The 71,661-nt window shown below is 45.3% G+C and overlaps 3 protein-coding genes across 3 annotated transcripts; 2 read left to right on the forward strand and 1 right to left on the reverse strand.

Annotated features, from left to right (window-relative positions):
* Positions 1–7,568: 7,568 nt before the first annotated feature.
* Positions 7,569–12,820, reverse strand: LOC119443680 (uncharacterized). The gene is made up of 3 exons (XM_049663173.1): positions 12,651–12,820; positions 10,737–12,054; positions 7,569–8,946 (listed from the first exon to the last, which is right to left on the reverse strand). The coding sequence occupies exons 1-3, from the start codon at positions 12,774–12,776 to the stop codon at positions 7,682–7,684; spliced, it is 2,709 nt and encodes a 902-aa protein (XP_049519130.1). The 5' UTR covers positions 12,777–12,820; the 3' UTR covers positions 7,569–7,681.
* Positions 12,821–14,776: 1,956 nt separating this feature from the next.
* On the forward strand, positions 14,777–18,035 carry LOC125943705 (uncharacterized). The gene is made up of 3 exons (XM_049663175.1): positions 14,777–15,033; positions 16,122–16,216; positions 17,532–18,035. The coding sequence occupies exons 1-3, from the start codon at positions 14,850–14,852 to the stop codon at positions 17,832–17,834; spliced, it is 582 nt and encodes a 193-aa protein (XP_049519132.1). The 5' UTR covers positions 14,777–14,849; the 3' UTR covers positions 17,835–18,035.
* A 4,056-nt stretch (positions 18,036–22,091) lies between these two features.
* On the forward strand, positions 22,092–37,502 carry LOC125943960 (uncharacterized). Its single transcript, XM_049663581.1, has 7 exons — positions 22,092–22,265; positions 22,889–22,942; positions 23,196–23,255; positions 25,692–25,745; positions 26,693–26,787; positions 36,850–36,874; positions 37,390–37,502. Exons 1-7 carry the CDS (start codon positions 22,148–22,150, stop codon positions 37,500–37,502), a joined length of 519 nt encoding a protein of 172 aa, XP_049519538.1. The 5' UTR covers positions 22,092–22,147.
* The last annotated feature ends 34,159 nt before the right edge of the window (positions 37,503–71,661 follow it).

The raw sequence follows: 71,661 nt of genomic DNA on the forward strand, positions 1-71,661 counted from the left end.
GCCTTCAAGAAACGAACTTAGGCCCCAAAAATACACATTTTCTGAAAGGTTTTACGGTCGTACGTAAGGACCGCGAACACTCCAGCCGTCTGTCAGGAGGAGTCGCCATAATCGTGCAAGGCGGCACTCCTACCCAAAATGTCCAATTAAATACGTCTTTCAAAGCTGTAGCGGTCACCGTTCTATCTCACAAGACCATCACCATTTGTTCACTGTACCTTCCACCCCATAGCCATTTTAATATTAAGGATCTTGAAAACTTAACAGACCAGTTGCCGGAGCCTTTTATTTTAGTAGGAGATTTCAATGCTCATGGTACTCTTTGGGGCAGTGACAAAACTGACCCAAGAGGCCAGCTCATTGAAGATTTTATTTTGTCAAATGATATCTGCCTTTTAAACTCAGGTGCACCAACATATTTTTCACCGACTTCACGTACATTTAGTTGTTTAGATTTAGCTTTTTGCTCACCGTCTCTTTTTAGCGATCTTAAATGGGAAGCCCTCGACACGTCATATGGTAGTGATCACCTGCCCGCAATCATAAAACTCTTACCATCACCACCAACCTTAGGCATTAAGCCACGCCGGTGGAAACTGCAGCTCGCTGACTGGCCAGTTTTTATGAAGCATGCGAAACTGGAAACAGTCTTCGCACCCGAACTGAGTGTTCACGAACTCAATAAAAAGTTCGTTGAAGTTATAATCTCAGCCGCAGAAACAGCGATACCTCAGTCATCCGGAATTTTGCGAAAAAAACTAAATCCGTGGTGGACAGACGAGTGTACCGAAGCCAAAAAACAACAAAATAAGGCCTGGGGAATCCTACGAAGGTATCCAACCTACAACAACCTCGTAGGCTTTAAACAGGCCAAAGCCAAAGCAAGATTTGTTCGGCGCCAGGCGGAGAAATCGTCATGGCAAAAATATGTATCCTCAATTAATAGTTCGGTCACATCTAAACAAATGTGGGACCAGGTTAGAAAATTTAAAGGAAAGTACACATCATACACAATACCACTACTTACAAGTCCAGGCACACAAACAACACTAGAAGACCAGGCCAACTTATTAGGCGAACACTTTTATAACATCTCAAGCTCAGCAAATTACTCAAACACATTTTTAAAATACAAAGAGTCCGCTGAGAAACAGAGACTTCCCACTACCGGTGCTTCAATGGAACTATATAATGACACTCTTACAATGCAGGAATTAAACAGAGTTCTTTCGGCCGGTAAAAAAACAGCAACAGGTCTTGACCGGGTCCACTACACAATGCTGGCGCACTTATCTCAAGCATCGGTAGAGGCACTTCTTCAATTTTTCAACAAAATATGGCAATCTGGGGTAATGCCTACAGACTGGAAAAATGCAGTAGTAGTGCCTTTTCTAAAATCTGGTAAAACTGCATCATCCCCAAGCAGCTACAGACCCATTGCACTAACAAGTTGTCTAGCCAAATCATATGAGAGCATTATAAACGCGAGACTCACATTCATCCTCGAATCAAGACACCTAATAGACACGCACCAGTGCGGATACAAAAAGGGCTGCTCCACCACTGATCATCTCGTCCGACTAGAACATGAAATACGTGATGCGTTTCTACACAAACAACACTGTCTCGCGGTTTTATTTGACTTAGAAAAAGCGTACGATACCACATGGCGATATGGAATTTTGAGAGACCTGGCTGATTTGGGCATTCGTGGCAGAATGTTAAACTGCCTATACGATTTCATGTCAAATAGAACATTTCAGGTACGCCTCGGCACAACACTTTCACGCACATTTACACAAGAAAATGGCGTCCCACAAGGTTGCATTCTCAGCACGACTCTCTTCATAGTCAAAATGAACTCTGTTAACAAAATCATTCCATCGTCTGTCATGCATTCAGTATATGTCGATGATTTACAAGTGGCTTGCCGCGCCTCAAACCTATCCACCTGCGAAAGACAGCTACAAATAACAATAAATAATCTCACACAGTGGGCCGACAAAAATGGTTTCCGCTTTTCAACCCACAAAACCGTTACAGTGCTGTTTTCCCAGAAGCGTGGCTTACATTGCGACCCAGTTCTGACACTGGATGGCGCAACACTACCGGTCAAACGAGAGTACAAGTTCTTAGGCGTAACATTTGACACAAAACTGAACTTCCTAGCCCACATTAACACAACAAAAATTAAGGCAAATAAAGCATTAAATATTCTCAAAGTGTTATCGCACAAGCACTGGGGATCTGACCGAATATGCCTACTACGTATTTACCGGTCCCTTGTGCGTAGCATTCTCGACTACGGTAGTGTAGTTTATGGTGCAGCCAGGCAATCCTACATTAAACTACTTGATCCAATTCACAATCTTGGCCTACGATTGGCGAGCGGTGCCTACAGAACATCGCCTGTCCTAAGTCTATACGTTGACTGCAATGAGCCTTCCCTACAGCATCGCAGAGCACTACTAACCCTCTCCTATGTACTGAGAATTCGGTCAACACCACAACATATATGCTACAAAATCGTAACAGAATGCAACTCTCGGTTACACTACACAAACAAACCGAACATGATACGGCCACTTGTCTTACGGCACGAGGATTACTGTCAGATTTATAACATTCCTCATGAGGTCCTGCAGGTTGCTGAAAGGCCGCAAAGACTGGCCCCATGGTGCGATTGCACACAACTATGTGATTGGACACTAACCCACTTAAAGAAAAAGGACACCCCACACGAACACATAATGCAAGAGTTCCGCACTATTCAACAAAAATATAAAGATCACACAGAATTTTACACAGATGGTTCTAAAACACAAGAATACGTGGGTGTGGGAACCGTAACGGAAAATTGGGAAAATAGCATCCGAATACATAATTCTGCTTCAGTCTTTACCGCCGAAGTTATGGCTATATGGACGGCAGTAAACAAAGTTATCAGCGACAAACAGAAGAGTGCTGTCATTTACACCGATTCGTTGAGTGCACTCAGAGCTTTAAATTTAAAATCCGACTGTGAACCGCTGCTTGGCGATATCTTAAACATGGTGCTTAATAATAAATACGGACGAACCATACGATTCTGCTGGGTCCCTAGCCATGTTGGGATACCAGGGAACGAATCAGCAGATAGATGCGCGGCCATGGCAGCGCACAAAGACCTAACACACACAAAACTTCCATACAAAGACAGCATACGAGCAATTCGCAAAGCCCTGACATCAAAATGGCAACAAGAATGGGACTCCTGCATTAATAACAAGTTACACATAACCAAACCCCTGCTTGGCGAGTGGAAATCGTGCAGTCACCAGCAACGGTTCTACGAGGTGATCCTATGTCGACTTCGAATAGGGCACACACATCCGACACACAACTTCTTACTTAGAAAAGAAGATCCGCCAACCTGCGATAAGTGTCATGAACCTCTCACAGTAATACACATTGTTATGACATGTCCACATATAGAAACACACAGACGGAAAATTCTGCAGAATCTGTATAACTTACACATACCTTTACACCCCGCCTTACTATTGGGAGATGATCCGCTAGTGCCATTCACTGACTTCTTGAAGTTTTTAGTTGAAGCCGGTTTATTACATAGAATATAAGGTAACGCAATTCTCGCTACACTAACATTTCATTTCTTATTACCTTGTGTCTGGCGCAGCATGGCCTTTGTCGCTTTTGCGCCATTAAACCTGAATTAACTAAGTTGTCACTCTGTTGACCCAGAGACGGACGGCCAAATATAAATTTGCCAAGCATCTCAACACGCTTGCTTGCCCAACCGAAATCCGTCGTTCTGTCGGTCTTGCCAAAGGACATATCAGTGGTGTAAATATCCGGCTACTGTGCTCAAAGTCCTCTGTTCAACTCTAGTCGGTGGAAACTTTCCTATGTAGTTAATATTGATAATGCAGTAAATTAATTAAACTACAATGTCATGATAACATGTAAAGGAAGAAAGAGAATGTTTATACCAATACACATAAGCAATCATTCCCACGCTAGCTAAAGTGCCTTGCTTGCAACTCCCGTATGCACTAACACTACAGTTCTGTCAATTGTAGTTAGTCTATGGTCACTTGTGTTAGCTGGAAGCAGCACATTCTTGTTTAGATTAGCAACCTTTGTTAGTGCTCTTTATTTTTGGCAACTGTATATATTCTGTTTGATAATTAAAAGGTAGTACGATCGGGCTCGTTGACAGGAGCAGTTCGCTATCCGTGTCTTGTCTTTCGCGCCCTTTTCGATGCGGCGCCGTCTTCCAGATACAACATAAATGGCGACGAGGATTAAGGACTACGGCCACCATGTTCAACTGCCACCTGCCCCCATCATTTCTTGCTATTGCAGGGCTCTGCAAGTGTGCCCTGGAGGCAATGGAAGCAAGCGTTTTTCAACTACTTCGAAGCTCCCGAAGAAGCAATGCCAAGCAATACTGCTCAATGCACTTGGCCTGAAGGGGCAGCGGGTGTACTACAGTCTAGTGCCAGACAATGCAGACCAGACATCAAAAAAGACAGCACCGACATTTTTAAAGAGGCACTTGCAGTGCTAGACAAGCATTTCGCTACGACGGTGAACGAATTGATGGAGCGGCACCATTTTTCAAAGCATTGACAACATCTGGGGGAGTCCATCGAGGCTTACTCCATTGCCTTACGTGAGCTCGCCGCATGCTGCGACTTCGGCGACTGAACTGAAGAGGCGGTGCGTGACCAGCTTTTGGAAGGAGCAGCATCGGAGCAGATACGTGAGCACGTTTTGTTTGAAGGCTCCGTTTTGACGCTCAGTGTGGAGTAGTTGAAATAGGCAGAAGCATAGAGCTGACGCAGGGTGCAATGAAAAAGTTCAGACCTGATACAATGGTGCACCAGGTCACTGCTAAGCCGGCAAGTGAGTCTTCAAGTGCGTGTTATCACTGTGGCTTGAATGCACATCGCGCCAATGCACCGGACTGTCCTGCCAAGAATGCAAGAAGATAGGTCATTTTGCTTCAGTGTGCCAGTCAAAAAGCAAGTACAATCGTCAAGATGACGGCGGAAAAATGGAATTGTCAGAAGCAACAAATGCGGTTACCGTTCTGACCCCGAGCACCGACGAAACACCAGGAAAGCGAATTCATGTAGTCGTCGGTATTAACGATTTAAGCCTGCGTTTTATCGTGGACACCGGCTCTTCTGTCTCGCTTCTCAACGACAAATTTTTTTGGAAGCACTTGGCTGGTTGCTCGCTCACCATTGCTAACATAAGGCTATTGGACTACTCACGTAAGCAAATTCAAGTGAGAGGTTGCTTCCTTGCGGAGATCGTCAACAAACAGACACGCACATGTATTTTATGTGGCAAAATGCAGATCATTGCTTTTGGGACTTAATGCCATACCTTGCCTTCAACTTCGAATTCAAGGCAACACACTCAGCTGTCTTCAGATCAATGTGCAATCACCAACACTGCTGCCAGCCAGACTGCATGACAAGTTTTTCACATCTCTTCCCCAGGGAAGTAGGCCTGGCCAAAGGTTCTTAGCATCAAATAAAGATTTGCCCGTCGAGCAAACCTGTCATTGCAAAACAATGTAGGCTGCCGTTTGTGTTACAAAACACGGTGTCGAAGGATTTGAAGCACCTGGAACAGTGCGGCATCATTGAACACATGGACGCTGCCGAGTGGATATCCCCCTTGGTGTTGTGCAAAAAAGAAATGGTACAATAGGCCAATGTGTTGATCTATGAGAAGTCAACAAAGCAATTAGTGTAGATGGTTTTCCACTCCCGCACACAAAAGCTTTTGCACCAGTTGGCAGGAGCAACAAGATTTTTGAAGCTGGATTTGAAAGAGGCATATCACCAGCTGGAGCTGAGAATCGAAAGTAGTCAGTTCACACATTTCATCACACATGATGGTCTCTTCAGATTCAAACGGGTTTGCTTTGGACTCGCCTCAGTGCCAGCAGCCTTCCTGAAGATGATGTGTGCTATTTTGCAGGGATGCAGAGTTCTTTGTTACATTGACGACATCATTGTGTGGGGAAGCACAGTCAGTGAGCATGACAAGAATTCAGAAAAGGTTCTGCAGCGCCTCTCCAAGGCCGGGGGCTGAAGCTAAATGACAAGTGTGTGTGTGCCATCGACCAGCTTACTTTTCTAGGGCATGTAGTGAGCAAGCAGAGGCTTACTTCTATTCATTCGAAGGTAGAAGCCATTGAATGCGCAACCGAATGCGAAGCTATCGAATGTGCCAGAGGACCTGACCAGCACTTCGCTCATTCCTGGGACTCGCAGGGTATTACTATCGTTTTGTGCCACATTCAACAAGCAACGAGTCTGAAGTTTATCGTCACGCAGGCCACTCGCTCCCGCATTGGTGTTAAGTCTCCTAACGGCTGCACATCTACAGTTCCAGCTGCAAGAGGCGTAACAAATGTGAAACATTCAATACAGCGTTTAGGGCATCGATTTTACCTGTGAAATCAACCACTGCGTGACCATGCTGACCACCTTCTCTGTATCTCACACTAATTGTAACAGTAAGTGCGGTAGCTTTCATTCAGCAGTCACATTCCCCTAGCCTTAAAAGCACATTTACAGAACACGCATGACTCGCCAGTGAACTTGGTGGCTGCGAGGCAGTGCCAACTGCTTGTACATCACACAAATTGTAACAACAAAAAGCAGTAGCTTTCATTCACAAATATCTCCCTAGGCTTAACAGCATGTTTACAGAACACGCATGACTCGCCATTGAACTTGGTGGCTGTGAGGCCGTGCCAACTGCCTGTACTTCACACAAATTGAAACAACAAAAAGCAGTAGCTTTCATTCACAAATATCTCCCTAGGCTTAAAAACATCTTTACAGAACACGCATGACTCGCCAGTGAACTTGGTGGCTGCGAGGCCGTGCCAACTGCCTGTACATCACACAAATTGTAACAACAAAAAGCAGTAGCATTCATTCACAAATATCTCCCTAGGCTTAAAAGCATGTTTACAGAACACGCACGACTCGCCAGTGAACTTGGTGGCTACGCAACCATAACCACCACCTTCTATGTATATGCACTATATTTGTAACAGCGAAGTGCGGAAACTTCCAGTCACTCACTATGGTGAAAGGGACACTAAACAGAAAGATGATTTCTTATGTATTAGTAAATGACATTTCTACAATACCACTCTTATTGTGAGAAGACGCTTGGTAAGCCAGAAAAGCTGCAAAAACAAGAGATAGGTGTCAAGGCTGCCCTGAAGTTTCTGCACCAGCACACTGTGATGTCATGAATTTTGACGGCATCTGCTGGGACCTAGTTAATTCTGTATCGGTAAGAATTAACTACATTATGTTCTATAGGAGCGAGAGACTGAATATGGAAAGCTTGGGAAACTTTTATTGAGCCAACACAGCCCAAGTAAAAAAAAAGTTTTTAAATTCGCAATGCCACGCTTATGTACCAGAGTTGGGGTTTCAGCATGAAATTCAAAAAGTAGAACTTAGACCTTCGCTTCCTGTAACAAACTTATCGAAAAATTTATAACAGAGGTTCCGAAGAATTCTTTATCTGTCTAAGCTGATTTCATGTTTCATTTTAGTGTCCCTTTCAAGGAATGTTTACAGAACATGCATGGCCTGCCAGTGAATTTGGCTGCTGCATGGCCAAGTGGCTACTAATTTTTTTCCAGCCTATTAGGCAACTCGCACAAGTATGACTTATTACACACACTAAAAAAGACACATTGCAAAGACACTTCATCACAACAATACAAGAAATTATTCACAGAAGTAGGTGGAAGCTGGCACTCTAATATGTGCAACACATCAAATGCACATGGTGTGGTGATCAACTGCTGACAATGAAAGTACATAATGCCTACCTTCGCATAAATCCCTAGAACAAAGCAGTACATTCCATCAGACATTTTAACATAGCAAGAGCAAGTTTTGCTTGGCACACAATACTCTGAACTATGAATAATCATGGTGCCAACCTGGGCTCTAAAATACTTGGACACTTCTGGAACGTTACCAAATCTAGAAACAAAAAGCCCTTTTAGAACCTCTGGCATATCAAGAACTGGCTGTGCCTGTCCAAGAACACATGTCTGAGAGCATCTCCTATAGCTATGTTCTAGCTCTTTTTTGGCAGACAAAAAACTGGGTGAAAGCTCCATATGCATTGAAACTGTTCTCAAGGTTTGGTGCATGATGCACCGTTCAGCAATCTGTGCAGGCACATATTTAGCAGCTGTCACAAGCTGCAGTGCCTTGCCAATTCCATCTTCGAATGGAAATGTTGATGTAGCCCACAAGGGGCCAAACATTCGTGTTGACCTTGTGAGGTGCAATAATTGATGCACATTAAAAGTCATTGCATTCTGCCCATAAAGCGTGGCCATCTGCTGAACAAATGTTAAGAGAGACTTCTCAGCAGCACAAATTTCACTTTCCAGAACAACATACTTCAATAAAAGAAACACGGCCTTTGCAAAATGTGTGAAATGTGTCAGATAAGGTCGTGGCAATATGTCAGAGACACATGGAAGGCTGTAAAATAGAAGCCAAGAGCGCCACTCTGTAGCCTTCCAAAATGCACGCTCTGACAAAGGCCGTCCCGATCTTGAAAAGATTATTGGTGGCTTTATCGAGAGCAACCTGGAATCGATTAGTTTCAAGTGCCTCCCAATATACCATGTGGAACCAGTAGCTGACAACCACATTTCAGTAACCTGTTTGGTCACACCTTCCAAGACGCAGTGCATGTAGTCGGGAGGCAGCCCCCAAACGAGATCAAAGCCTTGCAGCTTGATCAGTGTAGACGGACCTTTGATGCCAAACACTGGTTCCTTCTTCTGCACCGCTTGCACCATTGCTTTCAATACACCACTGTGCGTCCTGTCAGGCACTTGGTTGCAAAATGGGTACTTCAGTGTGCCTGAAAAGAAAATTTTTTTATGCATCAAAATTATTTGTGTGTTAAAGCTTGCTAGAACATGTAAATGAAAAATTGGCAGATATATTAATGTGCACTTGACTAATGACACAGGCCAAAAAGAATGAAAAATTAAACGCAAAGATAGAACATATATCCCTAGGCTCTAGCTCTCCATGAAGCACATGCAATGTGGCCCATCTAATTATCTCATCACACCTGCCAAACCTGCTTTCACTGCACATATGCTCCGACTACTATCACTTGAAGAGATGTGCCATAGTGTAGAGAAAAAGTCTGATTTCAACCCCCCCTCTCCACCCCATGTGACAATTACTACACACACAATGATGATGTGTAGTGTTTGGCGCTAATGCAGGGAAACGCGGACGGCTTCGGCGGCAGCTCTGCGCGTTGCCTCGTTAGTGCTGCTACAATTTCTCGCTCTCATTTTCTCTTTCTCTCTCCCGAGCATAGCGCGCACATGCTCTCCTCACCTCGCCTTAACCTCCCATGTCAAGGCAATGTGCGGTGACATCGCCAGTAGCAGTTTTTATTCGCACTACGCGACGCAACCAAGAAACAGCTCTGCTGTTAAGAATGATCGCTTCTCTGCTGCACTGCAATTAATAACCACTTAAGGTCCCCCTGAAAAGTGTACAATCATTGCATTCTACCGGTGCTAACATACGGGGCAGAAACTTGGAGGTTGACAAAGAAGCTCGAGAACAAGTTAAGGACCGCACAAAGAGCAATGGAACGAAAAATCTTAGGAGTAACGTTAAGAGACAGGAAGAGAGCGGTGTGGATCAGAGAACAAACGGGGGTAGACGATATTCTAGTTGACATTAAGCGGAAGAAATGGAGCTGGGCAGGCCATGTAATACGTAGGATGGATAACCGGGGGACCATTAGGGTTACAGAATGGATACCAAGAGAAGGTAAGCGCAGTCGAGGACGGCAGAAAGTCAGGTGGGATGATGAGGTTAGGAAATTCGCAGGCGCAAGTTGGAATACGCTAGCGCAAGACAGGGGTAATTGGAGATCGCAGGGAGAGGCCTTCGTCCTGCAGTGGACATAAATATAGGCTGATGATGATGATGATGATGATGAAACAAGAGTATGCTCTTAACCGGCCATACAAATGTGATTTCGCTCTCCTGCACACTTTGCTAGGCTAAACTGACTGCCGAAATCCAGTTTTTTTCTGGAATTCCAATCGCAAAACCGACCAAATGCCTGAAACACCTACATTAATTTTATTCAGGTTTTGGAGTAGCACAACAAAAGTTGATAAATATGATTGCCAGCTGATGATATTGATAACAGCAACCTGCTTGAACAATTCATGCGTCACATTAAAAGAAGGCATTCGAACAGCATCAGTTATTTTTGCACCCAACAGCAAGTTCTAAGTGAACTGAAACTGAACCGAAAACCAGAAACCGGGAATGAACATTAGGTTTTGCTCGAGCCAGAACTGACCTAGAATGTTACTATTTCTTTCCACTCCGGAATTACTGAAAGAAAAAAAAATGACGGTTTTCAATTCAGCTTGGTAATCTATTCTGGAGCTTTTCATCCATGCAATTGCCTGCATTTGTGGCTCAAATGTGCTACCTCATTTCTAAAAACGCACTATATTAAATGTAACAGCATCGTTGGTGCAGTTTTCAGTGCCCAGATATTACGATTGTTATAAAAATCACAAAACAGCTTTACTCGTATCTTCAAAACAAAGGTGATAAATATGTTATAAATTCAGAAAACATGTCAGAGTCAAGCACACTTACCATCAATAACTTCACCTTGCTGCAAGCACCAGCTGCACCCAAAGTATCCATTAAACTGCTTGCTGTTTAAGATAGCTGCCCTTGCCGGAGAGTCCACACAACAAGCAACTGCGTGTACTGCTGATCTCACGGTCCTTCCAGCATGAGACCACACTAGAGTTCCAACATTGGTAACTTCTTCAACAAACTTTGTCAAGAAGAGATGCATCGGTGGGTGAGTCTTTGAGAACCATAGCCCTGAGACGAGCACATTTTGCCACCGCATCAAGACTGGAAGCTCATTTATCATCACTTGAACTGGCCAAATTGTGCTCTTGCTGGAATTAAACACAGGTGCCCCATCACTGTTGAAGGTCAATGTGATGTCACTCCAGGCCATGTTTAACTGCTTTCGTACACTTCGATACAAACTTCCGTCGGTGATGTCAACAAAAACGCCTGGCACGAGAGGCCCCGATGACAGTTTCTGCAAGTTGGTGTGGAGGGTTCTGCCAACTTGTTTCAAGAGTTCCAGCAACTGCTGCTTCAAGTTAAACATTAAAAAGAAACTCCCGGAACTCATTAACTCTTGAAGCTTCTTTTCTGCACCACATGAAGCACAGGTGACACTGGACTTGTTTTTGGCATCACAAGAAAGTCCGAGGTAGTTATGGCAGGCTTGACAATATAAGTGCACCCTCAACGCTTCTTTTTTGCTCTTCCACAGCTTTCTCAGGGAGTAGGTAGTGCATGGCACGACTTTTTCCCCAAACAAGGCATTGATCAGAGTTAAAAGTCCTTGAACTTGTGCCCATGTAAGTCCTGCAGTGACAATGTATGTAAGCACTAGCAGGAAAGCTTGTGCTTTTGTTGTCGCCTGATAAGGTAGGGTTTCCTGTGCGAGTTTTTCAAAATATTTAATGAAATCATCATCTCCTGCAGCTTCACTCGCACTTCCTTCGGCATCATGCATCTGTTCACTTCCTTCATCATCACTGTCCATTTCATCTGTTTCTTGAACAGGATCACTATCGGAGCTCAACTCTGCAGCAAAATTGAGCTCACTCCCGCTGAAGCTTGTTGCATCTTCATCACACGAAACATCGGTTTCACTTGTAGCTTGGCCAGTTTCCTCCTCTTCCAAAGAAGTTGCAATTGCTGCACTCATAGCTTGGCCAGTTTCCTCCTCTTCCGAAGAACCTGCAATTGCACTCATATTTGGACCAGCACATATTTCTGCAAGGCTGGAGCTCGGTTGCCTTAAATCATCACTGTGGTCTTGAGTACTAATGCCACAAGTGGCATCTGTGGAAGGGCTGTGCAGGTTGGCTGGCGTGTTCTGAAACAGCATGGAGCAAATAAAAAAGGATTATCATCACACAGAGATCATTTGAAACTCAAGCATTCTATCTGGAAAAGGTGCTTGCAATAAAGCTTTGAGGGATGTTGACACACACCAGCTAAATTGCGCAAAGCAGTTATGTATTGGACCACGAATAACATGCGAAGTCAGCTGCGTCCGAGTTTTAAAATGCTTATTCTTTATATTGGATTCCAGAAACGGGCAGTAATTAGCTTACATCGAAATGATCCCGGCAACGGCGGGTTGGATCCCGCAGTGGCCGGGATCCAACCTCGAGCTCAGCAGTGCAACGCCATCGCCTACCGCGGCGAGTGCCGGTGCTGCGCTGTTGCGTGCTTCGCGGGGCAGTAAACGGGCATTGAAGAACCGATGGCAGCAGTGGCGGAACACCGAAAATGCTACGTGAGCCACACTTAATCATTTCGATAATGCCGGCTGTAAAGACGGCGCTAGGTGTTTCGTTCTCGTAACACATAGCTATGCTGCTTGTTATCCACTCTAGATTTCGTGTTTGTAATCCAATAATTTATATCTCAAAAAGTTCATGAAGCTTCCAATGCATGCATACGTACCTTAGTAGTAGCGGCGGCAAGTTTGGTGATCCTTTTCGACACGTACTTCCGAGTTTGCCTTGGGACTTGACTGCTCGATCCAGGCTGCAGATACTGCCGGTAACGTTTCGGCGGTATTTGCGACATTTCATTCAGCACTATATTTCGGTCTAGCTGCCGAACGTGCCTCAGTCACGGAGCAGAACACGGAACAGTAGTCGTTTTTTGTTCGTTAAAAATGCGAATCGTGCGAATTGCGCAACACGAGGATAGATGCACGGATAGATGGATGGATGATAGTTTCCCACATGGAGGAACGAAAGAACAGACTAGCAGGAAAGCTTGTGCTTTTGTTGTCGCCTGATAAGGTAGGGTTTTCTGTCCGAGTTTTCCAAAATATTTAATCTATATAATGTTTAACCTCGTGTGTAGCAGATGAACGAAAGCCTTAAAGGAAACGTAGGTTTTATTATCGATGTAAATATATTTGCTACAAACGGAATTTATATGCTAGTTGCACTGAAAACATTTTACTGGCTTCCTACAAAAAAAAGGGGGGGGGATCCCTGCATGGGGGGGGGGGGGGATGCATGAATATGGATACAAAATTTCACTAATACTTTCTGCGTAATCTGCGCACGCTACGCATCGGCCTATGCTTTAAGGTGGCGGTCCCACTCCCGCGGCACGAGCCCCCCGTTTTAGTACTTTTGGAGCAACCGTGGTGGTTCTTCTGCTTAGGATATAAATTTGTCGTATATACCATAAAAAGCTTAATTCTTGTAGATTCCAACTATATATGATGTAAAGAAATTGATTAATGTGATTTAAATATAATTGTTCATGAACAAGCATGAGATACATGGTTTTTGCGAACTGTATCTCAGTTGTGACCATATTTAGAAGAAACTACCGCACTTTCTGCATTGCGGCTTGCTGTGTAGCTTTAGGACATATTTATCTATTAGACGCAGCAAAAGAATGTTGAATTTTTTATTTTTGGGTAATTTGCTTTTGAAGATTGCGAAATATCGCAAACTTCTGTTGTAAACAGCCCGGCAACTACACGCTCAAGGAAGCTAAATTGTGGATAAATTAGAGTTCAAGGAATTTCCATTTAAGACGCAAAATTTCATTTATGTACCTTTATTAGTTTTCTTAATAATTCGACCGAAATTAAGCAATATTTAGAATTCTGGTCCTACTTTTGCCCATTTTTGCGGGAAGGTATTAAAGCTACTAAGCTGCGGTTTAAAACTAATAAAGGTACATGAATAAAATTTTGCGTCCTAAATGGAAATTCCTTAAACTCTAATTTATCCAAAATTGAGCTTTCTTGAGCGTGTAGTTGCCGGGCTGTTTACAACAGAAGTTTGCGATATTTCGCAATCTTCAAAAGCAAATTACCCCAAAAGTAAACATTACACATTATTTTGCTGCGTCTAAGAAATATATAAATATGTGAATATATTGAATTAGTCCTATGTCAGCCGCATCCCTCGTTTCATAATAAATGTGCATGCTGGCGGGCTAGTTGCACGGAGGAAGGAAAAGGCTTTATGACAATGCAGGGCACACTTGCAAACACGAAAAAAAAAATGCTCAGAAAGACGGACTGGATGAGGCAAACTCCGGCGCCCGTGTTGCCTTTTTTGTTACTCGTGCCTTTCAGTGACATGAATCATACCAACTCGCTCGACTTTATTTCAGTGGGGAAAAAAAAAAGCTTTTCTCGTGGCTTGCATGGAGGTCGTGGTGGGTGCCGCCAAGCTCGCACAAGAACACACTATATAAAATAATTTGCATCTCTTTGTAATGTGTAATCTTTCTAATTCCAGCTAGCCCAACATTGTACCTTACTGCAACACTCTGCCTGTGCGGCATCTCCGATTTAGAGAACTAAATTGGCTAAATCCACCGTATAAATGTAAAATATAAATTGGTATATGACTTACAGTGGTGTACGATTACTGCTTTTAAAATAATGCGCTTTTTGGTGTTTTCAGTTTCGTTGCTACAGATGAACAACCACTGGGGGCGCGATTGTAATGATACGGATTTCATCACTCCCCTGCTGAAGTCGTATCCATAGCTCGACGTTGTGTGTTTTTTCCTTCTTCCGTACGTGTTGGCCTGCGCACTGTCCGAATTGCCCTGCTAAGCACGTGCTTCTATAAAACCAAAATCGTCGCGATCTGCTAGTGTGCCTCTGCAGACAGAATGCTGGTTCTTGTTCAGTACGAGGTAGACTCGACAACGGAGGTTGTTCAACCGAGTGCGATTAGAGGATTTCGTCCGACAAGCGTTGCCGATTTTGACGGCACGAAAGACTATGAAGTATGGTGGCACGGCGACGACAGTGTCTCCGGTGGCTATTATGAAGCTAAGGTGCTCCACATGACAGGTAAGCTGCTGCACAAACCTTACGGTGTCGGTGTATAGTGATATTGGGTTGCCGAGAAAGTTAAATAAAAGAAAACATCGAGTCCAATTGGGGTTTTCAGTGGCACCCAATTTCGCAATTGGGGATCACTGCAGGTCCAAGTTCTTACAATTAGACATCATGGTTTAAAATGCCAATTTTAAGTCATTGGATAAGCAGTCGCGTGATACAACAAAATTTGATAATCGTAAAAAACAATTACAATGCGAGCCTTCAAATTTAGAGAGAAGCATTTAGCTATTTTGTGAAGTTAAAAGTCTACCTTGAAACTTTACCAATTTCTTTGAACCACTGGCATAACTCGGTCAACAGAATTTGCTTAGATATATAGCACCTGACATAGTGGATATATCATAGAAGAGAATTTTCATTGGGTGTTCGTGCATGACTAAGCTTCTTGAATGGAGTTCTAGGGCTTTTTTTTTGTCCGTATTGATCCCAACGAGTCCAGGTAGAGATCAATTTGTTGACCCAATAAATACAATTGTGTTAAAAAAACTAAACAGCGGGCCAATTTCAAATCATAATAGTTAATGTTTGACTTGGAAAAATGGTGCAAATGTCTGTGCACGGGCACTGAGAGTGCAAATGTTGATGCAGTGCTCCGAGAGCAACTGTTGTGATTTACAGAAATACATTTACAATCTTGGTGCTTCCACTAAAGTGAAAAAAAAACCAATAGCTTGGTTGAGGAGAAGTTGACACCTTGCATAATTTAAAGTTGGTATGGCATTACACCAATCTGTCTTACACACATGCTCAATTCTAGTCATGTTAATTTTCTCGTGGGTAGTTTTTGCTGGTAAAAATTTAATTGCCTGCAAATCTTGCCATTGTATATAATTACAATGCTTGTCAATAGATCTTGTCAAGGTCAGACATAACAAGACTAGTGAAAACTTAAGTGCAGGTTTTATTGTAATGTTACATTTGTGTTGTAAGATGCTAAAAAGAAAAACAGTTGTAACCTATACTGTCAGTGTTGTGTATGCGTTGCGCAATATTATTTCATGCCTGCTCAAATGCCACTGCTTTCTGGTGCCGTGCAGAAACGTTGGAGGAAATGGAAATGTTCCAAAGTAAGAGGCCCAGAAAAACAATGAACCTCAATGAAACGAAAGGGAAGAAGAGGACGAAAGGGAAGGTATGATTACTCAATACTTTCTTCTTTTTGGCACTTGGGTATTAGACTACACTATGACACGTACTGCTTGATCTGCTCGATGAAAGCACATAAGTTCTGCCAATTGAGTCTGTGCATTGAACACATTTGACCATCATGACATGCCAACTTTCAGTGCACGTCTAATGCAATGTGTAATTTACTGTACAGAAAAGCATGGTTGAGAGAGTGAAGTGTAGAAGCAAAGCTACGATAACTCGTCATTTGAGCAAAGCCCTTTTGTTTGCTTATATCTTAGAGAATCCTTTGGTGAAATACTGTTGGCATGTGTCAATTTTTCTTATTTTGCATTTGCTGCTCCACTATGTTCTGGGAACAGTATGAATGCTAGCTTTGAAATGTTATTATTAACAGCGCTGTTTAAGCCAGCCGTAATTTGTCGTTTGTGGTTCGTGTTTTGTGGCTCTCAAGAAACTATCAAAGAAATAAAAGAAATTAAACTTTCTTGCTGAGGCGGGATTCGAACCCGCGGTCCCAAGGCAAGCGTCGTAACCACTAGGCTATACAGCCACGCTTGTAGGACGTGCATTTATGCGAACCTATGATTGCGTTCGAGCAACGTCGTCTTCGTCCACAGTTGGCACGTTCGCACGCTCGTGCTCTGCGAGGTGAAGAGGTTTTGCGCGCCATGCTCAGGAGAGAGATAAAGAAAATGAGACTGAGAGAAAGAGACGCATTTACGGAGCAGGTCAGCTGGAACGCTTTGTGGGCATTTCAATGCGTTGGAACGCGGTGTCAGTGTTGGAACGTGGTGTCAGTGCTGCAAGCTGCGCTATGCAATGCGCAGTGACGGCTGTAAGTCCGAGATTCACGAAAAGAAATTATCATCATGAGTAATAGATGAAAAGTTTGCACGCATTCCGGAAATTGCTGGGCTACGATCGCCCAGCTTCGCTGTTTAGAGCGTTGCGCAGCCGAGTGCAAGATTATGCATTTTTCTTCAAACATTTACCTTCAAATTGAAAAGCTCAGTGTGATGTTAGAAATTAGTAAAAAAGAAAACAAAGAGCCATTTTACGTGCTTTCAATATTGATAAAAATATGTGAGCTCTAAACTGCAATATTGCGAAGCGTTTAAGGCCTATTAAGGCTCTCTCTATCCAATGGCTATCTGGAATCACACTGTCACAAGTGGAAGTTTAGACATCATTGTAAATTTAGACTTGTTGAGTTCCAAAGGCTTACTTTCTATGTGTGACATATTTCTGTGAAAGGCAGTAAGCTTTGCATTAGTGCACCACCACAGCAATCTTTTTTTTTTAAATTACTACTGCAGGCTGCACCTTCAACAAAGCAGCTTCGCCTCGATACGCAAGGTGCGATTGAGGCAGCCCTGGCTGCCCATATTGAGCAGGAGAGCCCGTCCAGCTGTATGTGTTGCAGCGATGGCTGCGATATACGGGCTGAGCTCGAAAAAGCAGAAGCAGAAAATGCTGACCTCAAAAAGGAGCTGCATGAACAGAACGAAAGCTTCCTCAAGAAAATTGAGAAATTGAAGGCCAAATTAACTGAAGCTCGGCAGCTTAATTCGGTGCTTCAAAATGCAGTTGCGTCCAAGATTTTTGAGAGTGGTGAGTGACGTTTACATGTTCTTATGATTGTTATTTACTTATAAAATTCCAGCAGCACCCATCTAACAATGAATGTCAACGTTAATGCCAATAGCAATGAAGCAGTACAGTGACACGCTTTATTGCCACCGCTGAAATGCCTGATGTTTGAGGCATGTATACAGCTTAGCTCCTTTTTTGTGCTTTCCATCTTGCAGTGCCAACATGAAGTCCGCACGTGGTGCTTGTGTGAATTCAGACAAAATTGTTGAATATATTTGTCGCGAGTTTGATTCTGCCGAACACCAGATAAGTTTCAAGTAATTCTTTTTGGCATTGGAAAAAGGCACAAACCCAGTGATCGAAGTTGTTGTCAAAGAGGTTCATTAAAGTTTAGCACATACCCAGTTTTTTTTTCGAAAGCTTGCCCTTAGGCATAATACAAAGCATATCAAAAATACACGAACAGACTTGATTCATGTAAAAAATCCAGAAGTGAACGATGATACGGTCCATGAATCCAACGTTCAAGGTCGGGTGGGCGGCCAGGCCGAAGGCCTGTTGCCCGTAGGTGGCGGAGACGGCTTAGGTGAAGTCCTGAGCACGTCCATAATAGGTGTGTCACTGTCACATTTTGAATCGTAGTGTCACAAAATGGGCACGATGTATCATAGGGACCGTGGTACTGTTGTGCCCAGAGAGCGGTCACAGACGGGGTGAGTGCGACCCCGACACGCAGCCTCCGTAACGTAACTTCCTCTCGGCGGGTTAACCCACCAGGGAGGTCTGACCCACACGGAGGTATAAGAGCTCGTGTGGTACGTCGGAGGTTTTCTTTTTCCCGGAGCAGTTGTCCGCAAGCGTCTTCAGGAAAATGCGGAAGTGGGTACGTTATGTTCTCAGGGTGGGTTGCCAAATCTGCTTCAAGTAGACCCGGCAGGGCTGCTCGAGGCACCCACTGAACGCGTATCACTAAATTCGTAGTGGCAGCAATACGGTGAATGCTATCCGAGAGAAGAGAGGACCGAGATACCCTACGTATGTCGTGGATGGCTTGAGTCGAGTCCGTGCGAATGATGAGCTGAGAATATCGAGCAGCTTGAACAAAGGGGAGCAATGCGGCCAAGGCATCCCGTATGGCGGCAAGCTCGGCAAGATAAGCCGGCGGTGCAGGATCGGCAACATACGAGCACGTCTGGCCTGCCTCTGGTATCAATGGGCACACGAGAGCTGTGTGAATCGTGGTACCATTAACACTGGCGTCAGTGTATGCTACGAGAGCCGAATCGTCTTGATTATCATCGGTGCGACGAAGTCGGGAAACTTGAGCGTTCGCCTGGCGAGGAACCGGGCTGCACATACCCAGTTCCACATACCGATTGACCCAAGGTAAAGTGAAAGAGATTGATTGAACAGCGGCGTCTACACAGTAGCACATACCCAGTAATCCAAGTTGGCATAAACAGGTTAATGAAGAGCAGCACACACACATTCTCAAATATACAGCAACCCAAGTTGGTCTGATTAGTCTCAAAACCTGTTTCCCCAGCACATAAGCCCAATGCGCTAATCATAAGGCAATGGACAATACAGCGACCCAAGTCGGCAAGAAAACGGTGAGACACAGATAGGCAAACTATAAAGTGCATGAAATACCCCGAGAATGCTAATCACATTAATACCTTAAATAGGCAGCTAAGTTTTCCTAAAGTGAAAGTTGAGCAAAGATTAAGTCTTTCATAGCTTGCTAGTATCAATTATTTCTGCATCAATAATAGTTAGCTCACCATGGTAGCCCATGAGGAAACCATATTAGCCTGTGTGCACATGGCTAGAATAAGGTCTATTCGTTTCACCTGCATCACATAAACAGTTCACAAGGTGCTGCACCATGTCATTTGTTTCAGTGATGCAGCAATGACGTCATGTGAACCATGGTTGTTTCAAACGGTACAGGAAAGGTGCAGGACTAGTTCACATTTTTTTTAACTTCCCTACTGATGATGCTGACTTGGTGCAGACATGCAGGTGCGAAGCAGCAGCGCAGAAGACAACACAGCACATGAGCTTAAACGCTGTTGAAACCTTGTTTACGCGTGTCTACTGTGCTCAAGGAAATGTAGGGTGTGGTTCTGAAGCTGACCATACCTGTGACTTGTAACCTCTTAAACTTGCGTGGGTGATGCACATTAGGCTGGCAAAACATAACACCTACACAGCTAGAGTTGAGCTGTGCCATTTCTGAGCTGCTCGTGCCACACTGTGAACTGGTTCAGTGGTGCAGGTGAATGAAACAAACCTACAGTGGTCATGGGGAATTCCACAGGTGGATTCAAAGCAGTTGACCTAATCTTCAAGTGAGCACCCCTTTCTGGCGTAGAGCTGTGACTCCTAATAGACGATTGGAATGCAACCCACGCTGTTGGAGCATAGTGAGAGTTACCCAGGATACCCTGTGTGTGGTCACCGGCTTCCACTGTTTGTTGCCAGCAAAGGCATCCTGCTCTAGTACACGCTAGTCCTGTTGAATGCCCACTCATAAGTGGTGGCTTCAGCATTGCTCTCTGTGTCCGATTCTTTGCACAAGCGAGAGTGCTCACTATCGAACAGCAAAAACAATGCTGCATGCCATGGCAATTTTATGGCATTTGCCATTACCACGAAAGCCACAACTATCTTGTGCCATTAAGCGCAGTGAGAAGTAAATGACTGAAAAAGCATGCATGAAGGCAATACGTCATGCGCCGTGCGGAGTTGCGTTTCATTCCGTCAGTTCTTGTGGAGCAGCTTCGAGTGGTCTACAATGTTGTCGCTGTGCGAAATGTGCTCCCATTCTTACTGGAAGACGTGACTCGTGCCATCACTTTGTCATTGGAACAGTTGCTCCAAAAAGGGCAGCAAAAGTTGCATTCACTTTATCATTGGAATTCATAATTAGTAATGTTGAAAATTGGGCTAGGTGGTTCTGTGCTTTGGAGGTATGTCTTCGGTTTATGCCTCGCATGCTCATTTAGAATAGTGCCTTTATGTGTGCTGTAGCACCAGCTCGTGGGGCGAAGTGCGAAATGAAATGGCAGGCATAAAGCTAGGACAGCATCACTCAGGCAGCAGTGTTTTCAAGCACTTATCACCAGTGTTTGTTTTGCACCATCCCTATTTCCATACAATGGCATCGGTTATATTGAGCTATGTGCAATAGCCTAACTTTGAACTCTCATGCAAGCGATCAGATTTGTTTGTAAACGAGCAAGCATACCGAGAGTCTGAACTTGAAATATATTTGAATGGACTCTACTGCCACGAATTTCCCATAAAAGCATGATAAATAAATCTGTATGTTCAAGAGTTACTGGATAAAAGTTATTCTACAATGAGGTGAATAGCAAAGAAATGGCATTAAGTCAGCTCTTTTTCCTGCACTCTGCCTCTATGTTTACAAATGTACAGCTTATCTATATTCACTAACATGCCTGATGAGTTAGACTTATAGTGTTTTAATAATGATTTCAGAGACCAAGATGATTTACGCAAGGTCGCTGGATGTGGTGGTGGGGGCAGAAGTTCCTGTACCCTCACGGATATCAGGGCAGGAAGCAAAAGGCAAGCTACATATATGGTTCATTTTCCAAGTTCAGTGTTTGTCTTCATCTTACTACTATTGCAGCAAATTTTTTTTACTTCATTAGCAAAAGCCAGGCACCTGCATTTAATGTCTACAGTTAAATTTTGACCATTAGATATATTGGCAAAAAGGATGCATGTTGTTCAATTCTGGGATGAAAACATTGCAGACATTTTAAATAAACTTTATATTGTGCATTGCAGCTGTTTACGCATGGGATATAGCCTCCTGAAATACATGTCAAACCAGTCATCCTAGAGTATGTATATGCGGTTAGCTGCTGCCAGTTCACTTTACAGGGCTCGTGGTAGCTTGTTGCAGGGCAAGTGTAGTCACAAGCCAGTTATGTTCTTTCTGCATTTTATAATTAACAATTCGGGGCCCCAGAATTATGCTTGTAGAGTTCTATTATGCTAGGGTCTACAACATGTCCTGAATTGGAATTTGCTTTTTGTCCTTTTGAGAACCAAAATATAATTCATATGTCATGTTACTTGCAAGGTACTACATTTACATGTCTGTTTACTTGATGTCATGTTGAAGGTAGCAGAAACACTGTTGTTGGCACATTATCATTGCAGACTCGGGTCTGCACTCTCGCAGCAGGCCATGTGGGCCAACAAGCAGGCCATCACAGCTTGTGGGTGAGAAAATATTTTGTCCACATATGCAATTTTAAATTTGCTAGCACACTCAGATTAATTTTACTTTTATGGATGTATGAATGCTAGTATACTTCATCTACATTGGAATAACTTATTGTTTGTATGGTCTTCAGGAACCACTGCAGCTGTGGCTTCCGTTGATGCTGCGGAGGAGCGTGTGGCACAACAGCTTGGTAAGCGATTTCATATATGCCAGTGTTGCGTAGTAGCTCTTATAGACTACTAGTAATTTGCTTTTAGAGCTTCCATCTGGAGCCGCTTGCATGGAAATATTTATCGGCGTTTAAATTTATTGAGTCGTAATAAGGGGCTCCAGGTTTAGACATTGTGAACAAATTTGTACACGTGATGGTCATGTCTGGAAAAGAGTACATAGGCATGTGCCTAAAACAGCTGAAAATTCAAGCAAAAGTTTGCGCTACACCAAATTAGCGGAGTCAGCACAGCTCTTGCTTACCGTGGGTTTGGCCGCAGTGCACAAATTCGCAGAACACGACAGGTTTTCTGGGAAATGCTGCCAAGCAAATTTGGAAATATTTCATGCAGAAAAAAAGGAAGGAAAAGGGTGGAGCTCGTGAAATAAGCATACCATAGGCCCTTGGCTCCAGTATGGGACAAGGCAGGAGAAGAATGTTGCGAATGCTGTTCAAGGCAATGAGAGAGATTGCTCTGGCGAGGGTTGCTTGTTCAAAGCCCAGAAGTTAATCAGCTGTGTCATTGCAAGTTGCTACATTGACATGTTTACTTTGTAATATATGAAAGAATACACAAACACTTGTTGGTGTGTTCATTGCAGAACCTAGCAACAGGCCATCTGGCGCCGATGAATCGGAAGCAGTGCAACCCCCAGGTAAGTTAATACTTGATGGACAGTGCCGGTTTTCCTTGTTTGCCATACTCACGTGTGACTGTTCAGTCTTAATTACCCTTGAAAGCAAAAATTCTCCTCTACCCTACAGCAGCACAAAGCTACAAATTTCCTGTGTAGCTTCATGCTACTGTTGGGTGCATGGCATTTTTTTTTCACTTTCATAAAGCTTCCTCAAGTTCACAAATTTTTGCAGAGCTGATATGCAACAACATTGCTTGTGCATTATCTTCAGGATCCATTACTGCTGCTACGGCCTCTACCAGCACCGCAGGGTCCACATCAGACCAGCTTGGTAAGATTTCTCAGACACCATTGCTTAGTTCTCATGAACAGATTGTGAGCTGAAACTTGCTCCTGCTAACCAATATGTTATGTGTGCACGCGCTCATACTTATCTAGTCACTTTCACCAATACTCACCTACATACCTGTAGCACTATTCACAAGCACGTGCTCACCCATTTATAATGTCCGTACACGTGCTCACCCATTTATAATGTCCATACCAATCTGTGTGGAAGGCTTTCAGATAAGCACACTCTTATCCAGAAGTGCCTTGGCTTTACCAAGTCAACATTTTTTTTTGTTTAAACATCGCTGTTTCTCAATTTTTCCTAAGCCTTATTTTTATGAATAGATTTCGTTATTGCAATATCAGCATTTCAATTGATAATTTCTTTTGTCTGTCAGTGGTTTTAAAGGGCCCCTAAGCTACCCAGAGGTTGAAATTTAGTTGTGTTGCAGTTATGCACGAGTCTACAACGCACACGTAGCCGCGAGAATTTTTCGAAACGGTGCCGGTAATAGCGGAGTTACATGCGGTTTGATGATCGAAAAACGCCCCTCGCTCGTTTCGCTCTTTCCTTTGCTACTCTCCTCGTCGGCTGGTCTCCCCTCTCGCCGAGTGCTGCTCGAAATGTCACGTGACATAAGTCATCACCAACGCGCTTCTCAAAACACTGCCTACTTCCGGTTAAGACACGTCCACGCTAGCCATGCTAGCGGCACCTATACGGACGACGAACCGGCCTCCAGTCTGCCGCGCGAGAGGTGTCCAAAGTAGACGGCAGTTCGGCCGGCGCCCCGCCCGCTGCACCATCAACGGCCCAATCGACGACCGCGAACCTAAGCGCCTCCGCCACCGGCAACGAAAACATCAGCTGCAGCCGGGAGACGACGGGCTCGGCTGTGCTCGCATTGCAGCCGACGGCGCCACTAACATCAGCGTATTTTTCTTCTTTGTGTACAATTATTGCGAAGAGCGATAACAACGATAAGAAAATATTGCGGCTTGTGAGCGTCGGTAATTCATTTCGAAGCGCCCTCCGCTTTAGCTTTGAAGGGAACCGGAAAAGGCCTGGCGACGATATCGGCGCCGTCGAGCGATCAGCGGCGGTGAGGCTGCCGCACAAATGAGTCCCGGTCTCATCCTCTCTACGTACGGCAAGGAAATCTCGCCGCTCGCGAGCAAAACGCCTGTCGAACGGTGGCCTGCGAATGGCAAACGGCGTGCGGCGAGTTAGCGTGCCGGTAACGTGGACGTGGACTCGGCGCTTCTCGGCTACTCGCTGTTGCTGCGGTGCCGGCGCGTGTTATGCGAAGCATGCCGCTATAGACCCTGTGTTGCGCGCACGTCTGGAAAGGCCAACACTGTCGCACTCTGTTCGCGCAGCTAATCAGACCGCTAAGCATGACTGTGTTGGAGCACAAGCGATTTGGCACTTGCGTTGCGGGCTGTAATTACCGATGCACAAGCGCACACAAGCGAGCAACGCGGCGAGGACGAGCAGGGAGCGCGTGTACCTGCTAGCAGACAAACCGGAAGTCGTAGGTTCTTGTTCGACCAATGGACATCATTTCCGCAGTTGACATCACCAGATTCCCCCCGCTGATGTCGTGACGACCGCTGGGGTTACCGGAGAGGCGAGGGGAGGAGGACGGCATTGTTTTTTTGGTTTTGTGGTGCGCCCGCGGCGCATAGCGCTGCAGCGTTTGGCATCGTTGATCGTGATGGCATTCTGTAATCAATGCGCGTGTTTACTTGAAATGTTCAAAAATTATCTGAGGTGGTTTAGGGGCCCTTTAAGTTGCAGATAAACATTTCCACAGAAACTGTCTATTTGAGGGTTGACATTTCTTGGAATAGAGGTCACATACGACATATTATTTTTGGTGCTGTGAGAAAAGGAAACCGCAGAGGTGCCAGCAGCAAAGCATCTTTGTTGAGCCACATTCAAGCTATCGAGGCCACCAGAGGTTTGTACTCTTCCTCGTAATCGTCAGTACTAAGTTGAAGCTCCGAACACGACCCACTAGAGCTTTCCAAGCCTAATTGAGGTGAGGAAACATCGAAACACACAATGATTTTAGCATTGAAAAAAATGGCGGTTGTCAATACAGCAACTCCAAACTACAATCTCTGAAACCCTGGAAAGCCAGATTTCCAATACATTTTCGCAAACTGTAACAACAAAAAAAAATTCTTTCGGGGAAGCTGGTGCCTTCTAAGTAGCGTAGCATTCACCCAAAAAATGATAAAATGAGTGCCATTCATTTGTGGTGCTCTGTGACTAAAAGAAAATCTTTGGACGAGTGAGGCTCATAACATTTGTTACAACTTAGCTGATGCATTTGCTTGGATAATTAGTGGGAATGTGTGTTAGCAGATGTTGATACAGAACTAATCAATTAGAAATTAGCAGAAAATCTAATCAAAATGTTTTTTCTAGTGCCTGGGGTACTGCCATGTAGCAGCAGCGAACAGACGGTCCCAGATGAGCTTGGTAAGAAACGTTTCGTAAACATGCCTTTTTTGCATGTATTTATTTTAGCAGTACTCGCAATATTTTGCGATCGTGAATTGAACAAGCATTTTAACCAATGATCATAATGCCTCTCTTCGATGCCATTTCCGTCACACGAAGTGTACGAAATCACTGCGTCATGATGGTGCTATTGGAGCTATTGGTGCCGCCCAACAAGCTTTCTCCGAAGCATTGCAGGGCTCCTTTCATGTCTGGCTTGGATAATTCAAGTTTATTTTCTGCGGCATGATAGATAGCTTTGGAGTAGATAGCATTTATTGTGTAGAAGTCATCAGTTATTAATCATGCATCCATCCTTTTTTTTGAAATTTCTTTTTGCACATGTGCCATGTATTTTACAGGTGCGTTTTGTGTAGCAGAGCATTGTTTAGAGTTAGCATCTATCCCAGTTCCTTTCTTGACTGTACTTGTGCTGTACGGCCATAATAATGAATTATTAGAAAGTAGCCTGGTTGTTAGTTGATTTGTTAGTTAAAGTAGTGCCGTAGAATGAATTGCCACACATCAGCAACAGTTTACAGCTTACAAAAAATTATTCAGAGTACGTAGTTATTGTCCACAGCTAGAAGCATTGCAAAATTATGAGCATAGTACTTGAGCTCTAGTAGTCTGCTAGAGCTGTTCTACATCACGACAACCCTTTGACTTACTGCAGTGTGCTCTCAAACTAATGCAACACTGCAAGGTTTCGCTTATAGGCAGTGCAGGTGGAAGCCTCGAGCAGAGCAACACCAAAGCAAAAAATGAACAGCATGTTGAGAACTGCACAAAGAAATGCTTCAGGATAAGGCTGCGGACTACGCACTTTCACCACATTTATTACTTTGAGAGCTATTGTTGTACTAGCTGTTATTTACTTCTGCCTGTGTCCAATTCTTATCCCTATTGAATGCTTGTCATACTAGAACCCTGGACCTCACAGGAGTTGGAGGACGCTCTCATGAGTGAGCAGCCAGAGGGCCTCCAGACAGTGATTGGCAGCGAAAGAGACGATGGAAAGGTAATTTCACAATGCCTTGGGTGCTGCTTTTTGTTTCATGGAAAGAAAACTTATGTTCGATAAAAACCTTAATTTGTAACTTGTGTGCTAGGCCCTGCAGCCTGGTATTTAAAGGTACGCTTAGATCATTGAAAGCATTGCATTGCAGTCATCTCTTGTGTAAGCTCAGTTGGCAAAACAACAGCGCTGGTGACACATGCACCTGGAGGTTGACAGCTATGACATAAGCCCTTGCACAGGTCCTTCGAGATATTTCACCACATTGCGGGCGCTGCCTAATCTCGGGGGTCATGCCAGGCACGCGGTAATGGCGGCATTTTTAGTTTTAGTATAAAAGAAAATATGGTTAAACTCTCTTTCATAGGAATCGCTAGAACACGAAAGTGAAATGTGTCTTCACAGAAGCTGTTGCATGTTTGCTTTGTGAACTCGCGGTCCGCTGCAGCGAAAGGCGAACAATTTGAGGTCGGCTACCATGTCACAGGTTCGCTTGGTGCGCTGCATCCTGCTGCCGAGTCGCTTTGACGAAGGTACAAGCATCTCGGTCTGGCTCCGTGGTGTCTTGGGCAGCCACTTGAGTTGCGTTGCGCTGAGCTTCAGGAATGCAAGTGGCAGAGCTCACAGCGTGCGCTGTGAACATGCAAAGGCATTCTGCTTCACGCTGGAGTGTCCCTCGTGAGATTCCCGCGTCGACATTGTTGCCTTTCTCGACACTTAGTGCAGCAGTTTTCCTAGTTGGTGCCATCGTCGCAACTCAACTGACAGCCCAAGACAATAGGGAACTACACCAAAATGCTCGTACCTTTGGCGAAGCAACTCCGCAGCAGGGGGGAGTTGCGCTTCCAAGCAAACCTGAAACACGGTTGCCGACCCGCAAATAGCGCGCCTTTCGCTATAGCGGACCTTGAGTTCACAAAGCAAACATGCAACAGCTTCTGTGAAGACACATTTCACTTTCGTGTTCTACCAATTCAGTTTCGCTTGTACGGTTTGCGAACGCCTGTGGTTTATGACGAACATGTGCAGTGCTCCGGAGCGTGCAATGCAGCGCCTTCGGGGAATGTTTCCTGATCGGGAGTCTCATTCCCCAATTTATGCTTGTGTGGCAATTGTCCAGGATCCCTGCGCAACCCGCCGTGGTTGATTAGTGGCTGTGGTGTTGGGTGCCAAGCACGAGATCGTGGGATTGAATTGGGCCACGGCAGCCGCATTTCGATGAAAGCGAAAACACCTGTGTACTTTGATTTAGGTGCAGGTTAAAGAACCCCCGGTGGTCCAAATTATTTCGGAGTCCCCCGATACGGCGTGCCTCATAATCAGATTGTGGTTTTGGCCCGTAAAACCCCATAATTATTTGATCACTATGCATTGGTAGGGTGCGCTCGAGGCACCAGCGAGGGATAGCGGGGCGGCGTTGTACTGTACTCTGGCATCAACTGCGTACTGCGCGGCGGCGCGTGGTTGCGTGGGCCGTAGCTTGAAAGCGATCTGCGCTGGGGCAGAGTCACTGTAGCAGAGTGTAGCATTGTAGGTGCATTGGCGGCTCGTAGCTTTGTGCGTGCTGTGTGTTCTCGGCGCTCAGCTTGCGTTGAAGCGATAAACAACACACGAAGGTCACTTCGCTCGCTTCTCCAGCGGCGCCTCCACACGCCGCCAGCGTTTGACAGCGCGTGTCCGCGCTCATCGAGTGTGATGTGTCACAGCGTGTACCAGCACGTCGGCAACATTAACTGGAAAAGGAGAGAGTGCCGGCTTGGTGGGCTAGGCCAGCTGCAGCAAGCGGCAGTATCAGGTTTGAATGAAGGGAGGGGGAAAGGTCACGCCCGCGGCGGCAAGATCGCCGGGTCGAGGGAGGCAGGCCCGCCTCGCACACGCACGCACGCACACGTGTGCTCGCTTCGCATTCTATCGCGGCGGAAAAGGTGCTTCCGGTTGCAGCTCGCGCAAGAATGACAAAATTTGGGATGAAATCTCTAAGTTGTCGGAGGGGAAATTTCGTTATATCGAGGGGGTCTCCCGCTGCCACTTCGTTACGTAGAGGTCTCAAATACATATGCTTCTATGGGGTAACGGCGGGGAATAGAAAAACTTCGTTATATCCAGGAATTCGTTATATGGAGGTTCGTTATAAGCAGGTTCAACTGTATAACAATTAATTTTTGTGCTATTTCATCAGTGGGCTCACGTTTAAGAAAGTGCAGAAGAGGGAGATGTCAAAACTCATATGCAGGATGTAATATCCACCAGCACAGGCAAATGCAGCTCATGCTTTGTCAGTGTATTCTAGATGGAGGTCATTGTACGTGTAGAAATATAATGCCTAATGCAATTCTTCATATTACCGATCTACGCTGGGAGCAATCAATGGCTTGAAAAGGAGGCCTGGGGCACATTGTTTCGGGCCTCAACCGATTCGTTGTTTTGCCGCATGGCAACGTCGGTTTATTGGACACCTGAGCAACTTAGGAGCCGCAGCGTGACGGGAACCCTGTCTAACAAGTCCCGGGCAAAGGGGGTCACCGAGCCAAGGCCGGCTTTAACCCCCGAGAAGGTGGCCTCACTGAAAGGTTTGCAACACATTGCATGTAGATCTTATACTGTGACATGCAGTGTACTCTATCAATTCGAAATAACTTCTGCTTCAGTGAACTACTGTTGCTAGTGGGGTGGCCGGCTACTGTGCAGTTCACTTATTCAGATTTTCAAACTTTGTAATGTTTATAAATTATAGGAATTCAGTATTGGACCATGGAGCCCTTTGCATGTGTAAGGTTGGCTTTGTTGGCTATGCTTTGTCAGTAAAAGGAGCTTTCGGTGCGTGTATCACTCAAAACCGCAATGCATATATATGGTGCAGTTACTATGGCTTCTGCTGTTTACCGTAGGCTCGGGGGTTTGATTCTCGGCCACGGTGACCGGTGCCTAATCGTCTTAATAATCGCAAATCTGAATTAACGAATTTGCGAGGAAGTTAGACTCCCGAGGTAGCCAAAAAGGCTTGTGAACATGTTGCATGCACATAGGCTTGCGTGCAACGGTATTTTTACCATGTCATGGCGTTGCTACAGATAAATGCATGCACAAAATCTACATTCTCTGGCTACATGAATAGAGATGGACTTCTCTCCTACACTTGAATGATCATGGGTTATTTCACATCAGTCGTTGTCTCGAACTTTTCGTGCTCCAGTGTAGACATTAAGGGTGGAGTCAGCACCATTTGAAGATGCTTGATGACTGAATGTAACCGCTTAAAAAGAAAAAAAAAAACGAAGACTGCTGTTATTTGACACAAATGATTGATTGATGTGTGGAGTTTAATGGCGCAAGGGCCAGCTATGGCCAAAGAGCGCCATGACGAATGGTAATGAATTCTTTATGTATTATGAATCAAGTGATTAAATTGATTTACAAATGTAAAAGTAATGTGGCTGTAAAGAGGCCTAAGAACGGGTCGCTGTAAACTGCGTAAAATATAATGACAATGATTCATGATAAAGTAAAAGGTGCATAAAAGTTTCACTACGATAAAGCCTCCACAGGGCTCTTGAAGTAGGGAGCTCAGAGGCATGTTCTATAAAGACTAATTGTCACTGCAGCTACAGCCTCGAAGGGGAGGCTGTGCTACACATGACCCGGCCAAATAATTTCTAGGACATTAACTTCATCTAAAAAGCTAAAAACTGTTTTCAAGTTAAAAAGCGGTTCGTTGCTTAGAAAGAATGCTGGGTGAAGTGGAATATGCTGGCGATATGCAAACTGAAAGTACTTTTTACGCTCCCTTTCTATTTCCCTGCACTGAATAAGGACATGGAGAACTGTAAGCCTGTCGCCACACCTTCGACATGACGGATGATCACTTCCAGTCAGTAGGTAAGAGTGGGTGCCGAAGGTGTGACCTATTCTTAATCGACAAAGGAGCACTTCTTTGTATCGTGCTGTTTTCTCCGATATCCAGTGCCCTAACTTAGGTTTGATTAAGTGCAGTTTATTGGATACCTGGGTATCCCACTGTTTCTGCCAGTGCTTCTTCAGCTTATGCCGCAAGTATGGTTTAATGTCTGTGGCTGGGATGGGTATGCTTATGTCAGCGTCGCTAAAAGCTACTGAGGTAGCGTTCTCGTCAGCATCTTCGTTACCTTTTATGCCACTGTGTCCAGGTACCCAGCATACGATGATGACTTGTTTCCCTATATAAGCTGAGCATAGCAATCCAAAGAGTTCGTTAAAGACAGTGTTTTTATGTTTTCGTAAGCTCATTAGGGCTCGGACTACGCTCAATGAGTCCGTGAATACAATTGCCCTAGTGAGATTCGTTTGCGTTATGTGTTTTACTGCAGAAAGGATCGCGTATGCTTCGGCCGTAAAAATACTGGTATATGGATTAAGTGTACCGGATAGTGAAAACGATGGTCCTAGAGCTGCGTAAGCAACACCAGCAGAAGACTTCGAAGCGTCTGTATAAAATTCAGCACAAGAGTACTTTTCCTCAAGCTCAAGGAAGTGTGAATGTATATGTGCCTCAGGTGCTTGTTTTGATATTCCTACGAAAGAGATGTCACATTCGATAGTCTGCCACTCCCAAGGCGGTGGAAGCCGAGTTGGGGCCATTAGGACATTCTCTAGAAGGGGGACATCTGTTCCTTCTGACAGTGCTTCCAGCCGGAGAGACAGAGGAGGCCTAGTGGTTGGGCGGTTACGGAACAGCCTGGCCGTGGACAGATCGCGAATAAGTGAATGGCATGGATGATGTACATCTGATTTCACGTTCAGGGCGTATGAGAGACTTAAATAGGTCCTTTGGTGATTTAGAGACCATTCGTTGGATTCAACGTACAGGCTTTCCACAGGACTAGTCCTGAACGCACCTGTAGCAAGGCGGATACCCAAGTGGTGTACGGAATCTAGCATATTCAGAGCACTAGGCGAAGCAGAGTTATAGACAATGGCTCCATAATCAAGTCGTGACCGTATGAGACTTTTGTACAAGTTCAAGAGGCACCTTCTGTCACTTCCCCAAGATGTGCGGGACAAGAGCTTGAGCAGATTCATTGTCTTCAGGCACTTCGCTTTCAGATATTTCAAGTGTGGGACAAAAGTTAATTTGGAGTCTAAAATGAGGCCTAAAAATTTATGTTCATGGCTAACGGATAGCCGTTCTCCATTGAGCTCAATAACGGGTTCCGGTATTACTCCTCTCTTCTTCGAGAAGAGGATGCACGTGCTTTTTTGGGGGTTTAGTTTAAAACCGTTTTTGTCCGCCCACTTAGATAATTTATTCAAACCAAGCTGTACTTGTCGTTCACATATACTAAGATTACACGATTTATAACCTATTTGGATGTCATCCACATATACAGAATAAAACATATTCCGCGGTATGATAGTATGGAGCGAGTTCATTTTTACAAGAAATAGAGTACAGCTTAGCACTCCACCCTGTGGTACGCCAGTCTCCTGAGTAAATGGACGAGACAGGACATTACCAATCCGAACACGGAATGTGCGGTTAGAAAGATAACTTTGAATTACGTTGAGCAAGTTTCCTCGGACGCCCATTCCTGCCAGATCACGAAGTATTCCGAAGCGCCAAGTGGTATCATATGCTTTCTCCATATCTAAAAATACCGATAAGAAAAACTGCTTGTGCACAAAGGCGTCACGGATATTTGTTTCCATGCGGACAAGGTGATCTGTTGTGGATCTACGTTCCCTGAAGCCGCACTGCAAGGGATCTAGTGTTTTGTTGCTTTCAAGAAAATGGATCAGGCGCCGGTTGGTCATCTTCTCAAAAAGTTTGCATAGGCAACTTGTTAGAGCTATAGGCCTATAACTGCTGACCGAAGTCGGGTCCTTGCCCTCTTTGAGAATAGGAATTATTATTGCCTCCTTCCAGGCAGACGGAATATAGCTGGCAGAGAATATGGCGTTGAAAAGTGATAGGAGTGTTTTGTGTGTTTCGGGGTGTAAGTGTTTGATCATCTCGTAAACTATTCGATCGTTTCCAGGGGCCGATTTATTACAGCAATTTAGTGCAGCCTGGAATTCCGCCATGTTAAAGGGACGGTTGTAAGATTCATTTCTTTTTTCTTTCCGATCCAGAGGCAGTCGCTCCGCTTGTTGCTGGTATCTCAGGAATGTATCTGAGTAATGGGATGAACTAGAAATGTACTCAAAATGTTCCCCTAGAGAATCAGCTTGGTCCTCAAGAGTGTCTCCTTGTGTATTCACTAATGGTAGAGGATGAGTGTCACGACCTTTTATCTTATTTACCCTGTTCCAGGCTTTTCGTTCATCTGTATAAGAATTTATGCTAGAGATGTATCTCTGCCAGCTTTCCCTTTTGGCACGGCGGCGAGTTCTTCTACCTTCCGACTTCATTTTCTTGAACCTGATCAAGTTCTCGGTAGTTGGAGAGTCGCGAAAGTGACTCCAGGCCTTATTTTGATTTCTGCGAGCTTCCTTGCACTCCTCATTCCACCAGGGAACACGTCGTTTGGAGCGTGATCCATTCGATTCAGGGATACATAGTGATGCCGCATCAACAATAAACGCAGTCAAATATGCCACTGCGTCATCGATAGGAAGTGTGGAGATGTCTTCCCAGTTCATGCGCGTGAGTTCTTTATAACGCTTCCAGTCGGCTGACTCGAGTTTCCAATGGGGGACACGTGGAGAGCAGTCATTAGCTTTTGTTAATTTTATGATAATCGGAAAATGGTCGCTCCCATATGGATTCTTAATAACGTTCCATTCTAGATACGGCAAGAGTGTACTAGAAGCCATGCTTAAATCGATTGATGAGAATGTTTTGTTTGCCACGCTATAAAATGTAGGCTCTTTTTTATTTAGTAAGCATGCATCTGTAGAGAGGAGGAAGTTTTCTACTAAGCGCCCTCTAGCATCACAGCGACAATCTCCCCAAAGGGTGTTGTGTGCATTAAAATCTCCAACAACAATATAAGGTTCAGGCAGTTCATAGATGAAGCTGTGAAATTCTGTTTTTGATAGGTTGTAGTTCGGGGGGATGTATAGTGAAGTAATTGTTACCATCTTATTAAAGAGTACTGCACGGACAGCAACTGCCTCTAGGGGCGTTTTAAGGTGTATTTGCCGGCAAGCAACACCTTTATCTACTACTATGGCCACACCGCCCGACGAGGCAAGGGCGTCGTTGCGGTCTTTTCGGTAAACGGCATACTGCCGGAGAAAGTTCGTGTGTGAAGAATTAAGATGTGTTTCTTGGACACACAGCACCCTTGGATTGTACTTATGTAGGAGTTCCTTAATGTCATCTAGATTGTGGAGTAAACCCCTAGCATTCCATTGTAGTATCTGTGTATCCATTTTATGTGTGTTTTGTGCTGTGTGTCTAAGAGAGATACATTAGGCTAGCTCACGAGGCCTTTCCAGGCCCCGTGATGGGGGTTTTGCCTTTCTTCCCGACGCGCTCGAGGGAGCTGCGCCGTTCTTTGGGCGTCTGAGACGCCGGTGGTTTGCTTGTATCCATCACCTCGTCTGAGGCGGTGGATAGTGCCCGCTGGGAGGACACATTCGCGGGGGTTTCGGGCCTATCTGCACGGGCAGTGGCCCTGGGTCCGGCAGACCCGCGGGTCTGCTGGCCCTCCTTGGCTGGGGGCGGAGCAGCACTGGCTGCTCCAGCCGGGGGGGCTGACGGCGTGACCGCTGTCACACTCCGTGTGACTTGGGCGGCTGCCGAATGATGTGACGTTGCCCCCCGGCGCGCCACATCGGTGTAGGACGGACTAGACTGATTGTGCATAGAGAAGCGTTTGCGTGCCTCTTGGAAGGATAGATTAAATTTGATTTTGAGTTCAATGATTTGTTTTTCTTTTTTCCAAGAGGGGCATGAACGGGAGTAAGCGGGGTGATCTCCGTCACAGTTAGCACAGTGGGTGGTGAAAGTACAGGTGTCAGATAAGTGCTCATTGGATGCACATTTTGCACAAGTTGTGCGCCCTCGGCAGGTTTGTGAACCATGCCCGAAACGCTGACACTTGAAGCAACGGCGCGGATTCGGGATGTATGGCCGTACACGGAGTTTGCAGTATCCAGTTTCGATTGAGTCTGGTAGGTTACTTGTTCCAAAGGTAATGATTAGGTGTTTTGTCGGGATTTGCTTATCGTCGCGCCTGATGATTATTCTTTGAACTTTTACTACATTTTGGTCTTGCCACCCCTCAAGTAGCTCACTCTCACTAAGGTCGAGTAGGTCATCTTCAGAGACGACACCGCGGACAGTGTTCAAGGATCTGTGTGGGCCTACTGATACAGGGATATCTCCAAAAGCAATCAGTTTTGACAATTTGCTATACTGGTTCTTGTCACGAACTTCAAGAAGAAGGTCGCCGCTTCCCATCTTAGTTACTTTGTAGCCTGGGCCAAGTGATTCTGTCAGAGATTTTGACACAACAAAAGGAGATATTGTGCGGACTGTCTTGGTTTCGTGCTGACTGTGAATTACATGATACTTTGGGAAGGTTTCTTTTGGTTGCATGAAGAAATTGAAGGTTTCATCGGTGCGCCCCCTCTTAAGGGAGCGATCAGGGAGTGAAGGGAAATCGGATTCCATAAAGAGATTGCTATGTTCGGCAGGGATGGCCGCCACCCACCATGGAGCCCAACTAGGGGACGACACAGGACGAACTATTCAGTTCTGTGCACGCCAACGGTGCATCCCCACTATAACCAAATACCTATACCCAAGGCTGGATATAGTGCACAAGGTTAACCCTTGCTGCCCATGAAGTCGGAAGTAAAAGGAAAATAAAGAGAGGACAGGAAAGATTGAAAGTGAAAGAGAAAGACGAAGTTCGGGGAGAGAGATAGGAAAAGGCAACTACCGATTTCCCCCGGGTGGGTCAGTCCGGGGGTGCCGTCTACGCGAAGCGGAGGCCAAAGAGGTGTGTTGTCTCCACCGAGGGGCCATAAAGGTCCCAACACCCGGTATTGACTCAACCCCCAGGATCCCCTTTTCCCCGGACACGGCTCAGCCGCGCACGGCTACACGCGGGAGGGTCCAAACCTCATGTGCTCGGGTCCGTGGTGTCGCAACACACCAAACGGCTGCTTACGCAGACGCCCCTGCGGGATTTGACACAAATGAACAGTTGCTGGAAGTGCAGGATAAATGTAAAACATGCAGTTGCAGCCCTGACAACTTCAGGCTTGGCATATTCCATAGTTTTCACACAGTTCATAACTAGTGGTCCACTAGGCTTTACTACTACCAGTTTTGAAGAGGCACTGGCAATGTACCAAACAAAAGCACCGCCTTTTCTGCCTGTCTTGTTGACGAATAGGTTCTGTCCAAGTCCAACATTTTGACCCTCTACATTGCATCTACATGAGTAGAGGTGGTGCTGGAAAACTGCTACATGCATGTCTGACTGTACCTGCGCCTGTATAGCTTGTTTTAAAGCGAAGCTTCCTTGCCGAGTTCCAGGTGTATTTAAAGCAAAGCTTTCTTTGCCTCTTCCTTGGACTTTTCCACTGCTGCTGCTGCTGCTGTCTTGCACGCCGCATTGTGAGGGGTTCAGAGCATGTATATACATGGCAGGAGTGCGGCAGAGAGGAAAGGAGATGCGAGAAACTTGTTGGGACCTTCCCATCGTGTAGCATGTGCGCAATGCCCTGAGCAACTTCCCAGGCATCATCACAATACCGTTTGACAGCTGTAATTATCTGTGATATCCCTTGCAAAAGCATTGAACAATCTGCTGCAACCGTCGGGAGGGGTGGAAGCTATAACGGTAGAGTGGAGGCATAGGATGGGTAGAATTCGTGCAGTCACGAAACAAGTGAATGACAGCCTGTATACTACGCAGGCAAACAGCGGTGGTACATGCAAGTAAACACTCACTCACCACTCTCGTATTGCGCTAATAACTGAAGACTCCATCAACATCACCGCTAATTAGAGTTGAAGCAAACAGCACAGAAAGTTTCGCTTACATTGATTCCCAGAGTGTGTGAGATCCACATGATTTTTTTAAGTGAAGCTTTCTTTGCGAGCCTGATTCGTGCCTCTCTTGCTGACAGTGGCTGCCGCCTCCTGCTGCTGCTGGTGCGTTATCGCCGAACAGCTCACACTCTGCTGCGGGACGGCGACGCCATCTAGGGGCGATGGCTCATACTAGTTGAGCCACAGCAGTAACAGAGTGGGAAGCTGGCCTGCGCGTGTGGGTTATTGGCCGCTGGCTAAGAGGGCGAGGGAGGCGCATCGCGATAAGATGGGAGAGAGGGCACCAAAGGAGATGGCCTTACGTTGCACATGCGTTGTGCCATCTGGCATCCACGTGGACAGTTGCATATGCGCCTCCTAGAGGGTGGTGTAGATGCACCCAAACAAATGGTGCAGAAAGTCAGCTTTCCTCTTTTCACCCCTGTAACGCTGGTTGCATTCACAGGTGCATTGCAATCTTCGCCAACATGCCATCTAAATTCACTTTGCTCTCACATTGAATAAACACAAACATGTGTTTCAGCACTCCTTATGCATTTACACAAAGCTTCGTTGTATATATAATCCCAACTGCATTTTTTACGTTTTCAAATTTGCTGATTGCTTTTTCCTTGCAGCTCTCTTCGGAATATTCATGGGCTGCGATGTCCCGGAGGAAGAGCAAAAAAAAAGGCTCAAGGATGTGCGGAAGCATCTCGCGCAGAAGCTGGGCGACGTGCGGAGAAAGTGAAGATGTTTATACCAAAAACTTTTTGTCGATTGTTTTCCTTGATGTAAATAAAAAATATGTTACAGTTTCACCCGAAAGGCAAAGCATCAATTGCGATCGCAAATTAATAGAGAGCTATATGGAGTGAGGATAGCAATTTTATCAGCTGTATAAACTTGGACATGTAGCAGTACAAGCAACGCGCAGAACTGTTGATGCCGTAGGTGTTTTTCCCGCATTTGCACCGAACGCGTGCGACATTGGTGACTGTTGCCGGTGCCTCTGGTGGCAGCTCGGAGGTTTTCAATGAGATCAGAACAGGACACTCGTCGAGCAGCGTCAGAAGTCTTTACCACCTTCTCACCTCGCAACGTTTTATTGCGATAGCAATTATATGGACACTCCAAAGCAGATTTCTGTCGTCGCTGTTGCCGTCACCGTGAGGTTCCGTATGACGTCAATGGAGATGAAATCGTCGCCGCGCGCCGCCGAACGCTGTATGTGCGAGTGAAAGGGCGCGAGGGACGTGCCTTTCACGGGGAGTGAACCCACGGCGGAGAACAAACGCGCGTTCTGCGCCGTGCTCCCTTAAGGGCTGCAGAAGTAGGCGTCTCTTTCCTCCTTTACAATCACCATATATGTAGAGCAAACGCGCCTTCTTCCGATGCACGAAAGGCCGTGGGGGGGAGGGGGAGGGAAGAGACGCAGCGACGTTTAGCTGCGGCACCAAGTGACTATTTATATCAGAGGCTCCGGCAACAGTCACCAACCCCGCACGCATTTTGTGCGAACGCGGGCAAAACGCCGACGGCGTCGACAACAGTTCTGCGTGTTGCCGGTGCTGCTGCATGTCCAAGTTTAAACAGCTGATAAAGCTACTATCATTACTCCGTATAGCTCTCTACAAATTTGCTATCGCAATTGACGATTCGCCTTTCAGGTGAAACTGCGACAACTTTTTATATGAAAAAGTTGTCGCAGTTTCACCTGAAAGGTGAAGCATCAATTGCGATAGCAAATTTGTAGAGAGATATACGGAGTAATGATATTAGCTTTATCAGCTGTATAAACTTGGACATGCAGCAGCACCGGCAACGCGCCGAACTGTTGTCGACGCCGTCGGCATTTTGCCCGCGTTCGCTCAAAATGCGTGCGGCGTTGGTGACTGTTGCCGGAGCCTCTGATATAAATAGGCACTTGGTGCCGCAGCTAAACGTCGCCTCCCTTCCCTCCCCCTTCCCCCCCTCCCCCACGGCCTCTCGCGCATCGGAAGAAGGCGCGTTTGCTCTACATATATGGTGATTGTAAAGGAGGAAAGAGACGCCTACTTCTGCAGCCCTTAAGGAAGCACGGCGCAGAACGCGCGTTTGTTCTCCGCCGTGCGTTCACTCCCCGTGAAAGAGCGCGTCCCTCGCGCCCTTTCACTCGCACATACAGCGTTCGGCGGCGCGCGGCCACGATTTCATCTCCATTGACGTCATACGGAACCTCACGGCGACGGCGACGGCGACGCCGACGGCAGAAATCTGCTTTTGAGTGTCCATATAATTGCTATCGCAATAATACGCGTTTGGTGCCGCAGCTAAACGTCGTCTCCCCTCCTGTCCCCCCACGGCCTTTCGCGTGATGGAAGAAGTCTCGTTTGCTCCGCGTGAAAGCATGCGTCCCTTGCACGCTTTCACTCGCACATAGAGCATACGGAACCTCACTGCGACGGCAGAAATGCGCTTGGAGTGTCCGTGTAATTGATATGATAATAAAATAATTTCAGGAATTTAGAGAGACTTATTTTCTGCCAAATAACACAGGGCTGTGTATGTGCAGCCCTAGGCCAACAGGCCTATGAGCCAACAGGCTCACAAGCCAACAGGCCCACAAGCCAACAGGCCCACAAGCCAACAGGCTCACAAGCCAACAGGCCCACAAGCCAACAGGCTCACAAGCCAACAAGCCCACAAGCCAAAAGGCCCATAAGCCAACATGCCAGATTTCCGCATAGCCAACAGACTAGCTTGTTGGAATTTTGGACTGGGGTATTTACTAATATTTGTGATATCGGTAATATAAAGATTAAACGTACGCTAATTCCTGCTACTTCTACTGACTGCAGGTTGGTTTTCATTTTTCTGGGTCTTTCCTACGTCACGGTTCTTTTTGCGACTGCTGCTCACTGGTTTTCTGCTCACTGGTATATGGCTGAGCTACTTCTTGTGCCCCGAGATGCCTACTAATGCTGAGCTGTGCAAGAAGATTGAGCGCCTCGAGTCCTTGCTTGAAGGTAAACTTGATTCTGTTGTTGAAGGGCTTGTTGCTAAAATTGTACAGAAGCTTGAAGACCAGGGCCTTGGCAATATTAGTGCACTTGCTGATAGTGTACGTTTCATAAGTCAGCAGTATGAAGAAATGCGGGCGACGTTTGATGGACTATCTGCTTCAAACAAGGCTTTGATAGCACAGAATCAATCCTTGACAAAAATAATTGCATCAATGGAACAGTACAGCAGGCTGAAGAATATTGAAATTAAAGGCATCCCTTCAACGCAAGGAGAGGATTGCTCTGCCATTTTGACTACTGTCGCCGATGCAATTGACTGTCCATTTGTTGTGGTGGACATTGACACATTCCATCGGGTCGCTAGCAAGTCACCACAGAAAAATTTAATTGTTCGATTTTGCTCACGTACCAAGAAGAATGATTTCCTCCGTAAGACTCGAAAGGCACGCCTGAGAACCTCCATGATTGGGTCCCAGGTACTGATAGCCCAATATATGTTAACGAGCACCTCACATTTGAGAACAAACGACTGTTCAGCAGAGCACTTGCTCTAAAGAAGGAGCACAAGTGGCAGTTCCTTTTGACAGACAACTGTCAGGTTAAAGCACGCAAGACTGAAAATAGCAAAGTGTTCTTCATAAGCTCTGAGGCCGACCTTCGCGTCATGACTTAACCTGATTATTTGTACTTTGTGTGACTCAATCCTTCAAACATGTCTCTGTTTTCGCCGTCTGAAGCTTTATCACTGCTTAATTCTGCTGGTTCTTCTTTGGTTCACACCAATGCGCGAAGTTTGCGTAAGAATCATGACAACATATCTTCATTCATCGATTCTCTTTCCCACACTTTTTCGTTCACTTGCATATCTGAAACATGGCTTGGCCCGGCTGATAGCAACTTATACCGGTTTTGTTCCTATCAGGCAGAGTATTGTCATCGTACTGCAGATCGACATGGTGGTAGCGCGATTTTTAGCTCGCCCCACATTAAATATAAACGTAGACTTGACCTATCCCTTGATGTATGTCGCTGCGAAACTGTTTGGATCGAAACCGATGCCTTGTATTCTCCAAACTATTGCGGCGGAATAATTATTGGCTGTATTTACCGTTCTCCATCTTCTTCCGTACCTGATTTCCTTGGTCATCTTAGCGTAGTTCTGCAAAAAATTACTAGTGAAAACAAGCCCATCCTAATCCAAGTCATATAAATATTAACACGCTTGATGTCGACAATGGTGCTGTATGTGCCTATACAAATTGTTTTGCAGGTTTTGGCCTTGAGCAATTCATTACTTCTACAACCAGGATTTCTACTCAAGGAAGCAGCTGCCTCTTTGACCATGCCCTCACTAATATTTCGCTTTCGCCGGATTCTGGTGTAATTGACGTAGATATATCGGATCATTACCCTGTATTCGTCACTTTCAAATCTAGCCTTCCTAGGACAGATCGCTGTTATTTCACGTCTCGTCTTGATAAGATAAAGTTTGTTGATGCAATTGACAAAATTGACTGGACAGTGATAGCTACCAAACAAAATCCAGAAGAAGCACTTCAGTTATTTTCGTCTTTATTTTTAAAAGCTGTTCAAGCTAACACCGTAACTGTAAAGTGCAAAAAGAAATTTAAATTTCCGCACAATCCATGGATCACTAATGGACTACTTCAGAGCATGAGGAAAAAAGAAAACATGTATAGGAAGACTAAGCAACAACCTTTCAATGTTAATTTAGCGTTTCGCTATAAGAAATATTGCAACATTCTGAGCAATTTATTGAAGAAGTCTAAAAGGCAATATTACGAAAATGAATTCGTGAAAAAAGGTTTCTTCCGAAAAAACAATGGCAACTTATCAACGAGTTTTTGAATGTACCGCACTTTGGCAGTTTCATTGAAAAAATAATTTACAATAATGTAACTATCACTGACCCTCCTAGCATTTCCCGTGCGTTCAGTAACCACTTTTATGAAATATATAACACCACAAATGTTTCTTTGACTATCATGCAAGCCGATGCGACCACTCTTTCTTTTTGTTTCCTGTGACCTCTGAAGAAGTCCTTAATGAGATTTCCAACGTAAAGAACAGAAGTCCTGGTCTTGATGGAATTTCCGCATTTCATTTAAAGCTTGTTGCGCCGACTATTTCTGATGCTCTCAGTAATTTAATTAACCTTATTTTCACAACCGGTATATTCCCCACATTTCTAAAAAAGCTAAGGTAATTCCTGTTCACGAAAAGGGTGATAAAGCTCAAGTCAATTACTATCCTCCTATATGCATTTTATCTTCAATTAGTAAAGTTGTTGAAAAATTATTAGTTAGCCGTATTAACCGCTAGCTTAACAAATTTAGCTTGCTGAAGCCTTGTCAGTTCAGTTTCCGTTCAGGAAGCTCGACTAACGTAGCTTTGCTAGCATTAACTGATTATACTAGACGTTCATTTGATTTCGGGCACTTTGTTGGCTCGGTATTTTTAGACTTTACTAAAGCCTTTGATACCATAAACCATAATGTTTTGTTTACTAAATTGCAGTCTATTGGAATTTCTGGTCCAGCACTTAATATACTAAAAAGTTATCTATCTAATCGTGAATTAACAGTGTATGCAGGTGGGGCTTCTCTGAAAGCAAAATTATTAACCAAGGAGTACCTCAGGGCTCCACTTTAGGTCCACTATTATTCTGTATTTATATGAATGATTTGCCCGACTGCATTAATTATGCACTACCGATATTATACGCAGATGATACGACTGTTGCCCTCGCAGATAAATCTGCACTTTCGCTAATTTTGAAACTAAACAGTGACCTGTCTAAAATTACTGATTGGTGTAACGCCAATTTTCTCATTTAAAGCCTGCTAAAACGCACTTTATGATATTGAAGTCATCACAGAGACATTTACCTTGCTCTTCGACCATAACCCTCAATAGGGATGACATTCCTTCCTCCACTTGTGTGTCCTTCCTCGGCATTAAATTAGATCCCCACCTTAAGTTTACCAATCACATTGCTCACATCAAACAAAAAACAGCATTTGGTATTAGAGCACTACTCAACTCACGTGCATTTTTTTCCAAAGAAGCACTATTATCGTTATACTTCGCTTTCATTCATGGTCATATCATTTATGGTATTGCTTCTTGGGGTAATACTTATCATTGTCATCTTTCATCTATTCAGCACATTGAAAATCAGGCCCTTCGCATTATAACCCGAAGCCATTTTTTCTCTAATGCCTCCTCTCAACTACGTACAAACCGCATTCTTCAAGTTACAGATTTGTTCAACTATCATTTAGCGATATTATTTTTCAAACTATTAACTAAACAAGTTGCATACAACTTCGTTAGTCCTGATCTATTTCTTAATCCTAATAACACAAGGTTTGCAGCAGAAGGAAATTTCCTGTTACCTTTATGCCATACTAATTAGGGGAAGATGGCTTCCTCTTTTTGCGCACTTAAACTTTGGAACAGTCTACCATATTCCATTAAATTGTCATCTTCCTTGTACTCATGTAAACACCAATTTAAGAATTGTTTGCTGCGTGATAACTTTGCATAATGTTATATTGCTAATTTGTATTTTTGCTTATTCCAATTTGTTGTTTGTCTGCTCTGTTCCGCTTTATTTTTTATATAACAATTAATCAAGGGTCCAGGTGCAGTCGCTGACTATGGGACCCTTGTCTGTATATTGTTTCTTGTGTAAATAACTGTGTGAATGAAGAATAAACTCAACTGAACTGAAAATATACAAGGTGCAAGTACAATTCCATGAAGAACACCCTGTGTTAGTACTCTTACTGATGAAAGTTTCGATCCAATAGCAACGCACTGTTTTCTGTGTTGAAGATATGGCTGCAAAAGTTCAAGGGGGATCCCGCGAAATGTTGTAATTTTGCAAATAGCGTTTCGTAGTTAATAGAATCGAAGGGTTTGGAAAAGTCTATGAAAATGCCTATTGTTAACAATTTATTCACGAAATTATTTAGGATTAATTCTGTTTGCGCTAGCAGAGCAAGCTCTGTAGACATTCCATGCCGACAACCAAACGGCTCATCTGATAAAATAATGTAATTATCACAAAATGACGTAATTCTCTTGCAAATGTTTTTTGTATAGGCCCTTCCAAATCACAGGAAGTACAGATACTGGCCTATAATATAATTCGTTCTTGTTTTGGGACTTTAAAAAAACGATCACTTTTGCGTGCTGCATTTTCTCCGGAAACACGCCACTGAATAAAATAAGAATAAAAATGTGAGTAAGCGCTTGCAACAAAAGGTCAAGCACAAATTTAATGGGCCTAATATCAAGTCCATTTATATCGCGCGATGTGCTGTTCTCTGACGACGTAAAAGCCGAGTATACCTCTTCTGGTGTTGAAGGTTTGAAAAAGGCTGTGCGTCTGTTTGACTTATTTGGAAAGAAAGTCGCGTTTACATCATGCGTACTTAAGCTTAATGACGTGAAGTGTTTGTAAAACTTGTCAGCTAATTTTTCACCATTAATTGTTTTATTATCAACTATTAGCTTTAACTGCTGCTATTTATGATATTCAGGTAGTATAGTTTATTTATTTTGCGCAACACGACATAGCTCCGAGTTCCCGCTCTATTGTGAAGACGTGTTCAAAATGTTTGTTCTTAGCGTTCCTCAAAAATTTATTCACAAAGTGTCGGTATTTTTTAAAAGAGGAGAGGTCCGGGGGTTCCCGAGTCTTCACAAAGTTTGCATACAGCATATTTTTTTTCGCGGATCATTCTTAGGTATTCGTCTGTAATCCATGGCTTCCAAATTTTTTTCGATCTTCTCACTTTTTTATACGGAAAACTGTATTCGTAAACGTTTAGAAGTCTACGCATGAATATGTCGTAGGCTTCATCTTCTTCTGTGTGATCAAGCACAGAACTGAAATTTATTTTTTCGATTTCTATACGAAATCTTTTTAGAGTATTTACATTAATTACTTGAACCAGAAATGACTCAGAGAGATGCGAGCTCCTAAACGCAAGATTCATTTTACAGAACATTTACACGGGCGAATGGTCACCTATGTTTCATGCAATTACACCAGACTGTACACAACCGTCTGCGCTATTTGTGAAAACAAGTCAAGCAAGCTCTCGGAGTTAGCACAAGCGCGTGTGGGTGACGTAATTACGTTTCTGCAGCCGAATGAATCGAGGGCAGTTTGCGTCACTTCGGCGTATTTAGTGAAAGGTTAATATTGAAATCACCGTCGATGACAAGTCGTAGGTAATTTGTGCACACAAAGCACAACAACCCTCCCAAAAATGTGAAAAAACGCTCAATGTCACCACCAGGGAGACGATACACAACAGTGAAAACACACATGTGCAATTCCAGACTTAACCCTTAATATTCTAATGTGAGTGCAGAGTAACTTGAGAGCATGCCACAAGAAATTCTCTCAGATAATACACCCCCGCCATACCTGTCAGAACGATTCAAAAAGAAAGTTTGAAATCCGGGAATTCGAAATACTTCCTCGTTTGTTCTATACCACGTTTCCGTAATCATGACATTGTCAAACTGAAATGAGAAATCACCGAGAAGCGCAGTTAACTCGTCGTATTTATGCCTAGCCGACTGCGCGTTACAATGAAAAAATGAAAGATAATAATGTGAACTTGGTTTGGTGACGTCTCTTGGTGCAATCATAGCCATCGTGCAAATAAGATGAGGGGCCTGATCAAACAACCCTCAGGCGAACGAACCTACTCGCGCCTCTTTTCGACCTCTGCCTCACAGATATTCCGGGTTACGTTAGATGTTTCCGTTTTCCGTGCAAATATTTTACCGCCCATCGCCCAAACAAAACGCCAGTTTAGTTCCTCAGTTCTTAGCAATGGTCACACCAAGAAGTTTCGTTAGCTTCGGACAGGGTGGCTCGTTTAGAAATATTGCTTGCCTCTTGTCAAAACCGAAATCTTTGAAATTGATTCTAGCCTTCCGCGCATTTCCAATAACTTTGTGACGCTTTGCACGTTGTTTGAAAACAACCACAATGCTCTACTCTGTGTCAGCGTTTTGCTTGCGACGCCATGGCAAATCTCGACGCTTGTCTAGAGCGACTTGACCGGCGCTCTTTGGTGATCCCTGGCCCTTCCGCTATTAAACACATGTTATCACGCTTGTCAAGAGTGGGCAATCGGCCGAATTGGTCGTCATCATTCGCAGAAATGAAAAGAAAAAGAAACACCGGTAAACGCCGCAATGAGACTATATACGTGTGGTCATGCCGCGTACGCACAGATCTATAACAGCAGTTAGCAGTACTTGTGACTCTCACACCGTCCGCAGCCGGCCGCTCAACTGCTCAATTAGTGTTATTCGCACTATATGGTACGCTGGTATTACTAACTAAACCTTCGCGGAGCGCTGTCGGCATTAGGGTTCTGCGTTGGTGTGTGAGGCGAAAAAGTACGAGGGCCTGCTGTTTGACAGTAGTAGCTCTGGGATGACCATCGAGGTTGCGACGACCAGCGGTTGCGACAGTGACGGGCGATATGTCCAATTCGGGAACAATGAAAACATATGGGCTTATCGTCCGCTGTTCGCTAGTCAGCCGGGTTGCGACAGGGCGCGATATCACTTTGTATCTGGGAGCAAGCAGCAAGAAGGACCAAATAGGCGTTCCAAGAGCGGACCGGGCAGAGACGGAAACCCCAAACTTGCTATCTCCTATCTCCGATGGAGGGCAGGCTGTCCCGTAAGTCACACCGAACTGGAGTCAGAGACATGGCCTCCAGCTCGCGGCGAATAATGCATGTTATGTCTTGCGATTCCAGCACCTGCGCAAAACCACTCCTAAGGGGGATTGATTGTGATAAGCTGATAAAGGCTCGTTAGAGTTTTCAGAAACAGCCTCGAAGCCTTTCTGCTGGTTCTCTGGTGAAATATGGGCATGCTGTAAAATTGAAACACATGACGGAATAGCAAGCACCATTGCTTGATGTGGCACTTGTCAGGCTTGTATGTCGGCAGTTTTGCATAAAACAGCATACTCTACGACAGAGCAATCTAGCACTACAATGCACCCGTATTTCATGTTACGGTATACGTTACCACAAGCTCTTTAAAAGAGGTAACAAGAGAAATGGTGGCTTTAATGAGAAACTAAATACGGTAAAGGCAGCTGCGACAATGTATTGAGAGAAATTATGCAATGTGTAGCGTTTACTCTGTTGAGAGAACGTCCAAAGGCGCCATAAGGCCTTGATATCTGTGGATGAAGGAACACTTGTAGCCCTGTTTGAGCATGACGATTAAACAAATTGAAATGGAAACATGAGTAACAACTCGTAATGCAACAAAAGAATATTGCAAGAACATTAAAAATGAGGCAGTTACATGAAATTAGTATCACAGTCGCTCTTTTTAGTTCATTTGGGTTGAATATACTGATCGTAATAACACAAGAAAGCGCAGAGGGTGGCGCACATTAGAAGAATGCTGGTCTGTTTTTATATTCCGCCTACTTTACATTGAATAACTTGATTAACTTGGAAAGCTATGGTGAAGTCATTGGTTGAGCCTGCATGGTGCATAACAGTGGTAATCGCCAACCTAAGTGCTTAGGTTTGCAATGCCTTATTTGAAGCACATATGTACATAAGCGCTGAGCTACTGAAAGGCTGAAAAAGGTGAACAACATACTAAACAAGTAGTTTACTCAGTAATATACACGGAGAAGGGCAAAAAGAAAGGACAGAGCTCAAGCTGTAGATTCTGTAAGTGTCCACCTGGTGGACATGTCCATTTCATGTGCTGATGAAGTTCGATTGACTGTGCAGCGGTATGTGTGAGAAGCTGACAGGCTCCCCCAGCCAATCAGAACTTCAGCACCAGATGAAATGGACATGTCCACTAGGTAATACTTAGACAAAACTCACCAGCTCTGCCCAACAGACTTCAGTGACCAGCATGCCTGCTATGCCGACGTTACTTCAAATGTCTGTGTTTGTTAGAAAAAGTGTGAAAGGGGCAGCTTTGTGCATGAACTGTTTGCCTGAGGGTGTGTGCCTTAAACCCCATGGTGGAAATCACAGGAAACGGGGGCGGATCCACAGTACCGCCAAAGAGGAAGCCTTCATCGAAACAAATATGGAGGGGGTGACTGCATGTTCAAATTTGTCAGCTCACAAGTTTGCCAAGACCGAGTGGTGTCAGAAGTTGATGAAGCCTACAAGTTGATGAATAACCGCATCGGCTAAAATTATGTATGTACTGTTTATGAGGAGTGCATAATTACTGAAAATATCTGAATATAAGTATGCAAGCCCAGAAGAATACCCTCCACTAGTAGTGACATCCTTGAAAGAATGGAAATGATGTATGAGTTTTGCCTGTGTGGTGAAGTAACATTCAAACACAAACTCTCAGCAATGGAAACAAAATGGAAGGAGAAGTACTCTAAATATTTAGCCTTTTTCGGACTAGATAAATGTAAACAACAGTAATAAGTAGTTGAATAATGAACGCCGATCACAAGAATAAAAAAATATGAGACGCTTCGGCTCCCACATGAGAGCCTTGTTCACAATGTGTGTGAGCAAAGCACCAATTGAACATTCTCTTATTTTCATTTTTGTGGTCGGCGTCCTATTTTAAACTACTTACGTGACTCTCTCGACGACACCAGATGGGCTTCCATTAAACTATTCACTACCTCATGCAAATAATAAGAGGTGGCCAAGTTTAAAATGTTTCTGATACGAATAGAATATGAGAAGCAAGTGTCAAATGGTAAAACGCAGATGCATACATTTACAGCAGACGTATCTATCTTGGTGTTATTAAGCACCATGCCTGTGTTGACCAGTAAATAAAAGACTATCAGGGAAAGTTCGGATTATTTTTATTCACAAGATGACTCATTTGCATTTTAAAATTATACAAACAGCCTCTCAAAATCTTTAGAGCCTGGTGGCACACAAACTTTCTAAGAATGAATAGCTGATGTATGACTAGTTGTAAGAAATGCTAAATGAATGGTTGCAAAAAATAGAAGTAGTACAAACGGAAAAGAAGAACTGCTGAAAAACTTGTTTGCTGTAAACACATGTACAAGCATATATTGCAAGAAATATCACTGGTTACAATGATAAATCATTTATAACTAGCCAATGATATTAAATGATAGACGATAAGCAAAAATCTGTCATTGTCATGTAGCTTCCCGCCATGACACCAAAAGTAACGCTCGCACTACCTATTTTGTTTCTTCATTGCTTCTAAAGCTTTTGTTGTTTCGCTTCTGATAACTTATGATGCTTCGTTGGCAAACAGAGAACAGTTAGAACTTTAACACTCGGTTATTGCGAAATACTTGGCTAGTTTTACACAGTCATAAATGCCGAGCAGTTAATTATTTTACAATGGTATTAGTCAGCGTGCAGTATTCAAATAATTTTAGAACTTGAATATTCGTCCACCCCTGCAAATAATACTTCCTTTACCAGTCTTCGTGCCAAAGGCCTCCCCGCCCTTATATGCACTCGGCATCCACCTCTACAATCCTGAGGCACACTAACGTTACGCCGTGTGCCCACCCAAGCGAATAAAAAAAATAACTAATTCTGACGCATGATTACATTTGCATAATGAAGTAACTATCAGTCTGTAGCAGCTTGGGTATACCTGCTGTTCTAAGTAATTCTACGTCACATACTTGTAAGAGTGAAGTGCTGCTTCTCAAGAATCGTGTCTGAACTATTATGTACACACAAAACATAATCTGGTATATTCAAAAAGATATACAAAAACTATACAAAACGCGTATATACAATAACGCGCTTTGCTCGCGAATGGACTTTTAGTGCACTCAATTATGGGAAGTGTGCTATTATATGATTACTGTAATTTGCTAGTGCAAAAAACAAACAAGCCATCATCTCTTGCTTCATATTTATGCGGTGAACCAAGAAAGTAATTAAGAAAAATAATATCAGAAATAAGCACAAGCTTCTGTGTTTTTAAACGTTAAAGCTCAAACACCTGAAGTGCCGTTCAAGTGCATTGTCAGCGTAAACAACTCATGACTGTTATTGGTCACAGTCGGTGCTTATTGAAGTAGTTTAGCAGTCTTGTATTTGACTAACAATTTCTAGTAAAGGATGTCTATCACATAATAGTGTTCCTTGCGGGCGATAGCGCTCTCAGGTATATTTTCTCGATTGATGTTGCAGAGCTACGCATATTTTATTCTTAACCTCACAGGGAGGCACTTATGCTTGCGCGGCATTGTATTGAAAATAACGGCGATTTGTCCTTTCAGAACGATGTCGAACTTCCGGTGAAAAGTTTTTTACCACTTTTGGCGTATTTCCTTGGGACAACGTTCATTTATTTTAAAGATGAGCTGTTTATGCAGAAGAATGGTATATGTATAGTGTCATGTGTAGCGTCAATGTTATGCAACTATTTCCTTGTAAACAATGACCACCCCCTGGAAACCGCTTTGTTAAAGGACAAGGTTGCGTAAGTGTTTAGGTAGAGTGTTTAGATGTTTAGGTTTTAAGCACTCTTATTGTACTTGGACAAGGGCTCAAGTTTACCCATGAGCTTCCTAATATTGACAACCTGCAAGTTTGAGATCTTCATCTCACGCTTCCTGAAAACAATGTATATTGGATATACCGCACTCGTGCTAGAAAGGATTCTTACCGTTTCATTCATCCCACTCTAACACACGCATAAGAGCCATTGCCAGTATAAGCCTTTGGCACTAACTAGGTCTTCTCCCCACGTCACTCATTAAATCTTCAATTCGCAGATTTACAGGGCTGCATCGGCAGGTTTCCCAACTTCTTCGTTAGCCTATTTTATGACCTCCTGTTGTCGTCATTCCAAGCACTTCCGTGCCTAGTTTCCTTCCGCTCACCTGGCGTGGTGGTCCCGTCACACGTCTCTGCTTTCCGCCGCGTGGCGGTCCCGTCGCACGTGTATAGTTTCCTCTGGCTCCCCGAGGTGGCGGTAGTCTTGAAAGGGAATGCATGCCACCGATCAAGCCCATGGATAGAAATAAAAGTGTGTGTGCGTTCCTCTTCGGGATGATCTCCGTCGCCGCTCAAGCGAAACAACATTTGCTCATACCTTTGGTCTAAATTTTATGTAACGTCTATGACGCGTCATTTTTTTATATAGCGGCGGATCCCACGCATGATTCCTTTCGGACGTATATATCTATGCATCTGCTAAAGAAAAAAAGCTGTAGATGACTTAGGTCCGCAGCAGCATTAGAGGGAGGCAACTTCATTTTCATTGCGATAGCATTATAGGCAGACTTCAGCCAGTTTAAAGGTATATCGTTTCTGCGACAAAACATGTGGACCAATCCCGATGGCAGTGCAGTGTAACACAGCGTTTCAAAGAGTTGGCTATCTCGAGTGAATAATGTGAGAACCTGGCATGTGACAGGCGCCAGACACTTCAGTGAGTGACACATTGACAGGACAGAAACATGCGTGTGGTCGTAACCTAATGGTTAGAGCATTGGGCTGCTGTGCTTCAGGACAGAGGCTCGATCACATCATCGGTCATGCATTTCTTTAATAGAGATTTAGGCGGTGTTCACCCATTTTGGAGGTAGTATCTAATAGAAAACTTGGTGTCTGTTGAGCAAATGCGAGCGCATCAATGTGCACAAAAATGCAATTTTCTGAGATATGAGATGTAGAAATAATATATAATATATTGATAAGTAAGCGTTCACAAGGTCGCTCGTGACGCTCACGTGCGCAGCTGACGAGACGTCACCTTCAACGCATTCTTCGTATGCTATCTCATTTTTAGAGAGCTAGTGGTGCTAATTTATGGTCTAGTTTATTGCACTACAAAATTCTTTACTTAAGTATATCTGCGTGCGTACGTCTGCTCATCAGAGAGCCCCTTTATGTATGTTGAGAGGAAACACGCCTTACGTCAGATAATTTCACTAGAAGTTGGGGATTTCCACGTTTTGTTCGTAATGTTAACAAAGAAAATATTGCAGATGACAAAGGTTCGCAGTAGCATTTTCAACAGTTTCGAATGACATTGAGAATCCATGTACCTTTTTATTTACTGCATAAATTGCTCGACGCAGGAACGAACATGCGCTGCCGTGGACGGAAGATTCGTTTGGCAACGGGGGTCAGCATGTTTCGTCAGCCGGTAATCTTCAAGCCATATACCAAGCCATGTCGTAAAACCCGTGGCGTGGGCACCACAGAAATTCCACACAACTGCAGGAAAGACACAGAAGTTAGATCAACTGGAACAGCTCAGATTCCCTGACGTGTGCTAGTACATTACAGACACAGCAAAAGTGCTACCTTGAACGTATCATGTTTAATTGCAAGCTTATTTATAGGGGTGAAATGCAAAAACGCCCGTCTAGCGTGCATTGGGCGCACGTTAAAGAATCCCAGGTCGTTAAAATAATCGCGAATCCCTCTCCCCCCCCTAGCGCGTGCCTGATAATCACAACGTGGTTTTGGCACGCAATAACCCAGAATGTATTTTAAGTTAAATAGCTTAGTTCAGATGATATAACAAGGTCCAAAGTTTCATATTTGTCCATCCTTTCTCTGTAAAACCCTTCATATCCTTAAGGTTAAAACGACGTACAAAACGCCCTTTACACACCCTCAATTTAAGCATTCCTTTTTTGGAACCCAAATTAACCCTTAAGTCATGAAAGGGTGTAAGGAGGGCATATTTCTCTGACTACGCCTATAAGGTTGTCGGTATGTTTAGTTTTGGCAATTCCGTAACGTTGATGATATCGTTGCGCAATTATTTGTGCAGACCTCTTTCAGGAGATCTACTCAATTACCAGTTACATCTTGCTCATTAATACACAAAAGCATGAGTAGGTTTCGCGAATTTCTGCAGATGGCCATGCATTTATGCAAAACGCAGACACTCAACGTTGCAACCGGTGCCCTTGAATACATGGCTATACCTATACACCGAATGGGTAGCATTTACTGAGTGTCGCCAAATGGACTGCACCTTGTTCAACATGCGATTAGTGTGCTGTTTGGTGGTCTTGGGAAGTGGGATGCTAGTTGTCATCTGTTTTCGGTTCTATGCCTGCTGTTTTGTCCTATGCCAACGCGGTTATCCTGATATATAATGGTGATTCTATGATGAGCTTGCACCGAAATGCAAATTCTAAAAAATCTATGGCCAATGTGTATTATTTATTTCATTTACTGAGCAAGTATTCAGTCAGAAGGCAGGCCGCGCAAAGATAAAGGCTATTTGCCTGTTTGTTTGAACGCTGGCTGATGCTACCTCTAACTGATGCTAAGTTTATTCTTTTGTGTTCAAAGCACAGTGCCAAGGACAAGATGACCACCTTCAACGAAATAGTGAAATGGTACAGACTGAACAGACAGACTATGCCACCACCTCACCCGGGGCTTACCCGGAAGGAGGCAGTGTTATACAGACAATTACAGACGGGGTCCCTGCTCACCCCGGTGCTAGCTAAGCACGTGTGTCCGAGTGTGTACACGAGTGACGTGTGTAGAGTGTGCGCGAAGGAGAGAGCTACCGCGGCTCACATCCTTTGGGACTGTGGCGTAAATCCGAGAGAAGCCAGTGAAAAGACGACGATCCCGCCGCAGCTGGAGGATGCAACGAGGATCTACGATCAAGAGACACAACTCAAGGCCGTCCAGCAGGTCTCGGCAGCTCTCGAAAGGCAGCGACCGAGCGAAACCGAGGAGAATGGGGGCAGCACCCCCAGGAAGGGGGCGGCGGCCCTCTCGGACCCTCGGAAATAGCGAGGAAGCAAGACCTCGAGGTGCACAACGCACGAGACTGACGTAGTGGCCGCGTCACGATGAATGCTCGTCCTCCCCGCGTGGAGGGAGCCTAATCGACTCTGCAGGCATTCTCAACAAAGTTATTCTCTGTCTCTCTCTCTCTTCAAAGAAAGCGCGATGGATGAGACTCGCTATTATTTGTCTAATGATGTGAACCAAGTGGTGTCAACGTGTTCGACAGCTTCCGACAAATGTATTCACTTGAATACAAGGTCAGTGAAAAAGAAAGTATTATGTTCAGGAAGAATTTTTTGCCGGTTTCTCCTTTAAATTTTCTGCGATAATGCTGACGGAGACGTGGAGCGCATGTGACTACGTTGTTGTTAGATTGAAAGACTATACCACATATTACGTATATAGACAAAATGTCCACGGTGGTGGTGTAGCACTATTGCTTAGCAATGATGTAGAAGGTCAAATACTTGAATCATACACTGCAATAACCTGAGAATATGATTTTTTTTTCGATTTGTACGCAAAGCACCGTCTTTTCTGTACGTTACCGGCCTCCAGACGATAATATTTCATAATTTCTGCAGTTTTACGGCCTGTTACTGACTTCCGTTGTTCAGTGACACAATTAGAAAACGTTGATAGCTTGTGGTGATATTAACATTGATATGAGCATTCCCAGTCTATCTGCTAGAGATTTTAATACGACCATTAGGTCTAATGGTTTTGTAAACCTGATTATTATACCAACAAGAGTTACAAGTGAAAGCTATTTTGTGCTTGATCTGATTATCACTAACGCTATGACGAATGTTATATCGGGGCTTTATCTTGTTGCATTAGTGATCATCTTCCCGTCTTTGTTTGCGTAGAGAAGCCTGGTACAATAGGGAGTATATTTACATAATTCACATGCCAAGCAATTGCAGAGACCTCACTGACATCCTTCGGTAACGAGCCCGTGAAAATAGATTGGAGCAAGATAGCTGGACTAGACGATGCAAATTTAGCTTATAATATGTTTATTGATACCTTTAAACAAATATATCATGACTGTTTTCCTCCCGTGACCCACTCGAAAAGTCGCAAAATCCGCAAGCCCTGGATAACGCCAGAGCTCCGCAGAGAAATACAAACCGAACAAAAGTTATGCAGGAACTTTTTGGGCACTCGTCAAGCTGAGGACCTTGCGGTATTTAAGAAATATAGGAATAAATTGACCAAGAAACTGTGATCTGCACGAGCTTCCTATCACCTATCACTTCTAGATGTCAAGCATTTTTGGGATAGTGCACTTTGGGCAAAATTAAATACACTCTTACAGCGTAAGAGTGCACATACTGTATTAACCAAATTAAATATTGACGGAAAGGAAGTATCTGGTGTAGAATTGGCTAATGTATTCAGTATGTTCTTAACAAACCTGACTACTAGTGTCGCTCAATCTGATGCTTGCAAATGTATACACATTCGAAATGATGAATCAGTTTTTCTGCACCCAGTTATGGAAAGTGAAGTAGTGTCAGTGATAAGAAATCTTAACAACAGCAGTAGCGGTGACACTGATGACATTCAAATACGCCCAGTGAAGCATGTAGCTGAAATAATGGCCTCCATACTGGCCCACATCTTCAACATCTGTTTAGTAAGTGCAGTTTTTCCAGAAAAAATGCAGTCAGCTAAAGTCATTCTCATTTATAAAAAAGGAGATAGAAATGTTCCCTGAAAATACCGACCAATATCAATTCTGCCAGTGTTCTCAAAAGCCTTTGAAAGACCGCTTCATCAAAGACTGTCTAACTTCATCAATAAATCTAATCTGCTAACACCATTTCAGTTTGGCTTCTGTGAAGGCAAATGAACTGAGTCTGCATTACTCGAACAAAAATAGTATATATTAACACAACTAGAACACAAAGCTATTGTCCTTGGTGCGTTTGAGGATTTTTCAAGGGCTTTTGACCTCGTGGATCATGAATTCTTGCTAAATAAATTGCAGTGCTATGGTGTCCGAGGAAAAGCACTATCATTAATAAACTCCTATCTGTCATTTACGCAACAAGTGGTATTAATTTATGGTATACAGTCTGGGCCGAAACCTCTCGTATGCGGTGTCCTTCAAGGAAGTACACTAGGACCTTTACTCTTCAATATTTATATAAACGATATTATGAGTACTAGCCATAATGCAAAGTTTGTCATCTATGCGGATGATACAAGTCTATTTTTTGCTGGTAATAACATTTCCGAACTTATTGACCAATGTAACGTCGCAATGAAAGCTCTTGAGGATTGGTCAGCAGATAATTCAATGAAGATCAACGAGGGTGAACTAAGGCTGTCATTTTTAGGCAGAAAATAAACTGATCCCACCTGCATGAAGATATTATTTTAAATACACGTCCTGTAGAAATAGTGGAGCAGTTCAAATGCCTAGGGATAATATTTTCTTCGAATATGTCATGGGATTGTAACGCTAATTACGTATTAAGCAAAATAGCTCAAATCTCTGGTGCCATACGTCGTTTCAAATGCATCCTTCCTACACAAACTAAGATGATGATATACAACTTAATCTTCAGCTCATATTTAAATTATTGCCAGTTAGTTTGAGGTACCACAACGTTTACTTACCTTGAGAACATTCACTTAATCCAAAAAAGGTATCTCCGACATGTGTATAATTCGTCATAGAGACATCCGAGTGCTGCTTTATTTAGTCACTCTAGAGTGAGTAAAGTACATAACCTTTTTAAATATCGCCTTAGTGTCATCTTTAAATCGGAAATCAGAAATAATATAACCAACCTCAGGAAATTAGCAGAACTAAGGAATAGGGTATTAGGCGATCCAACAAGGCATGGCGAGGAATGGATAGTACAGACACCTCGACTTAATCTTGGAAAAGAACGCCTTCACTGTACTCTTCCGTCTCTTCTCAATGGCTATGCTGTCAATAAGTTTGATTTGTTTTCCTGTTCGCGCGAATAACTTCATAGTATGTATTTAAATAACATGGCTTAGGTTCTCTTATGTGTACATATTGCTGTTTTGTGTATGGTTTGGTGATTCCTTGGCGTACTTATTTATGTTTCAAAATTCTACAAGTTGCAGTACTGCGCCGCTGCTGAACATTAGGTTTGTAGACTCGTCAAGCTGTCCTGGCGCAGCTTTTTTCTTCAACCCCTCCATCGGTACTGTAAGATGGGAAATAAAATAAAAATGAAAAGAAAACCATTGCTCTGAGTTTATTTAATTTCACAATTTATTTATTAAATATTATTTTATTGTGGACAGACATTTTACTTGTGGTGATTAAGGCTGGCGAAGTACTGCCCAGAACCCCAACGGAAGCGAGGGCTCTTCAACCATTTTTTGTTGTTGCACACTTATAAATATGGCGCTGCTAAGGGTTAGGTTGTCAATTGCACGCTTTATAAAGCTGTCTGTCTGTTCAAAATACGCATTTTGAGCGCTATAGGGTTTGAGTTAAAGACAAATGAAGACACCTTTCTAGGTGCAAATTGGATTGCAGGGTATAAAATTCTCTTTGGTAAATTTTATATTCTTAGACTCAACTTAGTTCAGTCTAAATGTTGCTTTTTGCTGTGGAACTTTACGATGATAGCTCACTATATGTTGCACGAAATGTTGGCATATAAAACTTTTTCAACTGTATTTAAGTTCGCATAATTATGATGTAGCCTTTTCATGGCACAAGAGGTTGAGTTGCGTAAGAAGACTGCCGCGCAGTCAAGTTTTTCCGTAGAGAAACATATTACGCCCATAAATAATTATGTTGCGCTTATGATTGACGCTGTGTAAGCAATGCATGAAAAAGCTCCATAAATTACTATGAATACGGTATATTCTCCGCGACATTCCTTGAGGTAGAAGCTGCAGAATCATCTGCGTTCCAATGAAGAGCTTTCGCTCTCTACCTCTTTGAGGTAGACAACTTAGGTACCGTCGGAAGGGAGTCTCAAAAAAAGAGGTGCTGTGAATAAGGTTAGTGCCCAATAAAGTGAACAGGTTTTACGGCCGGTTGCTACACACTGCTAGTGGCGGATCTTCGTCTCCGCTAATGATCTAGAGGCAACTTTATTGCGATAGCATTTATATGGACACTCTAGGCGATGATGATGATGATGTATGGTGTTTAATGGCGCAAGGGCCAAGTATGGCCAAAGAGCGCCATGCCAGTGTTTGTGAGTTTGCAGTGGAGCGATGAATTCTGAGAAATAGATGAGGCGTGGCTGTAAAGAGGCCTAAAATAGTCGCTGTAAAGTGCGTAAAACATACATGTATTAAGATCATGACAATGGCTAATGAGGTGTGCTATGAAAATGAAGAATGCATTGAGGGAGAATGATACGATTTACAAAATATAACAGATGCAAGAATTGGCCAGAAGCACAATTGCCTAAACAAAGCGCTTGAAACACAAGGGCCTGAAGGCACGTGCTATAAAAATAAACTATCACAGCAGCATCCTCTGGAGAGAGGATGCGCTATGAACTTATTGGGCTAATAACGTGTAGTACAACATCGTTCAAGAAACGGAGAACTGCTTTGGCGTTAAAGAGAGGTTCTTCACCAATAAACATCGTAGGATGAAGAGGGATATGATAGTGGTATGCTACAGGGAAATGTTTCCTTCTCTCTGTTTCGGCTTCCCGACACTCCAGTAAGACGTGGAGTACGGTCAGCCTTTCCCCACATCTGCCACAGAGGGGAGGTTCAGCACCAGTTAAAATATATGAATGTGTACGATATGTATGTCCTATTCTAAGGCGGCAAAAGAGTACTTCAGTGTGTCGTGACTTTGTTAATGATGGCCAGTTGCCCAAAAGGGGCTTAATTACATGGAGTTTGTTCAGTGTTTGTTCATCCCATAAGTGTTGCCAATAGTTTCTGAGTTTTTTGCGTAGAAGTGGCTTTAAGTCTGTGGCAGGAACGGGTATGGAAAAATTGCTAGGTTTTGTTGCTATGGAAGTTGCCATTTTGTCGGCAAGCTCGTTACCCTCTATATACCTGTGCCCAGGCACCCAACATATTACAACGTGTTGATTAGAAGCATACATATTGCAGAGTAATGAATAGAGGTTATTTATAACAGGATTTTTCTGTTTTCGTAGAGATTTCAAGGATTTCACGACACTTAAGGAATCTGTGAATATAATGGCCTTTGGGAGCTTGGCTTTCTTGATGTGTTTAGTAGCCGACAGTAAGGCATAGGCCTCTGCCGTGTAGATACTGGTTTCAGGATGTAAAACGTCAGATTCAGACAACGATGGGCCAACAGCCGCGTAAGAGACGCCGGCTTGTGATTTCGACGCATCCGTGTAAAACTCTGGGCAGGTGTACTTCGACTGAAGCTCTCGAAAGTGCATATGTATGTGTGCCTCTGGGGCGTGTTTTGTTACATCTACAAATGATGTGTCGCATTCAACGATTTGCCATTGCCACGGCGGCAACAGCTCTACTGGAGCCATCAGGCAATTTTCGAGGATTGGGACATTCATTTCATCGAAAAGTTTTCTGACCCGCATTGAGAAAGGCTCTCTCACTGAGGGTCGATTATGGAATAGTGCAGCAGATGCCATATCGTTAAGATGTTTGTAGCAAGGATGTCGAGGGTTAGACTGTACTTTGAAGAAATATGTGAAACTGCTGTATGTTCTTTGTAGGTGAAGGGACCACTCATTTGATTCTACGTATAGACTCTCAATAGGGCTTGTTCTGAAGGCGCCTGTGGCTAATCGGATACCCAGATGGTGGACGGGATCCAGTATTTTTAGCGCGCTTGGCGCGGCTGAGTGGTATACCATGGCACCATAATCCAAACGCGATCGAACAAGGCTCTTATAGAGGTTAATTAGGCACTTCCTATCACTTCCCCATGTTGTATGAGAGAGAATTTTCATTAAGTTCATTGTTTTTAGGCATTTTGCCTTCAGATATTTGATGTGCGGAATGAAGGTCAATTTTGCATCAAGTACAATACCTAAAAACTTGTGCTCCTTGTTCACAGGTATTCGTTGCCCAGACACTTCGATACTGGGATCTGGGACTAGTCCTCGCTTTCTTGTGAAAAGGACACAGGAACATTTCTGGGGGTTAAGGTTAAATCCGTTTTCGTCTGCCCATTTAGACACTTTGTTTAGGCCTTGCTGTATCTGTCGTTCACAAACTGCGAGGTTACAGGATTTAAAGCCTAATTGCACATCGTCTACATAGACAGAATAGATGATTGCTGGAGGTAGTGATGCACGGAGCGAGGTCATCTTAACAATGAACAGCGTGCAACTGAGCACCCCTCCTTGAGGTACACCAGTTTCTTGTGTAAATGGGCGGGACAATACGTTGCCAATTCTGACTCGAAAAGTACGGTTAGACAGGTAGCTTTCTATAGTGCTAAGCATATTACCTCGAATGCCCATGTGCGACAGGTCTCGTAAGATACCGTACCGCCATGTCGTATCGTACGCCTTTGCCATATCGAGAAATATAGACAAGAAATACTGATTGTGTACAAAAGCATCACGGATGTTTGCTTCGATGCGAACGAGGTGGTCGGTTGTAGATCGGCCTTCCCTAAAGCCACATTGAAATGGGTCAAGCATTTTGTTAGACTCTAAGAAATGTACAAGACGGCGATTGATCATTTTCTCAAAAAGTTTGCAAAGGCAGCTCGTCAGTGCTATAGGCCGGTAGCTGGTGACCAATGATGTATCATTACCGTGCTTTAAAATTGGGATGACAATAGCTTCTTTCCATTTAGCTGGCAGATACCCAGCGGCCCAGATAGTATTAAAAAGTGTGAGTAGTGTGATTTGCGTGTCGGGGTGCAAGTGCTTAATCATATCGTACATGATTCGATCCGGACCCGGTGCAGAGCTCTGACATGCTGACAAGGCAGCTTTAAGTTCGGCAACGCCAAAAGGACGATTATAAGGGTTATTTGGGCTGCATTTTCGGTTTAGTGGCTTACATTCTTCTATTGCTTTGCACTTCAGGAAGCTCGCTGAGTAGTGGGTGGAGCTAGACACATGCTCGAAGTGTTGACCAAGTGCGTTGGCCTGGTCTTCCAACGTGTTTCCTTCTTTATCCACCACGGGCAACGGATGAACTTGTTGTCCCTTAAGCCTCCTTAGTCCGTTCCATACTTTTGCCTCCTGTGTGTATGAATTGATGCCGGACAGGAACTTCTCCCAGCTTGCCCTTTTAGCTTGCCGTCGCGTTCGCCTTCCTTGTGATTTTATGTTTTTAAATTCCATCAAATTTTCTGCAGTTGGGAATCGGCGAAGTATGCCCCACGCTTTATTTTGTTTTTTACGCGCCTCCTTGCACTCATCATTCCACCATGGAACTCGTCTTCGGGATGAGCGACCGCTTGATTGTGGAATGAACTTCTTTGCTGCCTCGATGATAAAATCGGTAAAATACGCTGCCGCGTCATCTATACTAAATTCGCTGATAAAATCACGGGATATAAAAGTCGATTCCTTAAAACGTTTCCAATCAGCAGAGGCTAGTTTCCATCTAGGTACATGTGGAGGGGAGTCACCTTGCGTTACTAGGCTTAGAGTTAATGGAAAGTGGTCACTTCCGAATGGGTTTTTGATTACATTCCATTCTAAGTCAGGAAATAGGGAAGCAGATCCAATCGCCAAGTCTATCGATGAATAGGAATTGTGGTGAGGATTATAATATGTTGGCTCCTTCTTATTAAAGAGGCATGCACCGGAGTTTACTAAAAAGTTTTCTACGAAACGGCCTCTCGCGTCGCATCGTGAGTCTCCCCACAATGTATTGTGGGCGTTAAAATCTCCCACCTGAGTATGTAGGGCTCGGGAAGTTGATCGATAAGATTATAAAAGTCTGTTTTCTCGAGGTGATGATTTGGGGGTATGTAAATAGAACATACCGCGACCAATTTGTTAAATAGGATAGCCCGAACAGACACTGCCTCAAGGGGCGTCCGAAGGGCGACGTGTCGACAAGCTACGGACTTGTCGGCAACTATTGCTACACCGCCGGAGGCGTTAGCCTCGTTACGGTCTTTTCGGAAGATGGTGTATTGACGAAGGAAGTTTGTGTTTGTAGGTTTCAGATGTGTCTCTTGAACACACAGTAACTTTGGATTATGTTTGTGTAGGAGTTCTGTAATGTCGTCGAGGTTGTGAAGAAGTCCTCTGACATTCCACTGAAGTATTTGTGTCTCCATAATGACAGATGTGTTTGTGCTGTGTGTTTAAGAGGTGAGGATTAGCTCACGGGGCCCTTTGCAGGCGCCGTGATACGAGATTTTTCTTTTCTGGAGCGGTCGAGAGATTCTCGCCGCTCCTTAGGCGCTGGTGGCGCCGTCTGGCCGGTTGTTGTGTCCATCGCATCTTGCGAGGCGCTGGACACGCGCTCTTGCGAGCGGTTAGTTTGACGTGAAGGCCTCGTCTCGAGGGACGAGACCTTGGAGGTCACCAGCCCTGAGGTCGATGGCCCCGTGTTCTGAGATGGCGGAGCAGCCTGAGCTGCAGCCGCCGAGGGGGCGGATGGCGTCGCTGGCGGCTCACTGCGTGTGAGCCGGACAGCCGCCGGAAACCGTTGTGTCGCTGCCCCCTGACGCGTCACATCGGCAAAGGTGTTTTTGGGCAGGTATGATACCCGCCTACGTGCCTCCTTGAATGATATGTTCTCCTTTACTTTGATTGATACAATTTCTTTTTCTCTTTTCCAGGTAGGGCACGACCGCGAGTATGCGGCGTGCTCCCCATCACAGTTTACACAGTGGAGAGAGTTTTCACATGATTCAGAGAGGTGTTCGTTCGCACTGCATTTCGCACAAGTCTGACGGCCTCGGCAGTTCTGTGAACTGTGGCCAAATCTTTGGCATTTGAAGCAACGGAGAGGGTTGGGGATGTAAGGCCTTACTCTGATTTTAATGTAACCTGCCTCGATGGTTTCTGGCAGCACACTGGAACCGAATGTGAGTATTAGATGCTTAGTGTCAATTTCTTTACCATCACGCCTCATTCTGATCCGTTTTACGTTGATTACATTCTGTTCTTTCCATTCTTCCAGAAGTTCAATCTCGGTAAGCTCCATGAGATCAACATCGGAAACTACACCGCGGATGGTGTTCATGGTGCGGTGTGGGGTCACTGAAACGGGTATGTCCCCAAGAGACACTAGGTTAGATAGTTTTTCATGTTGCTTTTTGTCGTGAAGTTCCAAAAGAAGGTCCCCACTTGCTAGTCTGGATGCCTGATAGCCTGGGCCAATTGTCTGAGTTAGACATTTGGAAACGAGGAAAGGCGAGATCATTCTCGTTGTCTTTCCTGGTTTCTCACAGTGAATTACTTGATAGCGGGGGAAGTTCTCGATGTTACGGCCAAAAAATTTAAATACTTCTTCGGTGCGCCCTCGTTTCTGAGGGCGATCAGGGAGTTTGGGAAAGGATCTATCCATCCAAATTTGCAGTTTTCGGCAGTAACGCCAGCCGCCCACCATGGAGCCCAACAAGGGGACGCCACAGGTCTGATAGAAAACAAGTCCTGCGGACGCCAACTGTACGTCACCACTATAACCGAATATGAAGTAACCTAGGTTGGCTCCTCACACAGGGTTAACCCTCGCTGCCAAGAAGGTCGGAAGTAATATAGAAGAGAGTAGACGACAGGAAAGATTAAAAGTGTGAGAGAAAGACGAAGATTGGAGAGAAGGATAGGAAAAGGCAACTACCGATTTCCCCCGGGTGGGTCAGTCCGGGGGTGCCGTCTACGTGAAGCAGAGGCCAAAGGAGTGTGTTGCCTCCGCCGAGGGGCCTTAAAGGTCCAAACACCCGGCTTCGGCTCAACCCCCAGGATCCCCTTTTCCCCGGACACGGCTAAGCCACGCACGGTTAAACGTGGGAGGGTCCAACCCCCATGTGCTCGGGTCCGTGGTGTCGCAACACACCAAACGCCTGCTTTCGCAGACGCCCCTGCGGGGCACTCTAGGCGAATTTCTGCCGTCGGCGTCGTCGTCGCTGTGAGGTTCCGTATGAAGTGCACGGGCAATAAAGCCGTCGGCGCGCGATGTATAGCCACGTTCACACCGAAGGCGGAGCGGGCAAAGCGGGCAAGCGGAAAGAGGGCAAAACATACGATCCAGGCAGGTAAAGCGGGCGGAAACGAGGCGGCGAGCCCGATTTCTGACCGATTTTTTTCCCGCCCGCCAGAGCTCTCCGCTTTGCCGCCGCCAATCAGAATGCAGACGATGGTGGTGGTGTATCTCGGCGCGAGATCTGCGCGCGGGTGGACGACCGGTGCCACGAGATGGCGACACATCCGCCGTGAAAGTGCTCGATGCTCCACCTCCTAGACGGCGTGGGCAGCCAGGCAAGCCGTCCGGTCTGAACAGGCCCGCGCGTTCGCCGCCTCGCCGCGCTGAAAATCCGCTTGGCCGCTTAGACGCTCCGCTTTCTGTAGTGTTATCGGTTATCTCGGATCTGACCAAGCACTCGTGTGCACATGCTCTGTGACGTCACTGAGGAAAAGGGATAAAAAGCGGCTGTCTAATAAACACGAGGCTTTTTGGGTACGTGGCTACATCGGAGTGGCGTCAGTCTTTCGCCCGCATCAACGCTACGGCAGCGGACACGACATGGTGTCAGAAGTGGGATCGACCCCCCCAGCCTAGTTGCCTTGGCGGCGCTCAACCGGCATTCAGTCTGCGCGATGACGGCTCCGCCAGCGGCAGCCCCGCCACCGGCAGCTATCCCGCCACCGACACCCTTCAACTTCGACCGGACTTCCGAATGGCCAGAATGGATTATATGTCATTTGATGACTACCGCTACGCGTCGGGGCTCAACGACAGAACGGAGGAGGCCCAGGTGCGAACGCTTTTGTACACCATGGGCAGGCAGGCCAGAAAAATTTTTCAGACATTCGGCCTTACCGAAGAGGAGTCTCGAAGCTACGAGAAAGTGAAGAAAAAGTTTGACGCCCATTTTGTGGCCACGAAGAATATAGTCTATGAAAGCGCAAATTTCCATCGCCGGAAGCAAGAACCCGGGGAAAGTGCGGACAACTATGTGACAGCCCTGCACGAACTTGCCGACCGTTGTGAATTTGCAGAATTCCGAGATCGGATGATCCGCGACAGATTTGTGGTCGGCCTCGAGGACGCACAGCTGTCGGAAACACTCCAGATGGATGCCACCCTTACGCTAGCGACTGCTCTGGCGAAGGCCAGGCTCAAGGAAACAGTTCACCGACAGCAACTGGAACTCCGGGCCGTCAGCAACGAGGCGACTACAGGCGAACTTGACGTGGTCCAACGAACAACGAGGAAGCCGTCCAGCAACTGGGAGGCTGGCGCCACAGCACAGCAACGCCAGTCGCTCCAGGGGAGGCCGCTGGGACAGCGGCGACCGCAAGGGTGCCAGTTCTGCGGACGTTCGAGCCACCCGAGAGCCCGGTGTCCTGCACGTTCAGCGCGGTGTGACCGCTGTGGAATGAAGGGACATTTCGCCGTGGTGTGTCACAAGAGAACGGAAAACAACCAGGTGGGCGTGTCTATGCTAGGAGGCGACGGACAAAACTTTTTTGTCGCGACACTCAACGGCTCAAATGCCAGATACGCGGAAGTGTCTATCAATGGTGTACGCGTATGTGCAAAAATTGATTCAGGAGCAGAAGTCACTGTTGTTCCGCCCGATTTCCCCGGTGTACCGCTTCGTATAGACAGGTCACAAGCTGTGTTGAGAAGCGCTGCAAATCGGCGCCTCGAAGTGAATGGTTGTTTTTCAGCAGATATTGTTTGGAAAGGCAAAACAACGCGACAAACACTGTACGTTGTAGATTCACTGCAGTGTGTCCTGTTAGGGCTTCCAGCCATTGAAGCACTTGGTGTAGTCAAATTTATTGATTTGGTTGACGATAAACAGTACGAGCACATGTATCCGCAGCTCTTCTCTGGACTTGGCATGATGTCAGGCGAATACACCATTCGCATGAAAGAGGGCGCGGTCCCCTTCGCAATTTTCGCGCCGCGGCGGGTACCCATCCCGTTAAAGAACGCCATCAAACTAGAGTTGGCCAAAATGGTCAAAAACAAAGTCATTCGTAAGGTAGACGGCCCGACTACATGGTGTGCAGGAATGGTGCCAGTAGCCAAACCAAGTGGGGAAGTTCGAATCTGTGTGGATCTAACCCAGCTGAACAAGAGTGTCCTACGTGAACGGTTTGTCTTACCAACCGTAGACGACGCACTTAGGCAATTGGCGGGGGCCACATACTTTTCGAAATTAGATGCCAATTTAGGATTTCACCAGGTTAAATTGGCGGAAGAAACTCAAGAGCTAACAACATTTATCACCCCGTTTGGTAGGTACTGCTTCCAGCGACTGCCGTTCGGTATCACCCCGGCCCCGGAATACTTTCAAAAGCGAATGGCGGAAATCCTAGATGGCCTTCAAGGAGTAGTGAACCTGATGGACGACGTTCTGGTTTATGGAGCTACGAAGCGTGAACATGATGAACGACTGCACGCAGTGCTCAAAAGCTTGGTTGCATCGGGGGTAACACTCAATCGGGAAAAATGTTCTTTTTGTGTAAGCAGAGTAGCGTTTTTAGGCTACGTGGTCGATGCGTCGGGAATCACGCCGGATCCCAAGAAAGTTCGAGCCATAAACGAAATGGCTACGCCATCAAGTGTTGCTGATGTCCGCAGGTTTTTGGGCGTGATAAACTATCTGGCAAGGTTTTTGAACAACCTTGCTGACGTGTCAGCACCGCCCCGTAGTCTTCTCTTGAAAGGCCGTGAGTGGCACTGGGGCCTTCCTCAGCAAAAATTATTCGAGTCTCTGAAAGCATTAATCACCTCGGCGCAATGCGTCGCAAAATTCGACCCTAAGCTGCGCACTATTGTGTCCGCCGACGCGTCGTCATTCGGTCTCGGCTGTGTGCTCATGCAAGTGCAATCAGATGGGGAAAGGCGGCCGGTTGCATATCACTCTCGCTCATTAACACCAGCAGAACAACGGTACGCGCAAATGCGCGTCTTGCGCTGGAGTTTGAGGTATAGTAGCGGCGCCTGGTGGCGGCGAAAAACGTCATCTGGGTAGTACCAGATTGGATAGTATTGAGCCCTGGCTGTGGCGAAGCACGTTTCTTGCCCGCGTTTTGCGTCGATTCGCACTTTTTTCTGCCCTGTTTCGAGTGCGAAAAGGCTCGTCACTTCTCACAGACCATGGCGACCAGGCTGCGAGCTGGCCGCAGCCTATAGTTTTACGAAAACGGACTCTCCGTGTGCCGTAGGACGTAATGCTGGAAGCAGAAGACATCCGCGACGCCGATCCGGACAGACCTCGCTCAGCCTCGAAAAAGCGTCACCCTCGTTACTGCTGCGTCGTGGGCTGCCATGAACAAGGCCTGAATCCCAACATCAGATTCTACCGTTTTCCTTCAAGGCCTCACGAAGTGGAGCGTCGGGCGCGCTGGATAACTGCAGTTCGTCGCGCTGGGTAAGCGAAATGGAGGACCGAAATAGCAGCAGGCATGGCTGGTGATTCTCGATTCGAGACCCGGCCACAGCGAAAATTAACAATTCGACCGGTGCGAAGTGGTGAAGTGACCAGGTGTGTGCAAATAACCACAAATGGTCGGGCTGATTCGGTGACAATTCACTACCCCACTACGAGCAGCACAGGTTAGAGAGTTGAATGTGCTCATCCTTGACCACAATCCAGCACGTTGAGGCAGCACAGCAAGGTAGTATTGATTACAGCACATCGATGTTCGAGCGCTGTCATTAAACGCTACATCAAGTGAACAGTGCACGAGCGCGCGCTGCAGCGCGATTCGCACGTACGTACGTTACTGCGAGCTTATATGCATTGCATCAGTTATTTATCAATTGCTAGACAGATGACCGCTACTACAACGCAGGCATAACTACTTGTATAGCGGCATGCAGTCATCAAAGATTGCAGGAGACCCGCCGTTTCGCGGCATGTCGAAAGACCGCTGCCGTCGCGGCGCGTACGATCGTGCGCTCGAGCAGTTCGTACACCGCGGCATGCTGAAAGACCGCTGCCGTCGCGGCGCGTACGATCGTGCGCTCGAGCAGTTCGTACACCGCGGCATGCTGAAAGACCGCTGCCGTCGCGGCGCGTAGGATCGTGCGCCCGAGCAGTTCGTACACCGCGGCATGCTGAAAGACCGCTGCCGTCGCGGCGCGTACCGTCGTGTGCTCGAGCAGTTGCGTACACATGTCTGCTTATCGCTGCTGTGAATTCATTTATAGAAAGCATTTCCTCGCGTTTGTGCGCCTGAATCTAGCAGCGTGCAAACCTTACCTGAAGTTCAACTTCGCACGGGCGTGACTCGCTTGACTTGCGATTGACACCGCGCGAAAACTTCGCCGCTTATTTCTTGAACGGCGTACACGTATTCGGCATTGCATAATTTCTTGCCTTTACGCAGCATGCCAACCATGGAAAAATCTTCGGCGCCCGATATTCGCTGCAAGCCGTGGTACAACACAACCGAAAGTGGCGGGTCCATATTGTAAACGCGCTTCCCGAAGCAGACGACCGAGCTTGGTACTACCCAGTTTCGGATTGAGGGCGTTTTTAGCACCATTTTTGCAGCGCCCCCTGGGCAACGCAAGAGCCCCATAGAAAAGGAAGCGCTTGCGCTGACGTGGGCGGCAGAAAGGTGGGAAGGGTTTTTGATTGGGCTGGAATTTCAGTTTGGTCACCAGGGCATTGTGAAATGTCGCGCAAGGGCCCGCGAATCGGTGTGGTGGCCCGGTCTCAGCGCCGAGCTAGGAGCTCTGGTAAACAGTTGTCGAGACTGCGCGAGACTGCGTGTTCAAAAAGCCGAGCCCATGATGCCGTCAGAGTCTCCCAGCTTGCCTTGGCTGAAGGTAGGAGCTGACCTTTTCCATTTGCACGGGAGATCGTACCTTGTAGTCGTAGACTATTTTTCGCGCTATCCAGAGCTTGCCCTTTTATCTTCCACGAGCTCAGCGGCGGTTATTGCGCAAATCAAGAGTATATTTGCTAGGCACGGGATTCCAGAACTTGTCGTAACGGACAACGGTCCTCAATTCGCTTCTGAAGAATTTGCATTGTTTGCGACAAGTTATGACTTCCATCACGTGACGTCCAGCCCCAGGTACCCGCAGTCAAATGGAGCGGCCGAACGTACAGTGCAGACAGTAAAACGGATGTTGGAAAAATCTGTTGACCCTTACCTGGCCCTCCTAGCTTATAGGGACTCCCCAGGTCCGTTGGGTACAAGCCCAGCCCAGCTATTGATGGGCAGACGGTTGCGCTCTACGCTTCCCGTGCACCCGAAAAAGCTAGTACCGTCAATGACGAGTGGTCTCAGAAGCCTCCGACACAAAGACAAGAAAGTGCGGAATAAGCAAAAACTCGACTACGACCGTCGCCATGCGGTAACGCAGCTACCGCTACTCGCCCCAGGAAACCGGGTATGGATAAAAGACAGCAAAATTCCAGCGAAAGTGTTCAGTCCAGCCATGCGGCCTCGGTCTTATCGGGTGCGGGCAGACGACGGGGTTGAACTAGAGAGAAACAGACGCGCGTTGGTCCGGTACAGCGAGCGAACCGGCGCGCATGACCCATCCTATGACTTCCCTGCGACTCCAGACGCTGCAGGCCAATCCGAGGAACACCAGGCCTCGGTAGAGCCTTCTGCGCTTAATCTAACGCCGGCTGCTGCCTCATATGAGGACGGGAGACCCGATGGTTATATGACACGTTACGGTCGAGAAATAAGGCCGCTGCAGCGATATGGCTACAGTTGAGACCTGCATACTGCAGTTCGGTGCTCTTGCGATTCATACTGATTTTATTTGTATGATTCATACTGTTTGGTTGTTTTGTGATTCATTTGTTTTCTATGTGTTGTCAAAAAAAAAAAAAGGAAGGTGTAGTGTTATCGGTTATCTCGGATCTGACCAAGCACTCGTGTGCACATGCTCTGTGACGTCACTGAGGAAAAGGGATAAAAAGCGGCTGTCTAATAAACACGAGGCTTTTTGGGTACGTGGCTACATAGGAGTGGCGTCAGTCTTTCGCCCGCATCAACGCTACGGCAGCGGACACGACACTTTCGGTGTAAACGTGCCGCACTTATGTGCGAGTGAAAGCATGCGACGGTAAGCCGGCAATCACGGCTCCTGCACACAATAGAGGGAAGCGGGAAGGAAGCACGCAGTTTTCCATTCACGCACAATGCTCCGGACGGAGGATAGGGAGGTGGTGTGACCGCGCTTTACTGCGGCAGCGCGCCCCGGTAGGCCGGAAGTCTGCGGAGGGAGATGGGAAGGTGGAGGGTCCGCGCTTTACTGCGGCCGCACCGTCCCGCCGGGATGGAAGGCTCCGGGGGGAGGGGGGGGGGGCGCATTCGGTGCCGCGAGCGCCTACCCACGCGGCTGCATCTAGATAGGTACCTGCATGGGGGCAGAGTCCACGCTCCCTGTTTTTTCGCGGTTAAGATCGCGTTGATGTGAGCGCTCGGCACGAAGGTCAATTCACTCGCTGCTGCTGCTGCGCTGACTCACTCGAGCATTTTCACAGCCAGTTTCCGCGGTAATCGAGTGAAATGCGTTCATGTTTGCTTGTGCGCGCGTGACACCATGGTTGTTTTCATTTCATTTCTTTCTGAAAGTGCCCAACAATAGCGCTACGCCTTAGCATTGGTACACTTGCGTTACACAAACAACAGAAAATAAAAACAGAAATCCTGAAAGTACAGTGGGAAAGTGCAACGGTACTTTGTTGTGTCACAAGACGTATTATAGCGTTATAGCCGGACATAGACAAGTGCTCACTCTTATTTTATGCAGAGATCTGCCACGGCTATATATATATATATATATATATATATATATATATATATGCGGAGGTTCCATGTAAAAACTTTGTGGCAATGCAAGACCAAACAACGGTGCCGTGCCGCACGAACCCTGCGCACCATGACTTTTTCTTTACCGAGCTTTTCTGAAAGTCGAGTTGGCACCCGCATGGGCTGCCGGGTGGCCAGCAGACGCTGTTTTAGAGTGTAGCGCGCCCGTTCCTGGGTTGAGCGTCGGCGACCCTCGTCACCGAGCGAACGAGCACAGCGGAGGATGAAATTAGCGAACGCGGAGCGCAGCGGGGGTTGAAAGACAGCGATAGCGCAGAAAGCGCGACGAGGAAAGTGGAGGAGGAGGAGGGTGCGGCGGAAGCATGAGGGTGAAAGCGGCGGAGGAGAGTATGGCGAAAGGGTGACCTGGAAGACGGGGTGCCGGCGGCGACCAGGCATGCGGCGAGCGCGGAAACAAAGCGCTGGAGTGGGTTTCGGACCCACTGCGCATGCCCTACTTTGCCTGCGCCACCGCCGCTAGAGAATGCACTCGGCGCGGGCCACGTGTTTCCGAGTTCACGCTTTCTTTCTGAACAATGATCGACGCAGCCGATGGGCTTCGTCTGCCGCTGCTGCTGAACGAGCTGCCCGAGCAGAGGGTCAGCGCCGCCGTCGAAAGGACCCTGTCATTCAGAACCATATTCTCCGGCACAATATATCGCGAATTCAATAACCTAAACAGCTGCGCTCAAAATTATCATTAGGGAGTATCGTAATCGTAGGTGATTTTTTTCTTCATTTTGATAATGCTAGCATGTTCGCGAAAGCGCGCATTTAGGCACCGTCTTGTCTGGCCTATGTACGACTTGCCGCACGAAATAGGAGTAAACTCAACAACAACGGTTGCACGTGGCACCTACTGCTGTCGATGCTTGATTGTGCGCTGTTTTCTCTCCTTTACGACCCGATTTGTTATTGCAAATATCTTTGAAAGTTAAATATTAGTATCATAAAACACTACATTCACACCTATTTTCTTTTTAAGAAGCTTGTTTGGATTGGGGGACAATCTGTGTACCCCTACTTCACCCTACGTACCCTACACACACAGATTGTTCCATAATGTAAATAATTAATTGGCAAAGAAGTACATGCGAATGTATTGTTCTCTGCTCTTGGAAACAATTCAAGTATCTGTGAGTAACAAATTCGGTCAAAAAGGAAACAAAAAAGTG

Source organism: Dermacentor silvarum, chromosome 3, assembly GCF_013339745.2.
Source record: "Dermacentor silvarum isolate Dsil-2018 chromosome 3, BIME_Dsil_1.4, whole genome shotgun sequence".
NCBI lineage: Eukaryota > Metazoa > Arthropoda > Arachnida > Ixodida > Ixodidae > Dermacentor > Dermacentor silvarum.

What these genes read in the sequence shown, in the direction of transcription:
- LOC119443680 (XM_049663173.1), bottom strand. Translation starts at nt 12,776, where the DNA reads ATGTCGCAAATACCGCCGAAACGTTACCGGCAGTATCTGCAGCCTGGA. An exon ending in TTGCCGCCGCTACTACTAAG is followed by an intron (nt 12,055 to 12,650) that starts GTACGTATGCAT and finishes ATGCTGTTTCAG; the next exon opens with AACACGCCAGCCAACCTGCA. An exon ending in GCAAGGTGAAGTTATTGATG is followed by an intron (nt 8,947 to 10,736) that starts GTAAGTGTGCTT and finishes TTTTCTTTTCAG; the next exon opens with GCACACTGAAGTACCCATTT.
- LOC125943960 (XM_049663581.1), top strand. Translation starts at nt 22,148, where the DNA reads ATGAATGCTAGTATACTTCATCTACATTGGAATAACTTATTGTTTGTA. An exon ending in GCGTGTGGCACAACAGCTTG is followed by an intron (nt 22,266 to 22,888) that starts GTAAGCGATTTC and finishes TGTTCATTGCAG; the next exon opens with AACCTAGCAACAGGCCATCT. An exon ending in GCGAAAGAGACGATGGAAAG is followed by an intron (nt 26,788 to 36,849) that starts GTAATTTCACAA and finishes TCTTGCTGACAG; the next exon opens with TGGCTGCCGCCTCCTGCTGC.
- LOC125943705 (XM_049663175.1), top strand. Translation starts at nt 14,850, where the DNA reads ATGCTGGTTCTTGTTCAGTACGAGGTAGACTCGACAACGGAGGTTGTT. An exon ending in TAAGGTGCTCCACATGACAG is followed by an intron (nt 15,034 to 16,121) that starts GTAAGCTGCTGC and finishes GGTGCCGTGCAG; the next exon opens with AAACGTTGGAGGAAATGGAA. An exon ending in AGAAGAGGACGAAAGGGAAG is followed by an intron (nt 16,217 to 17,531) that starts GTATGATTACTC and finishes TTACTACTGCAG; the next exon opens with GCTGCACCTTCAACAAAGCA.